The sequence below is a fragment of the Phaseolus vulgaris genome, chromosome 3 (assembly GCF_000499845.2).
Source record: "Phaseolus vulgaris cultivar G19833 chromosome 3, P. vulgaris v2.0, whole genome shotgun sequence".
In the NCBI taxonomy this organism is placed as follows: domain Eukaryota; kingdom Viridiplantae; phylum Streptophyta; class Magnoliopsida; order Fabales; family Fabaceae; genus Phaseolus; species Phaseolus vulgaris.
In genome coordinates this window covers 5,911,671-5,976,553 of record NC_023757.2, presented here as the reverse complement: position 1 = coordinate 5,976,553, position 64,883 = coordinate 5,911,671, and the positions used below count along the sequence as shown (strand labels likewise).

Below are 64,883 nucleotides of genomic sequence, written 5' to 3'. Positions count from 1 at the left end.
ATGGAGTACGAGGGTTGATGCTTGACATGTATGACTTCGAGAATGATGTTTGGCTGTGTCACTCTTTTGGTGGCCAGTGCTACAACTACACAGCTTTTGTAAGTAGGAAATAGCTTAGTTGTTGGTGTTCCGAATTAATGATAATGCAATTAAAAATTTGTATTCTCTGTGACCATGAAATCTGGTAATCAATAGTTGTCTGAAATATGAACAATACAGCAACCTGCCATTAATGTTCTCAAAGAGATTCAAGTATTTCTAGACGCAAACCCATCAGAGATTGTCACTATTTTCATTGAGGATTACGTTACATCTCCAAAAGGCCTAACAAAGGTGTTTGATGCTGCTGGACTGAGAAAATACTGGTTTCCAGTGTCTAGAATGCCCAAAAATGGTGGAAATTGGCCAACAATTGATGATATGGTCAAGAAGAATCAGCGTTTAGTGGTCTTCACTTCAAAAGCATCCAAGGAATCTTCTGAAGGGATAGCCTACGAATGGCGATATTTAGTAGAAAACCAATGTAAGTACAAGTTCCTATAATTTAAGTTTACCATTTTCGACACACCCTCTAACACATTATTTGAAATAGAATTTTATCATTGATTAAACTTCATGAAAAATCATAAATTTGTATGAATCATACTAAATTATAATCAATGATACCGAGTATATTAAAAATGGTGCATTCTTAGTACCCTCTTGAGCAAATACTGATGGGGTTTTGAGAATGCGATTTGCAGATGGAAATGGAGGGATGAAGGTTGGTTCATGTCCAAATCGTGCAGAGTCACCATCTATGAACACAACATCAAGATCATTAGTTCTGTTGAACTTCTTTAGAGATCTTCCTGATGTAACCAAGTCTTGCAAAGACAATTCAGGTCCTTTGCTTGACATGGTCAATACATGCTATGGAGCAGCTGGCAAGCGTTGGCCTAATTTCATTACTGTCGACTTCTACAAGGTGTTACAATATTAGCCATGATTGGCATTGCCAACTTATAGACTGAGCAACTATTTGTACCAGTTTTTTTCCATAATAACGAGAAAAAAAAATGAAATAAGTTGTTTTTTGTAAGATAAACATAGCTTAGACAAAGTTAAAAGTAAAATTTCATAGCAGTTTTTACAAATTCATTTGTACATAGGCTGAATTTAACATAGTAAACTTTTCATTACATTGATGTTTCAGAGGAGTGATGGAGGAGGAGCTTCAGAAGCACTAGATGTTGCTAATGGTCATCTAGTGTGTGGATGTGAAAACATGGCCATCTGCAAGGTTTTGCATCAAACATGCTACACATTAAATTTCCTCTCCCTCTCTATAGTAATAACGAATTTGGATTTGTGCAGGCTAACATGACATTTGGAGCTTGTGAGGTACCTGAGGCTGAAACAACTCCTTCCCCTGCAGCAGCACGTGACAGTAGCTTTGGTGTTAGAAATTGCAACCAAGTTTATTTGTTGTGGTCTTTGGCCACCACTGTTTTTGTGGGCATGCTTGTGGCATTGTAAATAGACATTTCCCTTGTTTATAATTAGGAGAAAGTGTGTGAAGAAACCATTTTTGGGGATAATGTTGAACCTTTGGTGCAGACATTACTTCAACTTTGAGAGCAACTTTGGAAAGTGTAGTTCTAATTTTATAGTCATATATGGCTAAGTTATTTTGAATTTAGCATTTAGAAATTAAAATGTTATTTTATTTATTTGTTTAGAGACTGTTTTTTAAAAGTATAAAGCACCAAAATCAAAATAAATTTTAAAGACTAAATAAGATCATTACAAAATATCAAATATATACTTGTAAAATCAAGATTTCCATGGTAGTGAGGACAAATAACATATAATAACATAAATTATTTTATCTCCCTTTCCCTTTATAGATATAACAGTAAAGGTATTTTCACAAAGTTAAAGAATTTAGAGAGTTTACTTTTTAAAGAGCTAGATTCCTTTGTAAGTTCATATTTAAAAAATGTACATACATAAAAATTATGGTATTTTATAACGCTAAAGTTTAGAGAATAAAAAATAAATCAATTAGCCTTTAAGAAATAATTTAATAAATTAAAATAAAAATAGTACTTAAGAATTTTAAAAAATATTTAACTCATAAAAACAATCTATTTAACTTACAATAGCTTCTAGAAAATTTAGAAAGTTTATTATCACAATTTGTGACATAACTGATAAATTTTGGACCTCTACCAGAGGCCTATTCTAGTACACCCAATAATCTTACATGCTTAAAAATTGAGATAAAAAATAATTTAAATACATCTTCGAGATGCCTTTAAAAGATAAAATCATGACGAAACTTTGAACTTTAAAACAGATGATACCTCAAATATGATAGTTAACCATAACAGTGTTATATCACTAGACTTGATGTTAGAACATTAAGTCACAATTATCGTGATGCTTAAACCCTTAGGTTTTTAAGTGTTTTTCAGTGTTGTTGCCCCGCGCAGGCCGCGGATTATGCGGGGCGAGCTAATGCGAGTTGAAAATGTCAGCCCGCCCCGCGTTTTTTACCGCGGGCCGGCCCACCCCACATTTTCACCCCTAATTGAATTGTATAAAATGTTAATCTCTAGTAGGACACACTTAATACAGATCTTTCGACAGGGATGAACTGATATTTTGCTTGTGGAGTATCCTTGATGGATAGATCCATGTATGATCTATACGCTTGTTGAATGTTCTTGATGTATTGATCAGTGTAATATGTATGATTGTTGTATATTGGTAATGAAATGAAATTGGATTAATGTGGTTGATACATGTATTTTGCATGTCTATGTTTGATTGAAAAAGAATTTGGATTATTTATGAATTATTAATCTAATTGTTTCTTTTTATTTATATGTTTGTATATCAGAAATTTATTTCAATAACTAGTGTATATATTTGTTTGTATTATGAATTACGATGATTGTATTATATATACGAAGATGTATATGTAGAAGTATATGAGAAACATTTGAGGAAGATAGATTTTTGTTTTATTTTAATCCTCCTTTTATAAATATTTGTATTATATATATATATATATATATATATATTTATGATATGTATGTTCAAATTTATATTTTGAATTACTATAAATTTACTTTAATTAGTTTATAGTACATGAATTGCTTTACATACATGATAAACATAAATATTTTTAAAATTATATCAATAACTATTTAGATAGGTAAATAGTGTTAACATATTTACCTTGAAAATTTTGAAATTTTGGTATGCCATGAATAATGATCGTGAGAGGGCATGTGCAGCCACATTTTCTTTTCAAATCCTGCACTCAATGTCGATACGAATTACTCATAATACAATAATTAACATAATATAAGATTCTCAACACATCATATAAGTGCTTAACATATTGTTATATACTGATTAATTTTACAAACATTCAATTTAATTAAACTTACATTTCACAATTTAACATTTAGTTTTATTAAAACAAACATAAAATAGTCATGAAGATTATTAATTCGAGTTACACACTTAGTTAAACAAACACAAATATTAACACCCCAATCGTTTTTATCAATATTCTATTTAGTTAGATTAACAATTTGTTATTTAACAAATAATAATGATAGATAAGAGATTGATCAATGTTAATTGTTTTTGTTAGGTTAGTTTAATTATTTGATCATTACTCTGACATTTTTTTATTTGTACAAATTTATTATAAAAACCGTTTTAAATTTGTATATTTGTATGATGGGTTTAAGTTTCAGCACCCAAACAAAGTTCACTATGCAACCCTATTTTACATTGAAAATTGCTTCCTACACCATATCATTGACATGCACCAACGCAAAATTTAAACCCAACATTGCTCTTGATTTTATTTTTGCTTATGGATGCACAAATTTGGAAGTGAGTTTTATACATTCCAGATTTCAAAATCTGGAAGGTTATTTTTATATTTCATTTAAACTTTCGAATAGTTATATCCATAAGTGAGTTATGAGTTCTGGATTTTCATATCTGAAATGGTGTACTGTAAATAGTGTTGAGGATTGAGATTTGGAACTCATTTATATTTGCTTATGGATCTTGACATTCGGAAGGTCATTTATGTTGTTCAGGTAAGCTTTCGGATGATGAAATTCGGAAATGACATATTAGTTTCGGATTTGTATATCTGAAACTTTGTAATTTAACTTACGGATATAAATATACAGAGAACAAAATTTTTAAAATCATTAGGGACAAAATAGACATTTCACGTCAGTATGTTGAATGCAAATCTGAACTGATACGGAGCCGGAGAATCAGCCTTTTACATCTCAAAATACCCTTTTTGGAAAGTGAAAAAATGGTGTAGGGTGAGTTTTATGGAGTGTATAAAGAAATACCCTTCCATGCAAGAAAGAGACTTCGAAGCTTGGCCCAATAGTTAACAACTAAAAGAAGGTTATTTCTTTCTACACTTCTTTTATCACCCCATACTTCTTAAAATACCAAAGTTATTTTTTATTATATTTATATTTTTTTATTTCGAAATGGATGATGAGAAAAACTCTAGACTATAGAATTCGTTAGAAATATCTTCCAAATATTTTAATCCATAATGGATTTCTTTAAAAAAAAAAATACAATCCAAATTATAAAATTTGGAAGATACTTTTAGCTTACAAAATACAAAAATTATTTCCAAATTTAAAAATACTTTCCAAATTATATAATTTAGAATTTATATTTATAAATAAAAAAAATATTTTAAATAATAGAATTTGAAAAGTATAAATAAAAAATACATATTATAAAATCTAAAATATATATTTTAAAGAAAAAATAATATTTACTTAACCCTTTGGAATAGAGAAAAAGTTATGGAAGTGCAAGAACTCATGGCTTAGAAAATAGGATACTGTATATTTAGAATTTAATCATTATTTATTGTCAGTTTAAAATATTTTACATTACTAAAGGATGAAAGTAATTATAGATATAATTTTTAAAATATTTTTCTTCAAAAGAAATAAATTTATCATATCATGTATAGTAAGTTACAATTGAATAATAATATAAAATGATTCTATATTTAATTTAATTGCTTATTTTATCACTTAATTATTATATTTTTGCTTATTGTTTAGGAATATTTTTTATTATGCAGTCTAAAAGTCTTCCAAATTAAATAATTTGAAATAATAATTTTATATTCAGTGAAGTTATACGTTAAACTATTTGAATATTAATTCCAGGATTCAATATTATATATGTATTTATAATACATTGACTTTTAGATGACACAATTAGCATAAAACACCTCACTAAAAAAATTTGAGATTATCTAATTCAAAATTTTAATTTTAATTTTAAATTTTGGACCATCAAATGTATAAATTATTTTTGAAACATCAATTTGAAAATATAATTATAAATTTCAATTATTATTCCGAAAATACTTATGGATTAATTCATAATATATTTTATATATTCTAAATTAAACAATGTAAAAAATATTTTGAATTATACAATAATAAAACTGAATTACACGGATAAACTTGTAGGGTACCTCATTTACTTAATGTACCTCAAACTCAAAAAAAATAAAAAAAATAACAGAAGATGGAAAACGTGGACTTGATAGCAAGGCCATTAACTAAGATGTAAAATAAAATGAAATTGTTATTTACACCTTTAATTTGTATTGTTAAAAATATTAAAATTTTATTTTAGTCCTTTTGAGAAAGCTTCTTTTGAAAGTCAATTTTAAAAAAGAAAAAGAAATACTTTTCATCATAAAAAAAAAGAAAAAAAGATAGTACATATTTCGAATTTAATGATTATTTATTGTTATTTAAAATAGTTAACACTAGTTACCTATCTAAATAATTATTGATATAATTTTTAAAATATTTATGTTTATCATGTATGTAAAACAATTCATGTACTATAAACTTATTAAAGTAAAGTAATTCAAAATATAAATTTAAACATATATATCATGTATATAAAATATAAATATTTATAAAAGGAGGATTAAAATAAAACAAAAATCTATCTTCCTCATATGTTTTTCCTATACTTCTACGTACTACAATCATCGTAATTCATAATACAAACAAATACATGCAAATATTAGCTATTGAAATAAATCTCTAATATACAATCACATAGATCTCACATGAATCTACACATCCAGGATATTCAACAAACAGAATAATATTTGACGCCTTCTGGAAGATACGTCTTAAGTAAGTCATACCAGAGACTAACACTTGATCCAAAGATTACCAGCGAATCCAATATAAATGATCAAGGTACGTTCAACACAACACAAATTGTGCATCTCATATGTCATGGTGTACATGAACTCCCCCATTAACTTATCACCACATGATATCTTAGTCTGTGTGACTTAGATTATCAGTGAAGCTTGGAGATCTCTGTTACCACATACACATCAATACTTAATACACAACAAACCTCAGTCCATGCATTATCCCAAATGTCGAAATTCAATTCCATACCATTTTCATCATACAATATCATTCAAAATGTGATCCACAACATTCAAAAGTATATTTAACATAAAAAAATAACACTTAAATACTAAACCATCAAAATCTAATATTTCTACAAGTTTAAATAATATATAAACAAACAACACAATATATAAACACACAACATCTCTATAAGAGAAATTGAATATTGGGACCAAGTCCCCTCCACATCTAGATCTTCTAGCCTAGGAGGATGCTATTCAAAATTAAATTTAGCTTCTCTTACCTTAATTGTTTGCTTTCCTAGAAACTTCTAAAATTTTATCCTCCGAGTCTAGATAAGCTTCAAGATTTAAGGGTCTAATGCAAGTTATCCAAACAGAACAAAAAATCAGTATATAGTAGAATAAGTTGGGAGGATTAATCTTCTCAATTGACCCCACCAAGATTGATGACTAAATCCTAAGGAAAAACATAAAACAAAGGATCTTTAGAGCAAAAATGAACTTACTTTGTTTGAAAATCTGATCGGGTAGAAATGTTTCTTAACTCGCCAGCTACAACGTGGTTCTATCAAATTCTAAAATAGATGAAGATTGGAAGAGGAAATTAAGAGAGAAGGGAGAGAAGAGAATATGGAGAGAGAGAAAAGAAAGAGGCAAAAAACTGTGGTGGGGGGCTTCTTTACACTTTTTCCTACGTTGTTACATATAGGTCATACATGGATCTATACATCAAGGATATTTAACAAGCAAAATATCATTTGATCCCTGCCGAAAGACCTGTATTAAGTGTGTCCTACTAGAGATTAACATTTTATCCAATTCAATACTTAGATTTCCAAGTGAATCCAATAATCACGGTATCAAGGTAAGTTTAATACAACTCAAATTGTGCATCTACATATGTCACAATGTGCTTGAACTCCCTCTCGATTTTCCACCGATTGATATCTTAGTTTATGTGACTTACACCATCAGTGAAGTTAGGCGATCAACATAAGTTTCAATACTCAATACATAATCGAACAATAGCTCGCACACTATCCCAAATATATGACCTCAATTTCATACAAATTTCACCATTCTCATTAACTATTTTCATACAATACATATAATATTAAAAAAAAATCACAAATCAATTGAATATACAAACTAATATTCTTTTTACATTTATAAAACTATTTCTACATAATCAGTTTCAAAAAGATAAGAAGAGTAGAAAATATTTTTTTTTTTATCTTGAGTGATGATAGTATGGTGCTCCATGACCTAAATTTTGTCTATAGCAAGGAAGTAACAAAGTCCACTCACTTAGTATCAATTGAGATGTATTCTTTATGTGTATTAATATCTTTATATAAAATGTGTGGTTGATAATTTCTTGAACTAAAAGCAAAGGTCGAATAATTTTAAATTTTATGAATAAATATAGAATATGATTTATAGATGAAGACAAGTCATTGGTAGGTGAAAGCAAGATGAGTGTTGAAGTTTTATAAGTTGAGTTATTCGCAAGTCTTTAATGAGTGTTTCCTGAATCCAGTGCCTGGTTCCCTTGACCCAAATTTGGGGAACTATCCCTTCATCCTATAATAATTATTCAAAAGAAAAATAAAAAATAATGCTTTAAACTTTATACACATGGCATTTTAATATAGAGTTTGACCAACATTTTAACTTCAACTACTTATCTCTAACAATTCTATCACTACTTTTATTCATATTTATTTTGCTAAATCATACTTGAAATTTATTATCGATTGACACTTTTATACATAATTCAACTTACAAAATCAGTTTATGAAATAAGATTTGGAATTATATTTCTATCTTATAATTTGATCTTATTTTTATTTAATTTGAGATTTTCAACTTTTGTTATAAAATTATTATTTTTGTTCCAATTTTATTTTATGTTCAATTATCCTTTATTTATAAAAAAAAAATAGTCTGTGGGTAAGTCTATTTATAACTAACAAAAATTAAACTATACAATGAGGGAACAAATCTCTCTTTTAGTAAAGAAGTTTTCTAAAATTTAATGTACCGATAACATCAATAAAAAAATTCAAATATTTTTTTAAATGGTAATATACGAGTATCAAACTAATAGTAAATTATTAATTTTAAATGACTTTAATAAAATTATTAAAAAAAATAAATGATCATTACGGGTTCTATATATAGTGTGGTATGTATTACAATACTAATAGACAGTTTTGTTAATATAGAATATGATAAATATTATTAGAACATCAACGTTAATAATTTTTGTGTATAATGATAATTACAATCTTAAAACCCATCACATTGTGCAGCAAACTATTCAATCTCCTGTCATACTATTATTATATAGGTTGATCACGTGGTTCTATATTGAATATCACTATAATAATCATATTTTAAATATGAAGCCACAAAATTTAAATACACAAAATATTTTATTAATAAAGAAATTTTATGTTTAAATTTTTTATTTTTAATATTCTATGACAATAAGAGTACATTCTCAATAAAAGATAATTTTGTTTCATATATATATATATATATATATATATATATCAAAATTCTAAATAAACTGAAATCTTATGTAAAATATATTCGAAATCTTACCTCATTATTAAATAAACAATAATATATACTTTCTCAATAATATTTCAGATTAATAAACAAGTTTATGACATTAAATCGGATTTAAATTTTCCTACAATGATATTAAACTAACATAATTTCTTGAAATTATATTAGAGTAATTTATTACGGAAGTTCACCTAATTCCCTCAAATCCAAAAGTGCTTTTTCTTTTATTTATATATATATATATATATATATATATATATATATATATATAAAAGTTATGTGTCTTAGTAATCCTTTCAATAAGTACAAATGAATAAAGTTTGAAGCAAATAAGCATTTTCCACTTGCTTTAAATGCACCTCCATAAGATATGGTTACATTTTTGTAATAATGCATTTATTATTTTTTATTAAACACAGGTAAATATATATCTTCAAAAATAAAACATAATAACTCTTATTATCTCTCATATATACATTTGAATGTACATAAATGGACAAGATAGTATCAGAATCCTAACATTTAATCTTAATAAAATAGTGTTCTCGATTTACAATAAAAATAAAATATACAGAATTAAAGTCCCAATAAATACTTAATTAAAACTAATATGACACAATTAAAATCAGTCAAAAAAAATATGAGAAGTTTCCTAATTAAAACTAATATATATATATATATATTTAAATTAAATTTGCTATAATATTTACAAAGTGTTTAAATACAATTTTTAAAAATATACATAGCAAAAATGTTACATTCATTACATATATTAATTATTAGAAGAAAATAATAAATAAATTATTAATGTGTATATTATTAAAATTAAAATTAAAATTAAAATATATTTTATTAACTAAATTTTTTCAAGAGTAATATTACAATATTTTTTCTATAAATTTGTTTACATTTCTTGAAATACCACAAGAGATATTTGACCTTTTTGCACACATTTTAGATTTTGAGAGGGAATTCGAAGAGTTGTGGAAAATATTGAGTTAAAAACTATTGGAATTATAATCATGGTCTTGATTTTATTGAGTTTTACACAAGCCTAATCAAATAGTAAAATTGATGCTGGAGTTTTTTGTAAAGTGAAGTATTTTCTCAAATGTAATGAATAAGTAATGCCTAAACCAAATTGTATACCAAATTGTGAATCACATTGTACTGAATGACTCTCTAATCTGATTTATAAATGTATTACTAGTTGTCAATTCACGAAGTCCATTGTCAGCAACATCAATATCTACTCTTAAAATATTTTCTTATTTTCACGATTTTATAATTTTTCTCTATATTTGATTTCATTAATTATTTTTTTCATAATCTAAATAATTAACTTTGCTTTGTTATGATTGTGACCATTGACTTTACTTGCTTCTCAGGTGCTCATGATCTTATGCACAACGTGATGAATACTTGCATGCAAGAGTGTGAAAAAAAGTTATAATTTGTAACAAGAATTTTTTAGGGAAAAATTCTTAGAAGAAATATTATTCCTACACAATTATGTGGAATAAATCTTAATCAGTAAATAATATTTGTTATTTATTTTTAAAAAAAATTCTAACTACTTTCCTCTATATTTTTATCATCATTTTTATTATTACAAGTTGGATATTAATAAATTATTATTTTTAACAAATATTATCATCAAGTTCTATTAAGAAAGACAATTAGAAAACATTCTTAAAAGAAAGTGATATATAAATTGTGTGAGAGAGATAATGACACGTCAATATATATCTATATGTATAAAATTAGGATAAATTTAAAAATATTTAATTAATTTATACTTTTCAAGTATAAAAAAAATTAAATAAATGAATAAATAGTTAAGCAATTTTTGCTAAGATTGTTAACATTGTAGTATATATGTTTATTTACATAAAGTAATAGGTTTTTTTGTTTCCATATAACATATATGAAGGAAATAATTTAAAATAGTACTTTAACTTAGTTCCAAAGAAAAATAGGAATTATAATAAATATAAAAATAACGATGTAAAATATTGTGTTGAAATAACCTTTGGTTATTTAACTTTATACTATCAAATCAATTCATTATTTTCCTTTACTTCAATTTTTTTAATGTAGTTAAAGTTACATATCCAAAAAAAAAAGAGAAAATATAGAGATAAAAAATGGATTTAAAATTTCTTTTATAGGCTTTGAGCGTTCAGATTAGAAACTCACCATGGAGTGTTTCATCAAAATTTGTCCATTCCTTATAAGTACTACTTTGTTGGAATTTAATATATTATAAGAATTAATTAAGATGATCTATATTTGTAATTCTCATATCACAATCTTTTAATAGATCTCACTATATCACATATCTTTAAGATTTGATAGTTACTATGGAGGGTAGCTAATTTATCTTTATATATTTAATAATTTTTTTTTAATAATATTTATTATGTGATGACAAATGATTGTTGTTACTTGAGGTATCAGTATAGTTGAGATGTCAAGTTGTATCGTGATGCATAACATAACCGCTTTTATTTATAAAAAAAAGTTGATGTTAATAACAATTTAAATAGATATTTTCCTTTTAATCCTTTTAGGTGCTCCTAAAGATAAATCTGTGATGAAATTTCGAGTTTCAAAGTGAACAATACAGTAAATGTGGTGATCAATGATATCATCTCAAAATATTTGAAGTCGAAATATTGATATCATCTGCCAAAATAAAAAATATATTTCAAAGATAATTCTACTATAAGCTTTTTGTGGTATACCCAATGATCTCACATGCTTAAGAGTTGAGATAAAAAAAAAAATTTAAATACGCTTTCTTTCCGTAATTCTTCAAGATCCCTTTTACAAATGAACTTTAAAATAAATGATGTCTCAATTATGATAATTAACCATAAGAGTGTTATCTCACTAGACTTGATGTTGAAACATTAAATCACAATTATCATGATGCTTAAATTCCTACATTCTTAAGTGTTGGTTATAATTTTTTTAGTTAATGAGAAGTATTTAATTTAATAAAAACTATATAAAATGATTGAAAACTTAAAATCTTATATGATATAGTAAATTAAAAGATACCTAAAGGCATAAGTTTAAGTAGAACTACTATAAAATGGTGTAGAGATGCCTCATACATGCATCTAAAAAAGTGTTGCAGATGAAAGCGTGGGCATGGTTTTAGGGAGAGGTGAATATTGAAAAAATAAGAATGGAAGGACCACGCAGCAATCCACTTTGTAGGAGTTTGATTTGGACAAAATAATAGAGAGTACACGTGGTGACCAAGTGGTTGAACAGAGTGGAAAGTGATTCAATTATTAGTCAAAGGATTAGACTGCATTATCTTTTATCTTAAAAAATAATAGATTACACGAATCAAGCACAAAGGTTGTTCTTTCTTAGGCCCAATCACCAGCCCAACTACCCTTTCCTTGCTTTCCACACTTATCTTCTCACTCCACACACACTTTCCTACGTGGGACACCCTGCCATTGCATATGTCTCCCAATTTTCTAACTTCTTTTTCTTTCTACCATTTTATTTAAATAATAACTATATCTTTGGCTTCTTATCCACTTCTGTCTTCGTTTCATGTTTACTTTATTATTTCCTAGATTTTGTTTTAACAAAAAAAGTTCTGTTAAAAAAGTTGGATGCTCTCGGTTATTTTTTATCTTCTTTTATGGTAGATGTTGGTTGATATGTCCTAATATCTTTTCTAAGGTTATGAGTTCGATTTGATGAAATATAATAAATGATTCATTTTTCGACTTTCAACTCATCAGTCTTATTGGTTTATGTATGAGACGGAGAACATGTAAGGTCATGGGTTTCCCGATGATTGATTATTTATGGGTCGTTTCTCAATTTGTGTATCTAACGTTATAAGGAAGCGCAAGTCAATGAATCTCAATCAATTAGTCTTAATCACTCAATTAAAACAGAATCATGACTAAAGTTGGGGAGGATACAATTCAGTCTATATATACTAGATTATGCTCTACAAAAAGAATTATCTAATACACAACACAAAAAATATTTCCAACTTATATTTTATACTATACTAATTATATTTTATGTTTTTACTGACTAGATCGTAAAAGTATCTTTTGCGGGTAGAGTCCTAGTAAATGGGTAGTTGCAAAAACATTCTTATGTCTAAATTAGAGTTCAGTATAAAGTAAGTGAGGATAATAAATATTGTTTAATTTATATTTTGTCTTAATTAGTGTATTTATTTATAAGTTATTATGAGCTTATAACACTGTTATAAGAAGTAAGCTTCGAAATTTAAATGTTATTCTCTATTATAATTACATTAAGCATAATATATTAACAAACATTGAGTTTATAAAATTTGTATCTACCACCTATGAAGTCTTCCGTCAGTATGATATAAATTTATGAGAAAAAACTTATAAAAATTCAATACATTATAAATAATCTCTACAAGAGATAACATAATACCTTAAAACAATATATTTATATCACCTTTTTCTTATATTATCTATTTGTTTAGTGAAAAGGCATCTAAGTTTGATAGAGGTTCCATTGATTTGCTTTCTGAAGCTCATCCATCAAGCACAACTAGGGTTCTTGATGTATCTTCATTTTATTTTTATTTTTTTTTTCAACAAAAAATTAATTAAATAAAATTGAAGGACATATGAATGTCCCAACCCTTATAAAAAAACCAAGAACCATACCTAACAGCTAAATTAAACTAACCTACTCAAACAAAACATGCCTAGGCATAAAAAAAAACAGGTTCAACAACATTCAAGACTAACAACTCTCAAAAAAAACCTCAAACCTTGCAGCAATGCTTTTAAAAAGAAGAGAGCTAATGTAGCCACTTCAGTGTTGGAGTCATAATTTAGTATTACCATTTCACGAATCACGATGCATGCCCAGTGCTTAACTTTTTACCATTAAAGCGTTTCACTGTGCTCATTAAGCTGTGTTCTTCATGGGAAATCATTTAAGCAGGGTGCCAGATTTCTTTAGGGCAACCAAAAAGGACCACCCTACGTTTTCTTTTCTGTCATAAAACCAGTATCAATTCTATTTAATTCTCTCTTCATTCACATCTATATTCTAGAATTTTCTTTTCCACACTGCCAAACAAAAATATTAACTAATATATTATCCACAATATTTACCTCAAATAACACTATTATTTATTCATCATCGATTTCACAGATAAACCAATTTAATCTCATTTTCAAATTCTTTTAAAACTAAAATTAAAAAAAGTTTTAAAATTAAAAGATTTAATATTTTATTACATTATCACAATTAAAATTTATTTTATAAAAATTGTTAAATATAATTCATATTGAGATTTTGTTAAAAAAATACCAAGCTTTTTATAAAAAAATGTAAATATTATTTAAATTAAATATTTAAGCAAATTTATAATTAAATGTATTTATTAAATTAATTAAATAACATGTGGAATACTGTTGTACATATTTAATAAATTAAATTTACTGTAATATCTTCTCTGCAATCAATAGCTAATATAAGATATACATATTTTTCTTAGTTTAATAAATATTTTAAAATTTGAATAAATATATTTAAATTAATGAAATAAATTTCAAGATATATTTTGATAATAATCATAACTTCATTTTTTAAAAATAAAATTGGTGTCTATAAATAATTTATTAAGTTATTCAATTGTGATTATTAATTATATTGAATTTAAGTATACTCTAATGACATTTTGTTAAATTTATTTCATTGAAGTAAAATAATAAAGGAGTATGTTAAAAAAGTGAGAAAAATAAGAAAAACTTTTAAAATGAAAATTAAATAGTATATTAATTATATTATCATTATTTTAATATTTAAATAATTTTATTAATGCATTATATGATATATTAAATCAAATTCTGATGTGATTACTAATAATATTACATGTAACAATTATTTATTTTTAATTTTTTACAGTATTTGAAAAATATGAGTTTTTATGTAATGAAATTTAAAAACAAGTAAAATTAAGTTGCTTATATGTGAGAAAATTATTTAATAATAAATTAAAAATTTAGATTATAATTTAAATTAATGATTTAACTTAGTATTATAAATATGCATTTCATTTTTTAATATTATAATTATCTTTCTAATATTGGAATAACTTAAAAGAATGAAATTTTGAAATGAATGTTGAAAACACAAATGTCATTCACTAAGAAGAATTGAAAAATTCAAAATTAATATACGTAACTACAGGTTGTATGTTTACTTCATGGTTAACTTTATTTTGAGAAAAATGAAAATTAATATATATAACTACAGGTTGGACCTATCATTTAATAAACAAAATTCAAATAAAACAATGATTAAATTCATAATTATTTTAATCACAAGTTTATACTATATAATAACAAGTTTGGACAAATAGTAGGCAGTTTGATTGTGTTATTGAAGTTATCAAGATGTCATCTACATTTAGAAATATCATGTCCTATCATTTTATATGAAGATAAAAATGGAGGCAACTTCTCAAATTCAATATATGCAATAAAAAGCAAAACAAGATCTTTCCACCAAAATTTGACTAGGCAAAGGAGATAGCATATTAATATCAACCAACATTCTAGCAAAAAAAAAAAAACTCTCTAGATTTATTCATGGTGTAGTCATCAAGAGAAAGAGGAGTACAGATCCCTCTCGCTCCAGAGAAAAGTTGCTTTTGATTGCCAATATTCCATAGAAAGACCATGGATCCTGGCCCAACATTGAGTTTTGGCCAGCTTCATGGAAGATGACACAAAGTCTTTTAGTTCAAGCAAAGACTTTCAACATACCCGGATTGAGATTCCAAGACCCCACTACTTGGACTCTTCTTTAAGTCTTTAAGGGAAGAAAAACCCTCTAGATTTATTCATGGTGCAGTCATCAAGAGAAAGAGGAGTACAAATCCCTCTCGCTACAGAGAAAAGTTGCTTTTGATTGCCAATATTCCATAGAAAGACCATGGATCCTGGCCCAACATTGAGCTTTGGCCAGCTTCATGGAAGATGACACAAAGTCTTTTAGTTCAAGCAAAGACTTTCAACATGCCCGGATTGAGATTCCAAGACCCCATTACTAGGACTCTTCTTTAAGTCTTCAAGGGAAGAAAAAACAACATTTTCCTATAGGAATGACTTTCCAAGATCCCAAACATTTTTAGGAAATATCCAGTTTTTTTTATATGTCCATATGAGTAAGAAGTTTGCCATCTTTAGGATAGTACTATTCTTCCATGAAGGTGATTCTTACAATCTTCAAGACCTGCGAGATACACATCTTCATCAATCTGAACAGATATCAAATCCCCTTTGATGCAATGAGAAGGTAGTTGTGAAACAGGAATATCACATGCATTATTCAAGACTTGTGCAAAAGTCTTTTTTTGTGCCCAAGTCACAAAAGATGTCTTGGCTTGTAAAGAGCAACCTTAATCCTTGAGACACCTAAAGGAATATGAAAACTCCATCCCCATCTTATAACACTAGTAAGAAAAACAACCTTAACCACTTAAAAAAGAAACACTACCATAGAAGAACAAAATCTTAATCGCCAATTAAATACTCACAAAACCTTAGCTATTATACATTCTTTCTAAAATTCTAGAAGAGCAAAATATGATATAAACAAGTTTATAATTTTAACATGTTTTATGCAAACAAAATTTTCTAACATTCGAGAAATTTAAATATATATATATATATATATATTATTTTATTTTTTTGGATGTGACACTTGTAGAATTTATGTAATACGAATGTAATTTTAACTAAATGTTATGCTATTAGTAATTTTATATGTAAATTAATTTTATTTAAGCCAACAGTTGAATTATATATCATCATAATTATTTGTATCAAATTTTAATAAAATTGAAAAAATAATAAAGTATAATGATTCAAATTTTAATATATTAAAAAATATATTATATCAATTTAGTATATATAAATAATATATATATATATATATAATGTCTTATTTATATGTGATAAATTAACATAATATAAATGAATGATTATTAAATATATAAACAATTAAGTAATCGGAATATCTTAGTATAAATCATAAGAAAAGATAATCTTTTAGCATAATTGTAATAATGTTTAGTATCATGTCAGAACTTAATTATTATAATAATATATTTTATTACCTTACTTTTATTAACTTGATAGCATTACTTATAAAAGAACCTGTTTCAACGAAGTCAACAACTCTTTAATAGAATTCTAAGATTCTACTCTATCAACAGTAGAATTCTAAAACAATAAAAGCACGAATTTCATGACATCACCTTAATGATCATATATAACATTTCACATAATTTAAATTTGTGGGGACGTACCATCTTACAAGGAATATTTCATATTTCAATATCATTATTATATTATATTATATTATATATAACACTCCAAAAATGTATCTAGTTATTATAATACATATTTTACATACTTTTATATAAGTTTAGAGATTTTTAAAACACTCCTAATACATGATTAGGACTTATAGAAATATAAATATTTACAAATCCATAGCTTAAAATATATCTTTAAAGCCTTTAAGTCTCTCCTGTACTTTTATGGTCATTTACTCGTATATGTAGTATAGTCATCGCAGTTCGAACACGACAAGAAAAGCAAGAGTAAGCTAACGTAAAGAAATTTCATAACATAATTTATGCAAAAAGAACCAATTAGACTAATAATTTATAAACATTTCTTTAAATGTTTTCATATAAAATTTCAATACTAATTCTATCATTCATATAGACCACATATAAATCTATTTTCAATCACAATCATTGGATTTCATTTCAATGCATAACACTTTGATTTCATTTCAATCACACTGATTACACATGGATCGATCGTCTTCCGGAAGACTCATTAAGTATGCCCCTACCAGAGACTAACATCTGATCCAAAGATTACCAGGAATCCAAGAGAAAGAATCAGGATAAGTTCAAACATCTAATACCGAGTGTCTACAGCGGGACCCAGTGTGTATGAACTCCCTCTCAACTTCTCACAACCTGATATCTTAGTCCATATGACATAGATCATCAGTGAAACTAGAGGATATCCGTTAAACATAGATTTTTCATACTTAATGTTATCAAACAACAACTCATACATTACCCAAATGTATGAGATCAATTTCATATCATTTTCATCATTCATATATAATACATATCATTCAATCACATAACATTTGAAAAATCATACCATTCAAGAACTTTTCCAACATCAAAAACAATATTTAACTTTCAAACTATCAAAATATAATATGTTTACAAGTTTAAATAATATATAAACAAACAACACAATATATAACCACACAACATCAAAATCCTTGTAAAAGAAATTGAATATTGGGACCACGTCCCCTCCATATCGAGATCTTCTAGCCCATGATATGATTATCTTATCTTCTCTTTTATTTTTCAAGTGGAATCGCATCATATGAGTTTTTGCCACATTTTGACTATATCAGTGTTTTTACCACAAAGTTACTTTACTTAAGAACTAATATAAAATAGAATAGAGATGAACAAAAGAGTAGAAGGAAGACAAATGAAATGATATGAGAATGAAGATCTCTAATATTATTCTGTTGAGATCAAAACAAATAGTCTGAATATATACAAGCAGTACACTTTATTTTCTCTAACAACGTGACAATCTATTTCTATATGTTTTGTACGCTCGTGAAACACTGGATTTGTTGCAATGTATCTTGTTGAGTCATTGTCACAGTATAAAAGAGATGGTTGCTCAAAAGGAAATTTGAAATCTTGAAGAAGATAAGTTAACCATTGAATTTCACATGTAACAGTGGTCATTACCCTGTATTCAGCTTTACTAGAACTCTTTCATATTGTTCCTTGCTTCTTTCATTTCTAGGATATGAGAGAATTCCCAAGATACACACTAAAACCATATGTTTTTTTTTTCTTTTTGTTTGCTTGGCTTACTTCTTCCTGGTGCATATCAATGAATGCTTCGATGTCTTTTTCCTCCATTTTAAACAGACGATCTAGGTCAACCCCTAACTTTCAAGTATTTTGCAATATTTATGCTAAAAGGTTCTTGTCAAATTGCCTTAAGAGATTTTCATGTGACCTACCTCAAAGATCCACGACTTTGTTGTAGTCTAACATGAACAAAGGCATCTCACATCAGCCTCTCCGCAAGCATATCTCTAATAACACTCAAGTTGAGAGAAACACTTTTCTCAACTGACCCCACTAATATTGATGACTAAATCATAGAGAAAAATGGAGAATAAAGAAACTTTAGAGTAAAAATGAACTTACTCTATTTAAAAATCTGATAGGATAAAAATGTAGTTACAACATGAGGTGATTATATTTTGGAATAAATGAGATAAGAGAAAGAAATTAAAAAGAAAAGGGAGAAAGAGAAAAAGGAAAAAAAAAGCAGCTATGGATGGGGGTGCTTGCAGGTCTGTCTTTTTTTTTTTACGCTCATACACTATACACTAAGGATATAATAAATCTTTTAAATAATTTTAAAATTGTATAAAATTATATATATATATATTTATTGTATAAAATTTTGTCCCTTTATTTCGCTGTAGTTAAAAATCATTTATATAAAAATATTTAAAGAAAAATGAGAAACAATAATATAAATTGTTGTTTTTGTTTAATTTTTTTTCCTTGTTGTTATTCAAAAATGTTTATGTGACATTTGATGTGAAGAGTACGAAAAAACATACTTCAACGCTAAATAATTTGCTTTTTGATATTTCATGTCAACACTACTTTAAGATTGTGCAACCTTTTCCAATCAGTGGAAATTGGATCAAATTCAAGTCGAATTCACTACTTTTTTTTTTAAATAACTATATTTATATTTTTTAATATTGTGTTATAAAAAGACTTCAAACATTTCTAATATACTATAAATTATTTGTAATAAAATTTATTTACAAATAAAAATATTTTTTTATATAAATAAGTTATTTTTTAAATTAAAAAATATATAAATAATTTTATTAAACAATAAAATAATACTTTTATTTATAAATAAATTTTTTTTACCTAAATCCTAAATCTTAAACTCTACTGTCAAATAATACTTTAAGCTGTCTAAATTTAAAAATATTACTTTAAGATAGTGCCTACGAAACAGATAAAATACTGTTATTAAGTAATTATTGTTTGTTCTTTAAAAGAAACATTTTCAATTAATATTTATAATAATATATAATATTATATAATAAGATTATCTAGTTAGTTTATATATTTTAAATAATATATATATATATGTATATATTTTAAATATAATTAACTTTTTCATAGATAAGATGTATAATTGTTAATTTTTTTTATTATCGCTTTATTCAATTTTTATTTTTAATATCTTATATATTATAATTGTTAATTTCCTAAAAAAATTTCTTTCAATTTTTATTTTTTAATATTCCATACATCAAATAAACAGAAAGATCAATTAAAATTTAAAAATCGTCTTTGATAAATTTTTAATTGTAATATTTAATAATAAATTGAATGATTATTTTTTCGTAAGGATAATATAGAAAAGAGTGAGTTAATTTCTTATAGAAGATCCACCAATTGATACTTTTAAATTTTAAAATGTTAAAATTGTATGATCGAAGTATAAAAGCATTGAACTTTTTTATTGATTTGTTTGCTGACTGTGCAAACTTTTTGTTCATTAGTTTGTTGAAATGTCCAAAGACCATCAACACAAATTTCAATGGAAAAACAGTGACAGTGTGGACTAAATTGAAAACTTAGAAGATAAGACGTGCAATAAACAGTAAAAATACTGTTTAAGATATGCTTCGTCGATAATAGACATTAATGTTGGAGAATTTTGAAATATTAGCAAAATAACAAAACTTTGAAAAGTATCCCGCGATAAAACCAGTATCCATCAAATCCTTAACATTTTGATTTTAAAAAAATCAAATCCTTAAAACAAAAAACTTTAAATAAATGTCGGAAATTTTTTTCACCATTTCAAGGTAATGATGCGTAATGTTGAAAAAGTATAATTGTACTGGTATGGTATGAGACACGAGATCGAGCTGAGCTCATCGTTTAGTCGATTGATACACTTAACTATTAACGTTCAAATTAAGATAAGTGAAATTAAACTATCATTAAAAATTAGGTAATGCAACAATAAGTGTGATTTATTCTACTAATCGGATCATTAAGTTAATTAAAATAATATAAATAGTGCACATTTTAAGAAAAAAGAGACGTCATTATTACTATACACACCCGAGTGCGCCGAATACCTTCTTTACTGACTTGAGCGTCGGATGCCTTCTGTAGGTACCTTCTCCATTTGACATTCATCCGAAATCGAGAGAGTCAAAGGAATAACACAAAGACCATAAGGATCACAACAAAACCTTAACAACCTACTCAGAAAGAAAAAAACGAAGTTTTCAATAGTTCAACAAAACCTTAACAACCTACTCGAAAGAAAGAGAAAAACGAAGTTTTCAATAGTTCTGTAGGTCTATCTCCCTAGGAACATCTCCTAGCAAGAACAATAACAAATTGGAGTTAATAGTAATAAAGAGTAAACATAAAATTTAATTAAAATTTCATTTATAAGATAAAAATTATATTGTTTTTATATATTATTAAATGTTGTTTTAATAACGTTAAATAAATAGTGGAGAAAGATGCATGGAAAGCACCATGATTGTTATCCACACCAAAGTTGTTTTAGCGAGAATGAAGAGGTGGTGGATCGACAACCTGGACCCTCTCCATTCTTTCTTCCAACCTCTTCTTCATCTTTGACCTTTGACTACCTACTGTTACCAAACCCTTCTAACCTAATCCTTTTCTCTATTTTCCATATCCCCCCTCTGCTTTCATTTATTATTCTATTATCATTCAATCACGGGTATCATGCAATTAAATTATTTATTTAATTGTTGCCTTAAAAGTTATTCGAGAAAAAAAAAATCTGAAATTATTGATGGGGAAAGTGCTTGGCAATAACTAGAACAGTGTTTTTGAAATTTCAATTTGTGTCCTGGTATAGAAGTAAGTGTTGTGGGTGTAGGGTAGCGAATCTAGGTATTATTATGTTGTGTTGGGGGAATGATACCCTATTAGCTATTGAGTTTGTAGATTTAAGAGGAGGATGTGTTGATTGATTTGAAAGTAGGTGTAAGAAAGGTGAAAAAGAGGGAAGAGGAGGGGGCAATGTGCAATGAATAATGAATGGGTGATGGTCACAGGAGTAAGATTTTAGGCAGAAGATGTGGGACCCAAGAGGAGGAGGAGGAGAGAAGAGGCATATTTGGTTTGACCAATATTTTGGCATTGGGGGAGGGTTAGATTCCAAGTTAGATAGATAGATGGCAGCACACGTGTGGGGGAAGGAGGAGTCAGATAAGGGGCAGGGGATGGCAGAACCAGTCCCTCTCTGTGCCTGTTGGGTATGTTCCTCTGTTTCATCTCATATAAGAGAAAGCAAAGCGTGACATACCTAAAGAGAATTTGCAGACCCTTCAGATTTAGCACAATTATTTTCTCAAATATTTTTTTTATCATTATTATCATTACAGATTTATCGTACCACTCACACACACTCTTCCACTCTTCCCACTACTACTACTACAAACAATGCCTGGAAGTTTAGAACCCTTGGATTTGGGGGTTCACATACCCTACCACTTCAGATGCCCCATCTCGCTGGAACTCATGAGAGACCCAGTCACCGTCTGCACCGGTCAAACCTACGACCGACCCAGCATCGACTCCTGGGTTACCGCCGGTAACATTACCTGCCCCGTCACACGTGCCACTCTCACCGACTTCACCCTTATCCCCAACCACACGCTCCGACGCCTTATCCAGGACTGGTGCGTGGCAAACCGCGCTTTCGGGGTCGAGCGAATCCCCACTCCCAAACAGCCCGCGGACCCGGCCTTGGTTCGCTCCCTTCTCAACCAAACATCCTCCGATTCCGCTCCAACTCACCTTCGCCTCTCCTCTCTCCGACGACTCAGACAACTCGCTCGCGACTCCGACAAGAATCGCTCTCTCATTTCCTCTCACAACGTCCGCCAGATCCTTCTCCCTATCGTTTTCCACGGTGCCAGCGAGTTGAACCACGAGGCGCTCGCGCTACTCGTGTTGTTCCCGCTCGGCGAGTCCGAGTGCGCCGCGCTCGCTTCCGATTCCGAGAAGGTTAATTATCTCTCGCGGTTGCTCTCGCACAACTCGCTCGACGTCCGAGTCAACTCGGCCGCGTTGATTGAGATCGTCGTCGCCGGCACGCACTCGCCGGAGCTTCGCGCATGCGTGAGCGAGGTTGATGAAATCTACGACGGTGTCGTGGACCTGCTCCGCAGCCCGATCTCGTACCCGCGCGCGCTCAAGATCGGGATCAAGGCCTTGTTCGCGCTTTGCTTGGTGAAGCAGACGCGGCACAAGGCGGTGGCCGCCGGCGCGCCGGCGGTGCTCGTCGACAGGCTCGCGGACTTCGAGAAATGCGACGCGGAGAGGGCGCTTGCCACGGTGGAGCTCCTTTGCAGGATTCCCGCGGGATGCGAGGCGTTCGCTGGCCACGCACTGACGGTGCCGATGCTGGTGAAGATAATCCTGAAGATATCGCATCGCGCGACGGAGTACGCGGCCGGAGCGTTGCTGTCGCTGTGCTCCGAATCGGAGCGGTGCCAGCGAGAGGCGGTGACGGCGGGGGTGTTGACTCAGCTTCTGCTTCTGGTGCAGAGCGATTGCACGGAGAGAGCCAAGAGGAAGGCCCAGATGTTGCTGAAGCTTCTTCGGGATTCGTGGCCGCAAGATTGCATCGGAAATTCTGACGATTTTGCATGCAGCCAGGTTGTTGTGGTTCCCTTTTGACCATTTTTAACTTTTGCTCTTGTAATAATCTCCATAATTTTAGTGAAAAAAAAAAATGAAAACTAGATTTGAAGATAAGAAAAATGGACAAAGTTTGTGAATTCGAAGCTTAATTAATTAGTCTTTTTTGTCTAGATTGGTAAATAAATAGAATTGTAATTCTGTATTTAATTATATTCCTTCTCTTTGTTTTGTATGTAAGGATTATTGTGAAGAGCGAAAGCAAAATGTCTGCTTCGTCAGAGTTTGTAATTTTTTAAAATGAAAATATCAAAATAGAGCTAACTTTCTGCTTTGTTTCTTTTTCTCTGCCATTGTTTGTTTCAACTTTCTGGTGATATAGTTTATGTTTGGGGAATTTAATTATGATCGAATTGGTTGGTCATTAGAATTGGTGAATATGGTTTGCATGTGGGAACCTTGTGGGTTATTGGGGAAAGGAAACATTCACTGGCATTGGGTGAAGTACACGTTTGTGGTAGCTCCATAGACAGAAGTGTTTTTGACTTCCGAGGAACATCATTTTGAATAATCATTATGTTGGGGAACCTAAGAAGAAAAATGTAGGTTTTTTCTTCTTCTTTTTTGATGAAGCTTTTTCTAATCCTTTTTTTGTGTACCCAATAAGATTTTAATTTATTTTGTGGTCTGAAGCATTTGATTGGTGGATGGATGAGGGTTGAATTGGAATATTTTATGATTGAGAGAGGAAGTGTATAAAGAAATAATTGAAAGAAGATGAAAAGTAGAGTTTGAGGAAGAAGAAGAAAAGAGAGGGGGCACATGTGAGGGAACATGGTGGGGTGTGGAGGGTCCTACAAGAAGGAGTGGGAAAATGGTTTATGTGGCTTAGAAATAGAGGGAGGAAGGTCACATGTTGGTGGGAATCAAACCATCGTATCACATGGCTCCTTGCTTATTTGTTATTCTCTTCAATCCTTTTTCAATTTTTGTGATGGCTACTACTACCCCTACTGCTGCTCGCACGTCACATGCCCACCCCAACTTTTTTTCTGTCCCACACTAGTAGGATATGCTTTGCTTCGATAGAGGAATGAATTTCTATTTTAAAGAGAATGAGGATTTTGTATTAAGGAAAATAGTGAAAAGTGAAAGAAAGTGAATAAATCTTGTTTTTGAGTGATATGATAGATATGGTTTATAAAAAAAGATTAATTAATAAAATTGTAATATTATAATATTCTTCTTGTGGTTAAAATTAATTTTAAATAAAATATGATTATTTATTTATTGATAGAACTTGTGTGTGTTTAAAACTTATTTCAACGATACTATGTAAATTTAGTTTTAAAAGATATGAATCATCTCATATTGTTAATACATGCAAAATTATTGATAAAATTAAACAAAATAAAAATAATTGCAGAAAATTTAACTGAAATTATAAATTTTGTAAAATTTAATAAAATAAATAAAAAAATAGTATAAAAATTCAGAACCTAATTAATAAAAATTTAAAATTATACAATACAATATGATGAGAAGATAGTTAAAATACAATAATTAGGCGAAAAAAAACATCAACAATCATTATGATAACTATTATTTAAAAGAATTTTGAAAATTATCAAATTTGTTGAAATTTGTCAATTCTTTGATGAACTCTCTCAAAACATTTGTTAACATTAATGTTTAAAGTATTTAATTCTTGTTGCAACTCATGAACACCATCCTAAATTTGTGAAAACATTTGAGCATCACGTGAGCTGGGGTTTGAGTTGCAATTCCTTCAACATTATTGTCGGGTATTGATGGATCTTGTTCATGCAATAATTGAGCAGAATTGTTGGCCCACAGAATCAATATGTTCACGAATACGTAATGCAATAATTTATCATTAATATTCATATTATCTACGACATTTCAACTATGCATCTTCGATTTGATCATTGAACTAAATGCAATATCACGATCGTAGTTGAGCTCCTCAAGGATGTTTAAAGATGACAATTTTTAAACTTGGTACTTCAAATAGCCAAAGTCAACCAATCTGAATTTGTGATTTTAATCTTCTTATTAACCTCAATTTAAAGGTTATCGAAGTTTGTGATTTTTAGATTGGAATAAAACACTTTCATCAAATTGTCAAAGTAAAAATCTTTCAACATGACAAATTGTTCCAAATCTTGAAATTGTAAAGGATTGTAAAGTAACACTTGATTGTGCAAAGAATAAGAAATTCATAATTTTAGGTGTCAAAACTATCTTGATGTAAAATCTCTTCGTCTTAATAATTATTTGATCATGCTAGTTGAAGAAATGTGTTTGATGTAAGACATCCTTAATATCTGGAAGCTTTCTAGTAGGAACTCCATCAACATTATCAAGAATTTTTTAGAATTTTCCTGATGTTTCTCCGTCTTTTAGTTGATGAAGATGAAGTCATTGCTACAAAAAATTAAAACATATGAAAACACCAGTTAATGCACATTTCATAATATTACATAACAATATTTTAAACACATAGTTAGTAAGAATATAAACAATAATTTTAATTACATAAAATAAAATAGATCACATTCATGTTAAAGTACATGTGACATGATGGTATCATAATATTATATAGCCAAAAAGTAAAAAAAAAACATAACATTTTAAAAGCATGGTACAAATGAGAATTTCAACCACTACTAGTCACAATATTGAGTAACTTGTTAAAACGAAATTGTGGAGGCATGCCTAGAAGACGCTTTGCATGGGATGAGTTAATGCACAAGAATTTGTAGCACTATTCCATAATTTGGTCATCCTGTATATCATGTATGTTCAACTAACATGTCTCGAATGTCAATTTTAAAGTACCGGAAAGCTAAGTTACGATGCATCAAACTAACCTATTCACTAAGAAGTTCATGTCATTATTCAATTTCCAGGACTTGTCGTTCAAAGTATCGCACTTCTTGTTTAAACGCCATAACAACTTGTTTAGATGCCATGACCTATCTTTTAACAATGAAGACATTTTTTTTGTCAAGGCATTTCCTATTCCAATTGTATCAACAAATACATTTAGCTTAGTTGTAAGCTTGTCAAATTGAGTGTCCATGGCATCAATCATCAAGCTTTTCTTTTTGGACCTCACGATGATAACGTACCACCAAATGACACAATTGAGTCAAACTTGGGCTATTATGAATCCATTTGTGGTGGTGATGGAGGATCTTGATAAGGTGCATCATCAAATACAGGTTTCCAAGATGTATTTTATGTTGTCATTAATGTCCACAATGAAGTTTTTCTTGTGAATATGGTGTCAAACCTGCCTTAGTCCATGACATATGGCATAGTCAACTCCCCACAGTTCCTCCATCAAGTCGTAGTGTTTGATTGGATTAAACTCCCATTTAGTGAGAAAGGGGATTTCCTAAAATTAAACACGTTGAAGTACACCAGGATTTCCCTAATTATGGATGATGAAAGTATTTACTAGAGGTGTATACGTTACCTCGATCAATTCATGTAAAACTTCATCTTCAAACTTAATTTTTTTTATTGATTCATTTCATGCAAATCTACTAAATAGATCATGAATCTTGTGCCATCTGTCTTTAAGGCTCTAATATATTACATTTTTTTTTTATATCCCTACCAAACCATACTTATGCATAAACAATGTTACTATAGGCTTGGTTCGTCCAATTTTCATCGACCTTGTTTTCTAATCATGCCTTGTCCACCATTGTTGACAGAATTCGTAGGTTCTTCTTCATGGTCCATTTTGTCAACTCATAAAAACCTATGGATGACTCCAATACAACACTTTTTCATCGATTCATATTTTACCTATTGCAAAGCTTGTAGCAATACTCAATGATCCATGTTTGTTGTGTTTAGCTTCTCATCTTAATAATTACTATAAGATCTTATCATGAGTTGCTAAATTTGTCTTCTTAAGATTGGATGGTAATGTGATATTGTTAGAGTTATTGTTGTTTATAGATGCATGTTTCTCTTTTATATTCAAATTTCTTTTATCTAGCATTGTGCTTAATGGTTAGGAACAACAATTGATTGTCCATATGACATGGATGAGACCAGAAGGTGATTTCATGTTTCTGAACCCTATTCAGCCAACCATAAGATTCAATGGTTGCATAGTGCGGAGCTAAGACTATGGTGAACTGTTGTAACATCCCTATATTTTCTCATATCTAATAACCATAATCTGTATGAAATATTAAAATAAATATATAAACATAATACAAATATATCTACAATTTCATTATTATAATGTTTCAAATTATCTCTCTCTTAATAAGACTTGAAACACTTACATAAAATAAAATAAAAAAAGAAAATTTTAAAAAAAAATAAAAATTTCCATCATCCATCTTCTCACCGATGAACTTGATCACCTGTAACATCATCTACTCCCGTGTAAAATACACGATCATCACATATCAAAGAAAAATAACCACAAAAGAAAACAAAGGGTAAGCTAGATATTTTTAAAACTTATAACATAATATAACTTTAAACATCCACATAAATCCATCCTTTCTCATGCATTCCACATAACCATCAAGTGTCTATCAACAATTTCAATATTCATCTTTCTCATGTCAGACTTCTATTGACTCATAACACATAGACACTTGACTCATACTTCCGGAAGACTCATGCGTTGACTTAGACTCAGAGATCTGCACCTGTCATACTACATCACTGTGAAATCCACACAGCTATGCGCATAATTAATCTCAATATCATTTCTCTCCTAGTATGACAGGGTTAACTCATATAACAGGTCAAGTTAGTTATCTTTCAAACAACTTACCCATTCATATGAACCTCCTTCGACTCTCACCACCTGAATAACTTCATCTATATGATTTCATTATCTCAGTAGAGTCAGGATATCTTCTTCTAGACGAATCCCTAGTCAATGCACACCCTAAACAATCTTAACACGGTATTTTCTTTCCTGAAAATACTATGTCTTGATTAGAATTCACATTTTGAACCTTATAATATCCAACATCAAACAATCAAATCATACTAATGTTTAGAATTTCCAAAATACACAACAATTCATTGACTAATCATATAAATGTCTAATTAAATATATTTTCAATTAATTATACATGAAATAAAAGTTTGCATATTTTATAAGAAAAACTATATAGAAATAAATCAATCAATCTTTTAAAAGCAAATAAAATTTAGTTTAATATTTTTATTTTTATTTATTATTATTATTATTTTTATACTCTAGCTTGAGCTAGAAATTCGCCAGAGAGCAACCAGAATTTTAGCTTGAGCTAGAATTCGCTAGCTTGAGCTAAAATCCACCAGAGAGCACCCAGAATTTTAGCTTGAGCTAAAATTCGCTAGCTTGGGCTAAAATCCTCCAGAGAGCACCCATAGTTTTAGTTTGAGCTAGAATTCGCTAGCTTGAGCTAAAATCCTCTAGAGAGCACCCAAAATTTTAGCTTGAGCTAAAATTTGCTAGCTTGAGCTACAATCCTCCAGATAGCACCCAAAATTTTAGCTTGAGCTAGAATTCCCTAGATTGAGCTAAAATCCTCCAAAGAGCACCCATAATTTTTTAGCTTGAGCTAGAACTTGCTAGCTTGAGCGAAATATGCAGAAAAATTCTGCATAACTTAATATACCTATTAGATTTTAAATCAATATCTCATTCAATTCATAAATTATAAATCTACACATTACATTGACAGTTCTTGTTCAGCATGATACAATCACTCTCATTGAATCATTGAGCTATTATGTCCATCTATACATATATATTATTTCTAATTCCAAAACCATTTAAATCAAACAACCAATTATTAATCACAACACTTTCAATTTCAATCAAACTACAATCTCCTCAAAACAAGAAATCTTGCAACAAAATTTGGAATTTGTGACCACGTCACACTCACATTCAAATCTTCTAACCTAGGGTTCTATTGAAAATTTTAAACTAACTTCCCTTACCTGGACTTTAGCAGATGCTCACTAAAAGCTCCAAACCCACCAAAAGCTTAAGGACACCCTAACATGCACCACAAATTCCTGATCACAAATCTAACTATATCACTAGGACCCTGAGCTAATAGAGACTAATTTTGAAGATAAAAACCTCACATGCAAAGTTAAACTAACCTAACCAGATCAAAACTAACTAACTCAAAGGAAAAGAAGCCAAGAATGAACTTACTCTATCTAAGATTTTGATCAGTCAATCTTGTAGAGTTCACTGTCATGAGTCTAATGGCGGACTCCGATTGTTGATTTGATGAGCGAGGAGGTTGAAATTTTAGAGAGAATGTAGAGGAAAGGAAAAGGAGTTTTTAGAGAGATGATGGTTCTTTTAAAATGAAACCTGAATAACTAAATTTCTATTTATATAGCCTTTTCACTTTAATAATAAAATATTCAGGTGCCATTTTAATTGTACCATTTATACTCTAAGACTATTTTTCTCGATCCTTACAACTATTCCATATTAATGTAGAGGTATGTCATAACAATGACTTATTTTTCTAGATAACCTTGCGTGAGGGATAGACTTGGTTTGGCCAAAATAGGAACAAGGATTTTGAATAAAACATTGCATTTATAAATAACAATAACAAAGAAAATTCACAAAACTATTCCAATTCCAACATTTGTGTTATATTGCTTCTTTGCTTCAGTGATTTGTCTAACACTTCACCTCTTGATCTAAATAACTATTATTATTATTATTATTATTATTATTATTATTATTATTATTATTATTATTATTATTATTATTTATAGTTGCTATTTACAAATATTATATGCAAACCATTTGTCGATCATGTATCACTTCAACTAAAAAGATAATTATACTTTAATATCATTAATTCTTTTTGGATACAACAACATTCAGTTGTTCAGTTGTACTACGGTTGACTCGGTCCATTTTCTGAGTAAAATTGGGGGAGAGTTTAGTGAGCTAAGAACTATAATTTATATAAACCACCCGATGAACCCGATGTCAGTTTTTAGTGAGACATACTTAATATAAATTTTTCGGAGATATCCAGTGTGATAGATTAGTCTTATGTAATACGAAATACAATTGAAGATTTATGAACTCTTTAATCATTAGGAGTACTTTTTTTTATGATTACTAGAGTAAAAATGCATATGTTCTCACTATAAGAAAATCATTAAATAAAAACTAATTTTAAAGACAAAAATAATTAGTTACTATATTGACTAAATTAGAGACCATTTTAGAGACTAAAATAATTTTGGTTTCTAAATTAGTTTTTAAATGCTTCTAAATTGGTATCTAGTTAGCTACCAAGATTTTTGCTACCAAATTTAAAATCTAAATAATTGGTAGTTAAAACTTTGGTAGTTAAGTAGATACCAATTTAGAAACCAAAATTTTTTTTAGTCTCTAATTTAGTCACTATAGCAACTAATTATGTTTTGTCTCTAAAATTGGTTTCTATTTCATGATTTTCTTGTAGTGGTATTTAATATTTATATAAATAATAAACTTATATTAATAATATATGTATAAACTATTATATATAAATTTACATATAATAAGATATAATATATAATGAGTTAATATTTAATATTAATATTATTGATATTATATATATATATGTATATCAAGAAATTCATAATAGCTAATTTAAATGAAGAACATAAAAAATTATATACTTATTAATATTAATATATTTTATATTAATAAATATATAATAAGATATAGTTTATAATATCATATAACATTAATTTATTAATGTTTATGTTTACTAATTTTTATATTAACATATAATATCATTATATATTTATTAAGTTGATAGTATTTATTAAGATATAATTATAAAGTATAAGTATTTAATATTTGTCTATCAGTAATTAATGTATTAGTATATACTGATAAACTAATAACTATAAATTAATATAAATAAGTATATATTAATTCATTAAATTATTAAAATATAAATTAGTAACATAATATATAAATTCATTTATATTTTCTAGATATTAGAATATTATATATTAATAAAAATACGCTAATATATTAAATATAAATTAATTTATATTATTAATTATTAATAGTATTATTTATTTCTACTAACTCATATTAATACCAAGAATAATTTTGAAAATATAATATAATTTTAAGGCATTGATTTTGACTAATTAAATTGCTTATTTTTTTAATATTTTAAAATTATATAATCAAGTTTGTAACGTTCCTGTTAACCTATTTTAAATAAAATAGGATTTATAAAATATAAACCACATGCATAGACATAAAAGTTATTTTAAAATATTTAAACATTAGCAACTAAAATTTTTAATTTTTAAACGTAGGATAATCTTAGCAATTTTCTTAAGTTGAGTTCCACTTTTTTACTCTGGCAATTTGAATTCACTTAATTATAGTAATGTTGAGGGTTGTCATATCTACAAGAAATTAATAATATGAAAAAAAAGTTGGACATAGGTTGAATATAAGTTTTATAAATAATTAACTATTAGTAATAATAATACTACTAAATATATAGATGGAGAGGTGAAGCTTAGACAAATCACTTAAGCAATGATGTAATAGTATGTCAGAGATGTTGGAATTGAAATAACTTTGTGAATTTCGTTTGTTATTGTTATTTATAAATGCAATGTTTATTCAAAATACATGTTCCTATTTTGGTCAAACCAAGTTGATTCCTTGTGCAAAGTTATCTATAACAATAAGTCACTATTATGAGTTGCCTCTTCATTAAGATTAAACAATTCACCATTCTCCGTGCTCTATGACCATTGCATCTTATGGTTGGCTAAATAGGGTTCAAAAACATGAAATCGCCTTCTAGCCTCATTCATGCTTCATGGACAATCAATGGTTGTTCCTCACCATTGACCATTAAGCACAATACTAGACCCAATAAATTTGAATATAAAAGAGAAACATGCATCTATAAACAATAATAACTCCAAAAATATCACATTGTCATTCAATCCGAACAAGACAGATTTAACAACTCATAATAAAATCTTACAGTGAAAGTTCAAGTGTACAACAAACATGAATCCCTGAGTGTTGTGACTTGCTTAGGCTTCAAGATTTTCTTCTCCGGAGATTGACCTTTGCTTCTTTTGAGGTTTTGGCCTTGTAGCATGATTGGTTCTAAGGTTCAGACTCTCTGAGCCTAAATCAACAAAATATTTATATCCAAACCTCTTTCTGGATCTCACTTGATTTTTTTTCTACTTGATTCTCAAGTATCTTCTAAGTTTCTTACTAGCTAGGTGCCTTTCAATGCCTCTCGATGCTTTGAACATTTTCTCAAGTTCTCTATTTATATATTTTTTTGAATGGGATTCAAAGGGATTAAAGGGGATTTAACATCCGCTAAACGCAGGCTAATCCGCTCAACGGATTAGCTTTCTTCATCTTTAAGAAATCTTTGGGCTTCTTAAGATTTCTAGAGTCAGGGATTCGCTCCCAATCCAGCCGAAAACTAATATTTCTTTCTCATGAAGTAAGATTGGCTTGACTTAGGCTTCAAGCAAAATCTTCTAGTTCCCAAAACTGGTGCAATTTGGCTCAAGTCCTTTCTAAGCGAATTTGAGTTTTTTTTTTCATGGTTAAGGATTCTAATTCGCTCAACCCTTGATCTTTGGATTCTTTTTCATTTTTTTAACCTTCTCCGCGCAGTATATGCATATGCGTTTAGCATTTTGAATGTTTTTCATGGAGCTTGCTTTCTGAACTCAATTCGCTGAGTCATTCTTCATGTGTTGTGAGGATTGGCTCTATTGCTTCATCCTTGTTTGCTTGATTTACTGCACTTTTGTGCGTATTTCTTTATTTCTTCTTTGTCTTCATGTGCAGGTGTAGTTGGAGGTTCATTGACATGTTTCTTATTAGTTTGTGTAATAATTCTAACAATTTACATGCATATTGAACTATAAAAATTGCTATATTTTAACACTTATCATAATGAAAAGGTTAACATGGGCAGGAATGTCTCTGCATTTATTGTTAAACCTAAGGTTGAAATTCTTGAAAAATGCAAAGATCCAGCACTTTAATTATTCCTTGCATCATAGGTAAATAACACATTTGACAATGTTATACTTGATTTAGGAGCATCTATCAATGTTATGTCTTTATCTGTCTTTAATTCGTTGTCTCTTGACGCTTTGAAAACTACAGGTGTTGAAATCGAGTTAACCAATAGGAACACAATCCATCCTATAAGACTTATAGAAAATGTGTTGGTGCAAGTTGATGACCCACTTTTCCCTGTAAATTTTTACATACTGGACATGTAAAAAGGTTATTTACACAATGGAGTAACAACCATCATCTTAAGAAAACATTTCATGAAGACCGTCCAAACCAATATTAATATCATGCTGACAGATTGACCATGGATTTTGGTGACCATCTAATGCAATTTAACGTACTAGACCCTATAAAACATCTTGTTGAAAATTCCTCTATTTTCCATATTGATATACATTCTAGATTTGTTTATTACAATTTGCTTGAACTTTTAGACAATTTTAATTTTTTTTTATTCCACTTGTACTTACGATTGTGGTTTATGTTGTGATTCATTTGTATGGAACATTTGTGCTAAAATAATGAATCTATAATTAATGAGAAAGATTGTTTTTACTATCTTGTAAATTTGGATTCCAACCATTCTTTATGTGAACAACCCTAAAGAGACATAGCCAATTATGTATAAACCCTAAAAAACCTAAATTCCTTTGAACATCCTTCAATAAATCTATTAAATATGTATGCAAGAGTGAAATAATCGATTATATAACAAAATAATCAATTAATTGTAGATGTTTGAGATCAATTATAAAATAATAAACTATTATGGAGAATAATCAATTACATAATTGATGATAATCAATTAGATTAAGTGATAATTAATTAAAATGTTCTAAAAACATTTTTCAAATATTTTTAAAAATCTTTAAGTTAAAATAAAATCTTTAAAGCCAATATACCTTTTAATCTAAGATAAATACATACATTTAAAAGAAATTTATTACCTACTAATAATTATCTAGAGATTTTGATTTGTAGATAAATTACAAGTTACACAAAAATTTTAAAATCGAATTACTTATAAATTTTTTTATATAACAAAATTCGTATTTTTTAACGAGTTATTATTATTATTAATATTATTAATTATAATAATAATATTAATATTAATATTAATATTTCAATAATAATTAGTATTATTATAAAAATAATTATTATTATAATATAATTACAAAAATTTGTTTAAATTAGTAGTTAAATGTTCTATATATACCGACTTGTGTTCGGTTACACTAAAATGTTATAAAAATAATAATAATATTTTGCAATACGTAATTTTGAATTTAGTTCATGATTTTTAATAAAAGTAGGATTCAACTCTTATTTAAATTATGATTCATATGGCTTATAGTTTCCTGTGTACTTATAAACTCTTTTAGTACGACTATTTTGTTATGTTGGTTCTTTTTTGGTTCTCCTTCATGTTTAAACTTACATTATCTTATTCTAACAATTATTCACTAAATTATGTTATTCTAATCATTATACCGACATTAAAATATAAATGGTCGATAATTGTTTTAATCTAATTACAATTAACGTTTGAAAAAAAAAAACTGTAAAAGATATTTTAAAACAATTAATGAGTTAATAGCTTTTGAAATAAAATTAAAAAGTAATATATATATATATATATATATAATCATGAAGTAACAATGACATGTCGCTTTAAATTAAAACAAATTACAATAATGGATTATTATTGTATCCCATTCATTAAAAGGCCACTAACTTGTCATAAAAGATTGTTAACAAGGCATGCATATTTTAAAATATAGATTAGATATGTTTGTTGAACCTGACAATAAAAAAAAATCATCACATAAATCAATTTTAGGGATAAAAAATAATTAGTTGTTATAGTGACTAAATTAGAGATCATTTTAGAAACTAACATTTTTTTGGTTTCTATTATTTTTAAATTGGTATCTAATTAGTAACCAAAGTTTTTGCTACCAAATTTAGAATCTAAATAATTGGCAGTTAAAACCTTGGTAGCTAATTAAATACCAATTTAAAAACTATTTAACAATAATAGAAACTAATTTAGAAACCAAAACATTTTTAATTTCTAAAATGATTTCTAATTTAATCAATATAGCAACTAATTATTTTTTTCTATAAAACTGATTTTTATTTCATGATTTTCTTGTAGTGTGCAACCTGAATTTTATTTTTATTTTTATTTATAGTCTAATAAATAGTATGCTTTATGAAATATTGAAGTATATTTTTACGTAATGAATCAATATTTGCATCAGTAATGATCAGCATGAAATATTTTAATGTCATATCTCATATAGAAATTTCGTTTGTCACATAAAAGAATTGACAATGACTTATTTCAATAGTTTTATACAAGTACATCAGATGTTTAAAGTTTAGATTGAGGATGAAAACCAGTGGAAATATAAAGAAGAAAAACATATTTAACCATTTAAAATGTTAATAATACTTAAAATCAAATAAACTGATTTAAAATAAAATAAAAATAAAAGTAAACTATTTGATATAATTTTGATGAGTTTAACAAAGGTTGAGTTTGCACATGCTTAAACCACACACATAAAAGTGCACTAAAAGAAAACCAAACATATGAAACATATATTTATTTGCCTTGGGAACCATGAAGTTTAGGCATAAAAGGTTTGTAAGATGATATGAAGTATGAGTTTTTATCATCCATAATTTTAAGCGATCAATGGCATAATCTCTTCAGCAGCTTTCCTGTAAGTTTCCTCTGCTGAATTTTCATCCCAACCTTGTTTTCCCTATAACATAAACAATTCAATTAAGTTAACAAATTTAACTAAAAAGATGTTTGTAAAAAATTTATAAAGAATTTTTAAACACATAAAAAATAAACATATTTTTTCATAAATTAATAAAAGCTTTCTTAAATATATATTTTTAAAATTTTATTTTAACTTGTGAGTTATAAAATTATCAAACTCTATATCATTCTAAAATTATAAACTCTTTGTATTCTCTCTAAATTTATGGATTGGTAGTTTACTATTAGATCACACCTTTAAGGTGACATTTGTGAGAAAAAAAAAAGATAGATCAATTAGAATATTAATCTAAATAAGTTTTTTATTCTCCTATAGTTGCTTTCTTTCTTTTTCTTTGTATTTGGGGAATACTTGGTGTGCTTAAATCAATTCAAAGATGGAAACTTGTTGAACATCTAAAAAATAGAAAACTGCTAATTTTAAAATAGGCAGTTAGAGAACCACATAAACAAATTAAATCTACTAATTTAATTAAAAAGTGACTTTTTTAAAATAAATAAATTAGTCTTTATATATTTTTAAATAAAAAACATTACAAGAAAATCATTAAATAAAAACTAATGTTAGATAAAAAAAAATTAGTTGCTATAATGAGACCATTTTAAAAACTTAAAAAATTATTGGTTTCTAAATTTGTTTCCATTATTGATAAATAATTTCTAAATTGGTATCTAATTAACTACCAAAATTTTTGCTATCAAATTTAAAATCTAAATAATTGGTAGTTAAAATCTTGGTAACTAATTAGATACAAATTTATAAATTATTTATCAATAATAAAAATTAATTTAGAAACTAATAATTTGTTTAGTCTATAAAATGATATCTAATTTTTTTAAAATAAAAGTTTTAATTGTTAGGCATCACTGTGCAACAAAAAAATAGATGAGATGAGAGATAAAAAAAATAATTAATTCTTATAATGACTAAATTAGATACATAACAAAAGAATATTCCTTAAACATGCAAAGAAAGATGTATGGTGGGAATGGAGTTTTTGAAACTTACATGGACTTGAATCATGCATGTACTTCCATTTCCATTGGCTGAAATGGTGGCAGAAATGAGCTCTATGTTGTGCTTCTCCAGCACAGAAGCAATGTTGGTCATGAGTCCTGGCTTATGGACTGAGCAAATGGAGAATTGAGCTTCATTTCCTTGAATGTTGAGCACCATGTTTGAAGCAGCCCAAGTTTTATCAAAAGCTACTTTCTGCTTCCCAGAGACAGAAACTGCACCAGAAGTTGTTCCCATGATTTGTTTCAGACCACCTTCTGCCCTTTCTTGCTTCTTTCTCTCTAGCTTTTCCAGGGTTTCCTCCAGAACTTTTATGTAGTTCACTGCTTCATTCACAATGCTTGCTTTATCCACCTAAGAAACAACTACCATGTCTCAAACCATCTTAGAATAACATTCTAACCCTAACTTTCTTACTTGTCCTCTACTCACTAATTTTGGTACACACTTCTACTCACAATAATGACTCTTTATTTTAATATATTTAAAATCATCACTTTAGAGTTATCTTTCTAAAGCTTTGTTTGGATTAGGGAGTGAAAACGAAAGAGTGAATTTGAAATGATTTGAAGAGGAAGTGTAAAGAAAATTAAGGTGTTTGAATTAAGGTAAATAGAGTGGAAAGTGTAAGAAAAGTTTATAAAAGTTTGCGAATGATGTGATGGGTGTGATTAAAATTATATTTTTTTAATTGATAAAAATGTAATTTTACACATTTGCACTTACATTTAAAAATTGATAAAAAAATTATTTTGATTGATTATTTGGGAATTATAGGTAGTAGGTGATAGGTAATATGGTAAAACCAAATACTTTCTCATCAAATCTTCTCAATCCAATGGAGAAAGCTTTTTCACTTTCTGTGCTTTTCTTCTCCCTCTAATACCCACAAACTCCCAAATATAAACATGATCTTTCTTTTCTTTTCAATCCGGATGAACATTAATCACCAAGATGCAAAGAGAAAGAGAGGCTAAAAAAACTGTTTGACTTTTATCATCTATTTTCTCATCATTAAATAGGTATAATAATAATAATAATTAATAATAATAATGGTACCAAATTGGTACAAGCATATGCAATCAAACTTGGTTTTAAATTCTTTCTCTTCTCATTAATGTCAAGTCTCTCTTTCTTGTTTTATTAATTTTTTCTGATAATTACTCATTTAATTGAAGTAACAATAGTAATAACAAACAACAATACAAATTTGTTTCCAGAAAAAATTAATATATAAGATCAATCTGGAATATGGTTGTTTTCAAACATGAATTAATACATTTAGTAAATAACAGCTAGAAGAATGTGTTATATCTTATATTCAATGGCTTAAATTGAGTCATTTCCAATCATATTATTTGTAAAAAAAAAATAACCGGCCTAAATTGAGAGAATTCAAATACATTAAGTCAATAAAAATTTCTATATATTTTGGAGATTTGGTCAAATTATTTGTTATGATCATAATTTAACCCTCATCATACTTTGCTAAGATTCCTTTAAATTACTTTTAAAAAAATTATTCCTAGAAATCAATAAAAGAAAGGGTACAGATAGAAGATTGAAATGCATATATAACATGTGAGGATTGCATATTCTTTTTGTGATTGTAGGGTCATAAATACTATGATTCAATATTGTATTGGTATTTGGAAGATGTTTCTACTTGGTTAATAGAAATTTTGTATTTATAAGGTTAATTTTAAGAACACATAAATACAAAAAGATCATACAAGATACGGCATAATTATTGGGACACAATAGTACGTTAAATACTTTGAAGGTTAAATTCATAATTTCTAATGTTTTGACTTATAAGACTCCATTACAAAAAAGTATAAAGACATTATTTTCTATCGATAAAGAATGAATTCAATTGTTGCATAGTGATGCCTAACATGAAAACTTTTACTTAAAAAAAAATGAATTCAATTAAATATGACATTTGAGGGATGTCACACCTTATATACACAAAAATTGAAGTCAATTTTCCCCAGGAAAGTAGAAAAAAGTTAACCTTTTGAAAACTTGTAAATAAACTCTTTTAGTAGGAAATGAATAATATGTATTAAATATTTTAGTAATTCGGAAAACTTATGAAGGGAATTTGTTTCAGGTTATATGTTTTGAGTTTTTAAGTATTACATACTTGTTCTCATGCTTTGATGGTTGTTCTGGATCAACTTGTTAATCTTCACCCCAAATTTAGTTTTGTATATGGATTGAAACACCACAAATACTCCATTTTATTTAACTATTTTTGGTGATAAAAAGGTTATTAAACAGTTTAATACTTTTGACGTAAATATTGATTATGTAAGAATGTAATGAGATCATTTGTGCAAGAAATATAATAGAGGGGGAAATTTTTTTGTCTCTAAAAACAAATCATAAATAAAGAGGAATATAGAGTGACATAATTTAAAAATTATGTTAAAAAATATTAAAATTATTAAATATCCGTAAAACCTTAAATAATGAAATACATACCTTTGAAGGAAGTTGTGGAAGTAAACCACTAAGATCGTCAAACATATCTTTCATTTTCTTCCGTCGACCTCTTTCGATCGATGGATGCACTTCATCGTTAATTTCTAGATCGTATGACCCTTCCTCACTAATAACAATTTTCTTCTCATTTTCCTCAAAAATATCTTGATGTGGCGTCTTATTCATAAGAATTTCACCTTGTTGTTGATTCGACGTCTTATTCACAAGAGTTTCACCTTGTTGTTGATTTGATAACGTTTCGTTTTTTGTAATTTCACTCGAACGATTAGAACTAGAAGAACTCCCTGAAAGATTTTCCAATAAAAAATCCATATCAAGTAAACATTGATTTTGTGCCTTGAAGGTGTGGAGAGAGAAGAAAAGGAGAGGCTAAGAGAGTGGAGTTTGAGGTTAGGGAGAAAGATTGGAGAATGGTTAATTTATAATAAGGTGACAAAGTTTAGGAAGGTGCAAAGAGAAAATATAAATGTAAAAGTAAGTAAGAACAACCCAAAATACCTTCGTAAGAACATGGCGTTACGTTGAATTCTAATAAATACATTAAATATATAGTTTAATGTTGTGTATCTCAATCTATTCTGATATCCACCACATGGTGACCCACTTGCTTCTTAGGAAGGATTTTGTTTAATTTATTTCATTCTTGAAAAATATAGTTTTTCTTTAAAACCAGTTAATTTTTTATACTATAAATATATTAAAATATTTAGCACATTTAATACATTATATGACTGTATTATCCTGCCCGTGAATCCGTGTAGTTAATGTCCATTAGATAATATGGATATTAATTATCTAGACTAATCTTGAATCATTGGTATTTGTTTGGTAGTTATTCTAAAGTAATCATGATGAATTTTGGGATGTGTATGTGAAATTTGGCATAAGATTAAAGCAATTATTTAAACACGTATTCAACTCTTATCTCTATAAATATAAATTTAGGAGGTATTTCTCACTCACTTCATATTTTTTTTTATAAAAAGATTTTATGTTAAACACCATTATTATACAACTTGACATTTTAACTATGCTAACACTTCAAGTAATAATAATAATTTGTCATCACATAAAAAAAAGTATTATTAAAAAAATACAAAAATATGAAGGGCTAAACCAAAACTCATATGTTAACAAAAATGATACATAGGTAGACTATATCTATTGATAAAGAATTCTAAAAATAAACTAGATGGAAGACTATTATACCAATGAAATGATTCTCTATTAATAAATCTTAAATTAGCCAAATTATCAGCATATCACTTTCTTCACGAAAAAGATGAGTAATCTTAAACCTGATTTTTTCACAATAATAAACGCAACACAAATCAAGCCAGACATTAGTAAGGTAGAATCATGTTCACTCACTTGATACTTAATACTTGTTTACTACTTAAGAGTATTATTCTCTTACTGACTTTAGCATCGGAAAGTCTTTTGCAGTTGGACTTTTACTCGACATTAGTGATAAAGTTCAACAATCATTCAAAACGAAGGTCGATTATTACCAACAACTCAAATTTAATCCCTAACATAACTCAACACCAAAACCGATAAAAACAATAACATTTCTCATAAAGTTTAAAATATTTTGGTAAGATTATTAAGATAGAGTAGCAATAACAAAAATTTAATTTTACATATAATTGTGAAACTTGTCTGCTTTTGAATATTATTTTTTTTTTGTCTAAATCCTACTTGAAGATAAATTTGAAACCATTAAATGATGTTAATTGTTATTTTGATCAAAATTATTATAGTGGACATATCAAATTTGATTGAATTTTCTTTATCTTTCTCTTTTCTTCTGCATATTAAGTTTTTTTATCAGCATCATATTAAGCCTTTAAGCTCAATTCAATAAGAGTTTTTTCTTTAATGTGCATATAGATATATGATAAAAAAATAAAAATATTTTTTATACTCATTTTTTATTATAATCAACATTTATTTGGATGTATTTAAAAAAATAAAAATATTTTTTATACTCATTTTTTATTATAATCAACATTTATTTGGATGTATTTAATACTTTCACGTTATGTATTGTAAACACATAAGAATTACTTAAAATTAATATCACAAATTGGTTTTGCAAGGCTAATAAATATATATAAATTCACCTTTACCTTTTAGTGTATTGCGAATGAACTTGATTTCAATAAGAATTTAATTGGATCTTTTAGTTTTGAAAAAAGATTAGTTACTAATATTATTTAATTTTTAAAATAAAATATCTAGTCATGAAATTACATGTTAATCATTATTATTAATAGTTTCATGAATATCTTATATTAACAAGTGATATTTTTACTACCATAATTTTATGTTACTAAATGAATTATATATCAATAGTAGACAAAACAAATTGTTTAATTTTGGAAAATTATAAAATTAAATGTACAATTAAATTTGTATAAGAAAAATAAATAAATATAGGAAACAAAACTAGATTTAAGTTAATATAAAAAAATATTGTTTTACTTAAAAACACAACATTAAAGTTTCATTTGAATGATATGAAAGAAAGTGGAAGACAAGAAGAAATATAGAATGAAAAATGAAATTGTGTATATGTTATTAATAAATTTATTTATTATTTTTAATATCATTTTTGTAATAATTATATATTGATTAAATAAGATTATATTGTAGAGATAAAAAAAATTATTAGTATCTAAAGTAGTTTCTATTATCAATAAAATTTATAGACTAGTTTATAAATAGGTATTTAATTAGCTATCAATATTTTAGTTACCAGATAATTTAGATTATAAAGTTGGTAGCTAAAACATTGGTAGCTAATTAAATACCAATTTATAAGCTAATTATAGATTTTATTAATAATAGAAGTCACTTTAAATACCAATAATTCTTTATAATTTTTAAAATAATATCTAATTTAGTTAATAACTAATTATTTTGTTATTTTCAAAATTGGTTTCTATTTAATGATTTTCTTGAAATGTTATTATTATTTTATAAAAAAGAAATTACTCTTACATGTGGGTGATCATAACTAATTATGTTATTTTGATAATATCATTAATTATGTAATATAATTATTAATGAGTAAATTTTAAACCTCACTCAGTCTTATAAAATCAGTTTATAAAATAATATTTACACTCATCTATATACTATAAAATGTTTTTATTGATGTTAGATCTTCAACGATAATTAATAATTAAGTTATATTTTTACTTAGAAATCACAAGAAACAATGTAATGTAACTTCTTAAAACAACTAAAAATATGTGCACAATAAAATCTACAAAAAAATATATTCATAATCTACCTTACAATATTAGTTTTATATTATGCAATAAAAATATTAGTTATATTATTTTTAAAAGGTAAAATTATTATTATTTTTTAATATAATTTTTATATAAAATATTTATATTTTTAACTTCATCGTAATTCAATATCCAATAACCCATCCCTATGAAAAAAACAATTCACTAAATACATCCATAAAAATGTGAAACACTCACAAATTGGTACTTTGACAAAAATTACAAAATAGAAATCAAGTTTATAGTTAAAAATTAATTAATATATTGATTAAATTAAATATTATTTTAAATATTAAAAATTTATTATTATATAAAATAATTTATATTATTAATAAATAGTTTCTGATATATAATTAATTATCAATATTTTAACTATCTATTACTTTGTATTCTAACTCTTCCTCTAACTAGTCTAGATCGTTAATGATAACTAAAACTAAAATAAATTAATTTTATAACTTAAAATATACAGACAATTCTATTTTGAATTCACGATTATGAGAAAAAAGATTAAGCAGTAACAAAATAAAATAATTCTACATGATCGTGTAATCTAATGAAGACATTTATAAAAAGTTTAGTTATTTTTACAAAAATTACTTTAGAATTATACCATACTATTTTTTTATTGATGGATATAAAACCTTTTATACTATCCATAACCATTAGCTCCGCGATTATATACTTTAAAGGAATTGAAAAAATCCTTATAAATTAAGTTTGTTTTTAATGTGAATACAAAATTTATTTGTCTTAAGTTTTATATATTTATATCATGACTGGTATATTTTTATTTGGGCTTAGTTATCTTCTAAGTCTTTGCAGGACAAAAAATTATGATACGATCTAAATTTAAAAGTAATATTATTTTTTTAGGACTGTTATATTACAAAATCACAATTACAAAATAAATATAAATATTTTATTTATTTATTTTGATAATAAACATACAAATTTAGGTTAAACCTTAAACCACATATATTAAATATTCATAATAACTGGAGTTAAGCCACAAAAGTCTTCTAATACTTTTAAGAAAAACTAGTAATTACGCTAAACAGATAATAATAATAATAATAATAATAATAATAATAATAATAAAAGTTTTTTTCATCCAAAGTTTTAAGCTATCCATAGCAGAATCTCTCCTGCAGCCAGCCTATAAATTTCTTCCACTGAATTTGCATGAAGCATCTGATGTGAAGCTCGTTTCCCCTAAATCATAAAAAAGTTCATCTAAGATAAATTAACCCTAATTTTATGTTAATTAACATGCTTCTATATATACCAAAATCATGATATCATATTGTATCTTGTTTGAAACGATTTTAGCTTCTAAAAATATTTATCTTCGTATATTAAACTTAAATATTATAATAAAAAATATTCTATTTAAAAACCTACTTAAAAATTAAAAATGTATCTATATTTAAATTAAATATGTTTTTTATCCATGTATTATAACACGAAATTAGTTTTCATCCTAATTCAAACTTTACATCATTCATATACTATATACGTAAAATGATTGTTAATTTTGTTCAAAATTTGTTATTATTTTAATTATAAATTAATGTTCCGAAACTATTTTCAATCAGAAAAGTGAACTTCAAATTGAATCAATTCTACCTATAGAATTATTTATTTTAATAATTTTTATATTATAAATATCTGAATAATCTAGAATTTTAAAAAAAATTAATCTCGTGTAATAGAAAAAAAAAATATAATTAACAAAAAGGAAGTTTAAGAAAAACATTGAATTATTTTATGCTCTGTTTTGAAAGATTTGTAAGAGCGAATAATGTAAGAAGAATGCACAATATTCAATAAATAATTTTTTTAAAAAAACCAGAAAACAAGGAATTTTTTTTTAACTTTTTTCTTCGTGTAAATGGAAAGATTTAAGAAGAAAGTAAAGTTATTATCACGAAGATATATTTATTATATAAAATTTTATATTTTCATATTATTAATTTATTAATATTTATATCATAAAAAATAAATATAAATTATATAATCTAATATAAAAATTAATAATTGTTATTAAAATAATAAATATATTAATAAATATATAAAATAATAATTATAATAAATAATAAACTTATAAATTAACAATTATAATAAATAATAAAAATAATTATAAATAATAAATATAACTAAATAATAGTAATAATAATAAAATTAAAATTATTAATTAATTATAAAAATATTGTTTTTTATTTAGTTAAAATTAATTTATAATAATATTAATAAATAAATTATTATATATGTATATTATATTAAATATGTATTTTATAATAATTAAAATTTTACATAATACCTTTAAAAAGTCAAAATTAACCTTAATTTTATTTGAATCAAATATTTAATAATATAATTAATAAAATTAAATAATAATAAAAGTAAATATAGTTATGTATATAATAATATTATTATTAATTATAAAAATAAATAAAATTAATGAATTATTTTATTATTATTCATATATTTTTATAAATAAAAATAAATTTGTAAACCTATATTTTAAAATAACTAAAAAAATTTACACAAATATCACATCTTTCGCCGAAATTCAATAATTTTTCCTCATAAATTTATTCTAAAATATCTAAATCCAAACAATTTTATTTTCCACTCAAATCATTTCAAATTCATTTTCTAACAATCCTAATTCAAACACACAATTAAAATAAATGTCTGAATTAATGAAGCTTTTGTAGTAAACCTGTAGTAATTAATGAATTTAAGTTTTTTTTGTATTTTTAATAATTTAAAAATTACTTTATTTATAGGAAGTAATAAATGAAAAGTGCATTAGAGTTTGAAACTTACGTGAGCTTGAATCATGATTGCATTTCCATTCCCAATGCAGGAAACGTGGGCAGATAGAAGCTCTATGTTGTATTTATCCAGCACTAAGGCTACGCTGGACATGAGGCCTGGCTTATGGGCCGCGCAAATGCCGAATTGGGCCTCGTCTCCAAAAACATTCAAGACTATGTTTGAAGAGGCCCACGTTTTATGAAAAGCCACTGGCCTTTGCGCAGGGAACAAAAGCGCGTTTGAAGAAGTTCCCACAATCGCGTTTGAAAAGTTGTAATTAGAAGAAAGTCCCTGAGCAGTCATGAACGTGGAGCCACACTGGAGCCTTTCTTCTTTCTGTTTCTCCAGCTTTTCCACGGTTCTCTCAAGGCTTTTTATGTAGCTCACTGCTTCATCCACAACCGTTGATTTATCCGCCTACACAATGATCAAGCAAAAGCACGTTAATTAGAAGAAACAGTGAAAACGAAGTAACCTAATAAGAATGAAAATGGATTTTACCTTAGAAGGAAGATGGGGAAGCAAAGCATGAAGAGCAGTGAACATGTTTTTCATTTTCTTTCTCCTTTCTCTCTCAGTCCATATATGCATTTCATGATCCGATTCACGACTCTTTTCACCTTTTCCTTCTGCACTCGTAATCTTCTTCAGCTCCCCATGATTTCGCTTCTTCTTCTTCTTCATCGTCACACCTTCATCCTTTTCGTTCTTCTGCTTTTCTGCCTTCGTGTTTCCTTTGGTTTCACGCGAGTTATCGGAATCGGAGGGATCCCACCAGTGGTTTTCCCACAGGAAGTTCATATCAAGCAAACCTTCGTCTTCTGAGATCAAGACCATGATAGATAGATAGATTGAGAAGAGCTAGATTTGATGAGAAGAAGATTGGAAAAGATGGGTATATATATAGAAGTGATGAGAGAGCTTATAGGTGAAGATGCAAGAGAAGACATTAACCATGATGATTAGCCCTCTCCAAATTATAATCATAACACAATACGGTTACTTTGCATCAATACAAATATATTTAACATTTAATCTACCATGAATTTAGGAAGAGTTTTATTTAATTTATTATTCATTATTTTATATATATGTGTAATTTACTTTTCTTAATTTAATATAAATGCAATTTTAATAAGTCTATTGTATCTATTATTATGAGACATAGAGTAAATTTGGTGTATGAAGTTATAAATTATGATTTTCTTTTATATTCTTTCTTCATATTTTATGTATTTTTTCATTTACTTATATGATCAAATTATACTCTCTTTTTTTCAATGAAGGATAAAACATACATATTATTCTGAAATCAAATCACAATTATGTCATATGTAATTGTCAAAAAGGATATTATGTTCAAAACTCTCTTATCTCAAATATACTAAATTTTATTATGTTTGGTTACTTTTCCATTTCTTCTTCATATTAAAAGTCTTTAACTTCTTTAAATTACGAAGTTTTTTTGGTTGTGTGTGTATGAACATATGATAAACAAAAAAAAAATATTTATAATTATACTTAAAACAGAAAATTTATTTAGTAATTCTTTAAGCAATTAAAAATATATAAGAATAAAGTGTATCCTTTCACTTTATCATAGTAAAAATCCCTTAAATGTTTAAGAAATGGTTTCAATGTTTTCATTAAAAGTACAACTTTTATTGTGAACAATGTATTTCCACCTTGGTTTTTAATAAAAAAAATATCTATTGGTTTTGATAAATAGTTAAGAAACATTTTTGTGATATTTTATTGTGTCCAATTCCTAATAAATATGCATTCCCATTAAATTCTTCTTTTTTAAAAAAGTAATAATTAATGAGTTTTACATTTTTTATGTAATAAATATTTGTATCAATAAAACCTTTTATCTTCACCTCTAATCAATAGATATACATATCAATATTCACAATTAATGAAATATCAGTTCAATACTCGTTAACACATTATTCTCAATACAAGATTTACAGTTAAATCAAACAAATGTGAATTTATTAAATCGTATTTTCCATTAAGCTATATAATCATGCTTAGAAGATCAATATTTAAAGTCATATTATCACTTAAAAAATAATATAATTAATTAAAAACAAAAATCATATAAATTGTATGCTTTAGATATTAATAATTTTTTAATTTATAAAATATATTTAACTTAATTAATATAATGATTAATTAATTTTAATCTCTAAATTAATTAACATTTAATTATTTTCTTGTAGTATTAGTTATATCCTATTAATAATACATATCAATTTCATAGTTATAAAAAAATATTATTAAAACTTACATTTTAAGAGTTAAATAATAATCTCTTTTGAAATTGAGATAATTATATCTTTACTTGTTCCTTTTATTTTTTTAATGCTCCTTATCTGCGTTACTTTAGAAAATCTAAACTGATAAACTTTATTTATGTGTTGTGTTAAACAAATTATTTATATTATCTTTGTAATAATTAAATAATATCCCCTGTAACAATTTTTGTTTCTATCTGCAACTCCAAATGATGGTGTTTTGTACATAAATACGTAAATATATACGTATTAGGCAATGAGTACACTCTTAGCTTTCCCAATCAGAGGAAAGATGCTAACGTTTTTTTATGGAGTAATGGTTTAGATGCATTTTGTTGCCATTCTCTAGGTAACTTATATCAACATAAAATAAAATAGAAATATTGAACATAGATTTTATTTTTAATTTAATATTTATTTTAATTTAATATTTATAAAACTGATTTAATAAAATTATATTATATTATACATATAATATTATAATTTAATCACTGTATCCTCATAAATCACGACCGATAGCAAATAGTCTAAATTAACAAATTTTATTAAAACAAAATTTAATACTATATTAAAAAATAAACTTTTAAATTTTAATTTTATAAAATAATTTATTTGAACTTCACTTAAATTGTCTTAAATAGTCTATCAATATCGAGTGACACATTTAACAATCCTATGAAAATAGAAATTAGAACACCAATTTTAAATTAACTCAATTTTACGAAATCGGTAAATTTAAGTTTACATCTATTTATAAATTATAATTATAATTTGATTGTCTTATTAATCATAAAACAATTTGATTTGTTTATTTGCCAAGCAAAGTGAGACGTTTACAAAGTAGTTTTCTAATGTTTTATTTATTTATTTTAACAAGAAAAAATATTTCAGCCAAAAAAATTATTAAATAGAAACTAATTTTATAAAAAAAAATTAGTTATTACAATTACTAAATTAGAAACCATTTTAGATATTAGAATAATTTTTTTTTTCTAAATTATTTCTATTATTGTTGAATAGTTTTTAAATTGGTATCTAATTAGCTATCAGAGTTTTAACTAATAATTATTTAGATTCTAATTTAAAAACTATTTTAAAATAATAAAAACTAATTTAAGAATTATTTTTTTTAATCTTTAAAATGTTTTCTAATTTAGTCACTATAACAATTATTTTTATTTTTAAAATTAGTTTTTATTTAATGAATTTTTTTAGTGATAGAATATCTTAACATGATTATCTTAGGAAAACTAACTAGATGGCTCCATTTAGTATAATCATATGTCTATATTTTCATGAATATGCTACTTTTAGATAATAAACATTACGTAATCTAAGAGTGATAAAGAGAGATGAGTAATTAATTGTATAAGTTTTGATGAAGTTAGAAAAGTTAGGTTTTCATTGATATATTGCATGCAACTGTGTAGTGGTTTGGTCACACTTGAGTCCACAATTAGAAAGCAAAGAAAAGTGCAACACGCAAAGTGGGCATAGTGAAACGGTCTTGTGTACGTTGGATTTGCATATTTTGCTTCCGTTTGATGATAAAAGAAGAGTTTCACAAACTTTTCTGAACACAATTAACAATCGTTAAAGAATGAACAGCAAATAATTAGTCATTCATTATTTGGATAGTTAAAGAGAGAGAGAGAAAGAGAAATTGCGTTATGAGTTTTGAGGAAACACGGTGGCGTGATCATTTCCATAAACGGCAGCACCGACTAGAAGCCACAATCCCAACGTTAGAATATCAAATAATAAGACAAAACACAATCACTTTTTGAACAACACAAACTACGGTTTCACTCAATCACTCATATGTACTTTCTTCTTCAAAACCAACTTTTCTAACGTTTCAGAAGCAGAAGCAGAAGCTTCAAATCAGCAACTAAAAAATGAGTGAGCATAGGATGGCTTAGAAACAAGAATATAGATTAATGATGAGGTAAGTTTTAATTATTTTTCATGAACTATACTAAGTATGAAATTTTTTCATGTGTTCATACATTATAAATAATGTTTTCTTATTGTTTATTTAAAATTAATTTTAAAATATAATTTATATCTCGTATAATGTATTTTAAAATTGATTTGGTTTAAAGCTGTAGTTTTGATTATTAAATTGTAAGAAAATTAAAGCACAAAATTATAATTTTAAATTGAATTATTAATGAAATTATAGGTTGAACTTTTAATAAAAACTATAATTATAAATGTACTGATATTTGTTTTATATATCTTTATTATTTCCTTGTTTTTTCAAGTGCACCCAGTAACAGGTTTCCTTCAAATATTAAAAAATTTCGTATTTGAAAGACAACCTTTTCCATCTATGAAGGCAGTTAACCATGAATTTCTGCTTTAAAATAAATTTTAGAAAAAGTTTTAATAAATAATAAGAAAAATTTATTTTAAAATAATTATATATACGTTCATATTAAAATTTGTTAATAGAACGTAATTTTCAGAAATTTAATAAAAAAATGTTCCCCAGTATACAAAATAATCCATCTACATTGATAAAATAGATAAACATGAAATAATTCTGACTATACATTGGATATTAAACTAATTTTTAGAAATTTAATAAAAAAATGTTCCCCAGTATAAAAAATAATCCATCTACATTTATAAAATAGATAAACATGAAATAATTCTAACTATGATATTAAAAGGAGTTTAATATTAGGTATAATATATTTCTTTAAAAAAATATTTTTAACGGGATTATATTTGATATTTTTTACGGTTTTAACCTCCGTTAAATGTGTTATCAGCAGTTTATTTTTCTCCTGAAATATTTACGGTCGTTAATGAATTACCGGTGATTTTTAGTAATCTCTAGAATGACTATTATTTTTCAGCGATTTTGTAAACTCATGTCACTTCCAGGAGTTTTCAAAACCTTTACTACTACCAAAGATCTCCAAAAACTCCTCATTACTACTAGGGGTTTTCGAAATTCCCACTACTACTAGGAGTTTTTGAAACCCCCGCTACTTTAGAACCTCCATTACTTCCAAGTTCCGTTAAATTTATTTTTTGTGTTTTTATAAATAGATTGTATTTTTTTGAATGTTTTTTTTTAATTCACATTAATTCTAAAACAACTGAAAAAATATAAAAGTCAAATATTTTTAAATATAACATTGATAAAGAAAAAAAAATTATAAACAAAATTCTTAAATTATGAAATAAATATTATAATTAAACTACAAGCATGTTAGGGTCACCGTTAACAACCATGTTTGTCACAATTAACAAGTTCACATCCATGTTAGGGTCTTCTTCTTCCACATTCTCCACCAAATCTCTAATAAACGCTGAAGAAATTTTTGGAGTATTTGTATATTGTCTTCTCTCTTAATCTACATTGATTCTACTAGGGTGTTGGTTTTTAGTCTCAGGAGTTGTGTGAGAGTCTTGGTTCTATAGGTAAAACTCTGAGGTCTACAACAAAGTGCACCAAACTCAACCTCGGAGGCAACTAATTTCGGCACACGAAGTTTGGTGCTGCCTCAATGCTATTTCTTTGCATAGATAATGGCATGAGACATTAGCCACAATTACATATAATTCTTGTAGAATTCCAAAGAGCCTACATCATGGATGGATTCCGTTTAAGTGGTAAGTTTTAAATTATATTAAACTTATAAAGTAACACAAATAAGAAATCAACGTCATTAAACTAGACCCAAGTATTGACTCAGTGGGGGAATTAGTCTATAGTATGTCACAAGTTGAACCTTATACAAGCACACACACATTCTGATTTAACATAAAATAATGCAAGTATTTAAACACATTTTTTGACATTTCAAAATACAAATAAACAACCTAAAAGTACAATAATAGATCACAACTGCAACTAAATATTTATAGTACAGTGTACAAATGTAACCAATGAGTTAGATTTGGACTCTTTCTCATTAAATCAAATAAATCTGAAACTTGACTTTTTTCTAGGGTCATTCAATTTTTTTCTCGGAAATATCATAATAAGATCATGTTATGAATATCACCCTATAAACATTTTTTTTCTTAAGTTAAGATTCATTTAACTTAAAGTTCAAAAATAAGTAATTTATTTTAATTAAAATTTTATTGGAGTTTAACTTTTAACTAAATCTCATAAAATAAAATATGTGGACAGTGTCTTACAATGTGTGTAATATTTTTTCTCATAGGTATACTTTTTCAAAACAAATACGATGCATTAAATCCATATTCGAATTTACCAAAAAATAAAAATAAAACATTTTTTTAAGTAAGATGCATTTAACTTAAGTTCAAAAATAAATAATTTATTTTAGTTAAAATTTTATTAGAGTTTGAATTTTAATTAAATATGATAAAAATAATAATAAATATGTGGACAAAACGAAAAATTGGTTTGAATGTTCTCAGTGAAATTCAAATAAACATTTAATGTATTTCAGTTTAAATTTCAATTACATGTTTATGTTTTATTTTATTCTATAAGAAAAAAAACAGTTACACATTTATTCCTTAAATTTTAAATGTGATTTTAGTTTACTTATTTTGCTTGATTAATAATCGTAATATCTCAGTTTATGAAGAGAATTAATAAGGGTCCAAATTAATTACCCAAGACCCCAACTCCATTTAGGTAGAGTAATTAAAAGATGAGAGATACAAAGATATGGGGCTGTATAACATAGTTGTATTAGCAGAAATACAATCTCATTTAAGAAGCAAAAATATAGAGATGGAGACATAGATAAAAGCATTTACCCAATCTGATAAAAGATAGAGATGTTGATGTAAGTAGAATCTTGACAATGAAATAAGTAGTAAGACTTTACCTAAAATTTGTTGTGTAACAACCGTAGAGCTTTTGTTGATAGAAGGATCATTTGAAGTCTTCAAACTTTTAATATAAATCACTTCCTATCCTTCAGTCTATCATGAGCAACAATTTAATGTATAAGATAATGTATAAGATACTTCCTATCCTTCAGTCTATCATGAGCAACAATTTAATGTATAAGATAATGTATAAGATAGTTGAATAGTGAAAAAAAACAGATTATACCATGACGAATTAACTCATATTTGGGATGGCGCATCCATTTTTTGAGATTATCATTTGATCCTGTGAAGTAGTTATGGACAACAATGACTTGATTAGAAGTTATGTCAACAAAATAAGCTGTTAAAAAACATAATAAACTAATTATCTAACTTCATTTTTTTCATATTCCATCAATCTATCAACTAGGTAAGAACCAATGAATCCAACTCCTCCCGTGATCAAGATTCTCATGTTAGACTATTGTCAAGAATGAAAGAAATGTTAGTGAAACAAGACATCAAAAAATATGTTTCATAAACTAAGGACTCTTTCACGCAAAATCCTTGTTCATAAATCAATAATTGTAAGATGCATGCTTGCTAGCATACACATACTTCTGAATCATAGGTATACAAAAAAATAGATAAATCAAATGAGCAACTCAGTTTCACTGATCAGTATATCTTTCCCAAAATAACTGAGATGTAGCCATTTTACAAAGTAAGCTCATAATGGTTCGATTTTCTAAAACTTCAGTATATAAAATATGGATAATTAGGATGTTACATAAATTATTAGCATTATGAATACTATTATCAATATTATTACTACTATATGAATGTAATGTTAAACTAATTTTATTAATATCATACCAAATTTAAACTAATTTTATTAATATCATACCAAATTTAAACTAATTTTAGTAATATCATTCTAAATTTAAATTAATTTATAAAGTTATAAGTTTAATCCGTTAGTTTGACTCAACCTAATGGATGAAAGGTGAAAAGTTAGTTATTTCATCATTTCATCCAATTCGTGACATGTTGGACTAATTAAAAATAAATATATTTAGATTTTAATTTACATTAATACAAATTTTAAAAAAATAATATAATCAAATAGCTCAAATCTTTATCAAACCAATTTTTTCAACTCTAATTAGTTTATTTGGTTGGTGTCCATATCTAACCACATTGTCATGGTCTTGGTTATTTATTTTGAAAGTTATGATAAAAAATTTTAAAACTTGTAACTAAAAATTATTCCGAAGGAGGCAAAAATTTCCAAAATAAAATGAATTGGAGATGCAGGGGATCGAACCCTGTACCTCTCGCATGCAAAGCGAGCGCTCTACCATTTGAGCTACATCCCCATATATTATAAGGTATAATAAATAAATTAATAATATTCTAATCATAGATTTAACATCCAAAACTATTTTGTAACTATGAAATATCATTTAATTTCGTTAATGATTGATATTTACTAAAAACATCCTAATCCAAATTTAATTATTATCAAATTAATTTCTGTTTCATGAATTTGAAATTTGTGATATGGTATATTTTTTATCTAACAATTTATGTGCGTATTTTTTTTTTTATGAGAGATTAAATATTATAAGATAATGAATATTGAACTTGCTATTAATAAAGATTTTATTGAAAGAATAAAATATTATAATATTAATATTTGTTAAATAAATCCATAGGTATCAAAGCTTTCAAGAGTTTGATTTAAGTTAAATTGAGAGTTGTTATAATAAGTTATATATATATATATTATGTTTTTGAATCAATTTTAAAGATAATTTTATATTAAAATGAAACTTATGTGTTGAGATAGAAATTATATATTGAGATAATTAAGTGTAATGCATTTTAAAAAATAGTTGTATTATTAATCAAAGAGAAAATTATAAAATATAAGAAAAATATTAAATATAAAGAGAAACATTATAAAAAAATGTGAAAAAGTTAAAACTGATTAATTAAGAGATATGTCAATGAGAAAATATTAAAAACAAATTATTAAATAGAAATCAATTTAGAAAAAAAAATAGTTGGTAGCTATTATATATTAATTTAAAAAATAATTTATAAATTTTATTAATAATAGAAATTATTTAGATACAAATTTTTTTAGTTAATAAATAATATCTAATTTAATTAATATAGTAATTAATTTTTTTTTCTAAAATTTAATTTTATTTAATGATTTTTATGTGAAAAAATATAAGTGAATTATTAATAAAGTGTTTTCTAGGTTTGGTGTAAAATAAAAAATAAAAACTATATAATTACTGATAATGTATCTATATATGAAATTTCTTATTTGTTATTAGGGTGATAAAAAAAAAAAATTGTATTGAGTCTCTATAATGCTGAAAATGGAAATGACAAGAACACGGAAAGTACGTAGGTTCATGTTCACCAAAATCATTAATTTTATATATGAATTTTTGTTTTATCCTTAATAATTATTTTTATCATTATTATTTAAGTTTCTTACATTTTATTTTAATCAAACTTTTTACATCCATACTTCATAACTTATTAAGTTTTAGTCTTCACTATTTACTCTTTTAGCAAGCTTTCTTTTAAAATATCTTAAAATTTAATTTAATCGTTTTTTTTTATGATTGTAGTTTATCTTTCTAAAATTTAGTTTCTTTTAATCATTGTTGGATTATTGTTTCTATTAACATAATGGATAAAAAAAATTTACGTTATAAAGATGAAATGTGTTCTAAAATTTAGAAATAGAAATTTGATTTTAATAAAAAAAATTTGTAACTAGTTATGTACACTCAAACATGTAATGAAAATTATAATACACAATACATTTTCAAGATCTTATTCAAAATACCATTATTAAAATAACATCTTTTTGAAATGTGATTTTATTCTTCAATTCCAACCTCTCTCTAAATAAATTGGGAAATTCTTTTAATAATCTAATAAAACAATTCACAAAAAGTTCAAAAAAACAATGTTTAAGTCATACTCAAATTCCTTTCTAAAATTACTTTTTACATTAAAATTTGAGATCCAAGAAATAATAGAGGGATGATTCTCTTTATTGTCGAACCAATGTGGCCTATAATTTGATTGTGACACTTGGTTCTAATTTCCACGAAATATTAATGATAAATGTTTTATTTTCTAGTTTTTTTTATTTTTTTATTATTAATAAAAAAAACTCAAATGGGAATTGATTTCATCAACATAAACTCTTAACATAAATTTGTACATCTCTATACTTTCTCATCTTCCTTTATATTATTATTTTTTAATTTCAACAATACTTTTTGAGTATGGTGGGGAGTGAATATTTTTCTTCATTTTCAAGTGGTAGTAGTTGCTTGTGGTAATGGTGATAAATGTTGGTGATTGATGTAAGTTTTGTGATGTTTTATTGATAGTGGTTGTATTTTCGTTCACTTATTTTTTTTAAAACCACAAAATCCAGAAAAAAAAATCACAAAGGTACAAAAATGGAATACAAAATTAAAACAAAATTTATCTTCCTATCGAGAAAGTCAACTATAACAAATATTTTCACAAACTTTCTCAAATACACTCAAATAATAAAAATGTTTTTTAAAAGTATAAAGTGATTGATGAATAATAAAAGTATTGTGACGGTAAGGTTATTTAAAAAGTTAAAATCGACTTTACTTTTCATATTTAATATTGATGTACATGGAGAAAAGGTGTTGGAAAAATTTGTCTTTTTATCAATAGTAGAATGATGGTGTTAGTGTTATAGGTTCATTCTTATACTCTAATAATATGTGAATTTTCTTGCTCTTATTTATTTTATTTAAAGATTATCTGCTTTTATTTTTAAAAATTAAATTGGGAAAAATTACCCTAGGTGTCAAAAGGGGGAGAGAAGAGATTATACAATATGACTGGACTGAATATGTTTAGGAAATACTATATTCTATTTTATATTGACCTTTATTTAATTATCTTTAAAATCTTACCAATATTAATATGGATTTTTGGTAAAGAATACTAATATGGGATTGGATGATACTCTAATGCTTATTAAACCTTTCTTCCTTAAACTTGATTATTTTAGAATATATAAGAAATATTTTTACTTTAATATTTTGTTTTTATCAGTTTCAGTTTGGATTGCAAGATGAAATATAAAAATAAATGTAAAAAATAAATAGAAATAAAAAAATTTAGACTAAAATTTAAAAATATATTTTTATTATAACATTAATTAATTTAATTTATTATTATATTTATAAAAATAAAAAGATTATTTGATAAATTATATTTATTATATAATTAATTAGATCACAGATATAATAGTTTTTTTTCATTTTTTGATATGTCTATGGAAAAAAAGACGTAATTTTTTTCATCTCTATTTTCAAACATTTTCATTTTTACTCTCAGAGTTCAGGAAAAATGGTGCTATAATTAATCCGTGGTGTGGGACAGAAAGTTGAAGCAGGCAAATTGGAAAAATAGCGCCATGTTTTCTCTTCTTCTCTAATTCTTTTGATTTCAACTACACACGTTTACATCACTTTGAGTCAAAGCAACTCAATTTTCATATTATTACTCTTCACCAAACCTTATGCCACATGCCACTATTGGTGTGCATATCATTTAATGGTCGAGATCATTCCAATCTCTTATCCACTTCACACAACAATTATTATTCTTACCACTACTATTATCATTATTATTATTATTATTATAAAACCAACTAGAAATAAATCAATATAGTATTCATTGAGAATATTTAAACTTTTAGGTTCAATACTATCATTTCTAGGTATCTAAGTGATAATCAACAACTTCTAATTCCCTTATAGTCATTTACATCATTACTCTTCCTCTTCAAGCATTTATATATATATATATATATAAATAGGGTATTTCCCCTCTTGTAAATCACACATTGAATTTTGAAAAGAAAAAAAATTCTGTCAGAGTGTTTAGTGAGTTGAGTCTCCTAAAGGTTCTTGGGTCTTATCTTGTGAGTGTAGTGCACTTTAAGTGACGGCTCTTCACTACTCATATTAGAAGCTCTCATCCTTCCAAGTGGCGTGATTCATCTTCCATTCCATAAGCTTTCTCTCATCTCTCTTTTTTTTCTTCCATTACGCCTTCCATAATTCCATTTCCATTTTCTTATTTGTTCTTCATTTCTTTTATTCGGTTATCATCTTGCTTCCTTCCATCTTATGTTATTTTAATTTTCGCACCTCATCATCATCATCACCTTATATTGTGTTTTTCTCTTTACCCTCTAGAAGTGAACATTCACACTTACTTAACGACTTGGTTAAGTTCGTGTCTAGTGAGAATCTTCTTTGGGTTTATTATCATATTCTACTTTAAAAAAAACTCATAAACAAAGTGTCATCATAAAATGTGCAATCCTAAAATCAACTCACATTACCTTCGAAAAACATTATGCTAAAATATTTACTAAAAACTAACCATATCAAGAATCATGGTAGGTTAATATGCATATATAATGAATGGACATGCACCATACATCTATGAATTCTTTGATAACTACTGATTATCGAGGAAATTCATTATTTTATCTAAACGTGTCATCATTTGTTTGAATAAGTCAATTCAATTAAAAATTATCATAACTGACATTAATACTAAAAATGTAGTTCACAAATTAGAATTGAAAGTACATTTGTCTTATTTAATCATTGTCATTCTTGTCATCATCTTCATTCTCGTTCTCTTTATCCTCCTCCTCATCATCATCAACTTCTTCTTGTTCTTCTTCCACTTCTTCATCTTCTTCGTGTCCATGTTCTTGCAATTGTTCAGGATCAACATCAATGTCTTGTAATCCAAATATACCTTAAACTTTAATAACTTTATTGACATGTGAAATTTCATCTACTTGGTAAGGGTCGTCCTCTTCCACACCACTGGAATCAATGTAACCTATAGACTTTGTTTTAATTTCAACATGTCAACCACATTTATCTATTCAAAATGTTGGATATTAGACATAGTAGACTTGTCTGACATTGTGTGCAAGAATAAATGGATAAAATGGTTGGTATCTTGAACTCAAAGGAAGGTAGGAGGAAGACGAAGACTACTCCATATGCTATGGACTAGGGAGCATCGTGTATGAGATAGTTTGTAGAAGACTGGATTTGACACATGTTGTTAGTGTTAGTTAGCATGTTCATGGCAAAGTCTGGACGTGCTGATTATGAAGCTTTGAAGTGTGTGCAAAGATATCTAAATGGAATAGTATGATTTGGTCTAGTGTATAAATGGTTTACCCATAACAAAGTTGCTATAGATGAGTTGTGGATGTTGATTATTTAGAGAATATCGATACTATAAAGGCCCTTTCTAGGTATGTTTTTACATTGTTTGGAATTGTAGTTTGTTAAAAATTCAATTTCTAGTCACTAGTGGATTTATCTAATGCCTAGGCAAATTATACCACACTCATAAAGAAGGTGAAAGGGGTATTGTGGTTGAAGGGGATGATTAAAGAGTTGAGTATTATGCATGACTATTCATTGTGATAATCTTGAACTTCTCAACCAAAAAAGAAAAACAAGTGACTTAAAAATAATCAAGAACCACGATCGACATTAAATAAAACTTAAAAAATAAAACACAAGTTTGAACTGAAAAAGAAAAAAATAATGACAAAATTATCATTAACCACTTATATAAAGAAGTTTGAGAAACTAAAAGAATGTCAAACAGAATAAAAATGCAAATGAAGAATATGGATAAAGTATTTCTCAATTAAATCCATATCTTAAAAATGAACATATGTTTGACTACAATACAATAAAGAAAAAAAAGACTCAAATAAAATTATTATAAATGATTCAATAAAAGTGTAAAAAATGATTATTATTATTATAATTAATACGGTATAATTACCTTTTTCGTCCCTACATTTAAGATCAATATTCAATTTACTACAGTGGTTTTTTTAAAAAATCAATTTGATCCAAAGGTTTTTAAAAAAAGTATGTGATTAGGTCCTTTCTGTTAAATTTTCACAAATGACGTTAACCGATTATGATTTGGCTCATTAATATGCAAACATGGACTATACACGTAGGCACTAACTTTTAGGGTTTTTTCCTTCTTCCTTCCATCCATTCTCCCCCGTCAGGACCTCCACCCCACCCTTCACCCTCACCGCTATGATTTTGGACCGAAAGTAATGGTGATCTAGCAAGTTGATTAGCAGTCAAACCCCTAACTTGTTGGCTATGAGCAATGGTACCAGTTGGAGGAACATTCCTAGCTCGAGAAATACCTTCAAAGAAAAAAACATTTATTGATCCACATAATAATCACAATGACCTATAAACCTCAACCCAAAGTTAGAGATCAAAAGTGTTTTCCCCTTCGCCGATTTGAGGGTTTTTTGACCTTCATGATCTTCACAACCGTCACAATGGATTCTCCCTCGCAATGGTTAGAGAGCTTCAATAGAGCGAAGATTGCGTTCTTCTAAGTGGACTTATCGTCAAACGCAGAGGCTAAAAGTTCTAGTAGAGGAGTCATTGTTCCCACTTCAATCAAACAAGCCCTATTGAAAATGTTGGTTCTAGCAAGCACGTGAATATTGTACGCAGCCTTCTGCTTCCATTCTTGCGTTCTGAACACCAGCCTCCGCGTTAGGAATCACGCCAGGAATTACACGGCGTGCGTCGCCGTGGGACTACCTGCAACGATGTTGCGGTTACGGTTAGATTGATTGTTGAGTGAAATGTCGTTGTCGGCGCAGAACTGTTGGATGAGCCTCTTGAGAGATATGTCGGGAACCAACTCTGTGTTTGCTAGCTTCTCCCCTGTTTTGGGACAGGTGGTGTTCCGTGAGTATCACGTATGGCTTTCAAAGTATCTACACTAGTAGAATTGGGCAAATAAATATGAGTAGAAGAGAAATTGTTAGATACCAGGGAATTATTTTAACCCTATGCTTGAGATTGGACTGGGAGGGCCTGAACAACTATTGGAGTTCTAATAATATGTCTTTGGCATTGATGATGACGTACCATACTGAATTCATATAATTCATCCACATCTGCAAATTGTTTGGTGTGAATAATTGATTCAATGCTAGAGAAACATGAGAAGTGTTGATGCAAGACTCTAATAGGATAGGGAGAATGGATGGAGGGAAGAGAAGGCGATTACACGTAGAGTGTAGTTATACATAAATTTGACATATTGTGTTTTACATCATCACCAATTAACGCCATTAGTGGAAAATTAACAAAAGGGACCAAATTGTAGATTTTTTTTGAAAAACTTTGGGACCAAATAATTTTTTTTAAAAACTACTGTATTAAATTGAATATCGACCATAAATGTAAGGATCAAAAAGGTAATTATACCTATTAATAAAAACATATGTCTACATTTTTTATGATAGTAAAGAATAATTAATATAATTAAAAAAATTACATAACAATTATTGTAATGAAAAATAGTTATTAAAATATAAAAAATAAAATTATAATAAAATATAAAAAGAAATTTGACGTTGATTTTTATAAATATATAATAAAAAACACTTTTAATTTTTTATCATCATTATTTCATAAGTAATTTACTGTAAATAATAAAAACTAAAAAAATAATTAATGCAAAAGAAAATCTTCATTGTTCATGATTTGTATGGACATTAATGATGAACCTTTTCCAAAACAACTACCATGTCTTGCATGCAATTGCACCCAATAAGATTAGCGTAGGAAACACACCTCAATCACATTCCTATATTTTGGAAAATCACATTCATATATTTTGAAGATTGTTTTTCTGGATAACTATACAATTAAAGATACAAGTTTAAAAAAATGATGTAATTTTAAAAATCTCAATTTTAAAATTTTAATATATTTTTTTCTAATTATAATTTGGTGGAGTATTGTACTCTAAATTCGTGTTGATGAATTTGGTAAACTGAAAATAGAAAAAAAGTTTGGAAGACAACCAACACAGTAACTTCACCAACCCCACACCAACTTCAATAGCCATCCATGCCCATGCGTGGGACCTCCCACCACCACCTTTCTGAATTATGACGTATTATCAAAGCATAATAAATAACTGAAAAACACTTTTGGTAAAACTACACTTCAATCACCAAACTTTTAACATCATATAAAACATCCTAATTCATTAAAATGACGTCATAAATAACCTATTTTTTCATAAATCAAAATTATCTCTCCACCAACAAATTATGCAAACCATAGCCTTGACCATGCTCATTGTATTAGACAAACCTCACCTACCCCGGACCGGACCCCAAACGGTTCAACCAAACACCATTGTCCTTTTCCATTCACCCAACCGGTTTTGCTTCCTTATATTAACCACTCTTCACCACCCCCACCACTTCAAGCTCCCATTAACTCATCAACTCATTCAAAGAAGACATTGCAATGGCAAACAACGGTGAACAAAACCAAACTGAAGCTGGAAGGCACCAAGAGGTTGGTCACAAGAGCCTTCTCCAGAGTGATGCTCTTTACCAGGTACACCCAATTGCATTTTTCTTTTTTCCTGATTTTGCCCCCCAAATGTTTGTAACATGTCAACTATGGGATCTTGACAAAATGGTTATTTGGCTATGCTGTGTGCAGTATATTCTGGAGACCAGTGTCTACCCAAGAGAACCTGATTCCATGAAAGAATTGAGAGAGTTGACAGCAAAGCACCCATGGTATGTGTAATTCTTTGTTCAATTCACACCTGTTGCTTGCTTTCTCTGCTCAAGGTTGCTGATTTGCTGAAAACAACATCAGGAACATCATGACTACCTCTGCAGACGAAGGACAGTTCTTGAACATGCTCCTTAAGCTTATCAATGCCAAGAATACCATGGAAATTGGTGTCTACACTGGGTATTCACTGCTTGCCACTGCCCTCGCTCTTCCTGACGATGGAAAGGTATAAAAAACAGAGTTTAGCACCACCAATAATAATGAATCTAGTTTTTTCTCTATCAAAGCATAATTTCCTGACAAAACCATTTTCTATGCAATTATAGCATAGTCAAGTGGGTAGTTATTGATCAGGTTTGGGAAAGAGTAAGTGAATATAGTACCAGGTTTGGATATAAGTTACATAACTCACAATTTTTCTTTTTACTTCAAAAAGCTTCGTTATCAGCCTTGTACGTGAAAAGTTTTGTTTAACTTTTTCACAAGCTTCAAATTTCAATCTAATCACACACTTACTCATCAAATGGGTCCAATTTTGGCATCATTTGATAAGAGAAATGTCTAATCCCTGGATTACTGCTTATATTTTGCGCAGATCTTGGCCATGGACATTAACAGGGAGAATTACGAGCTGGGTTTGCCTGTAATTAAAAAAGCTGGTGTTGACCACAAAATTGAATTCAGAGAAGGTCCTGCTCTTCCAGTTCTCGATGAGATGATTACAGATGTAAGCTTTTTAATCTCTTATCTTCCCTGTCCCAATTGCAAGATGAAAAAGAAACACGGGTTGGAGGAGTGAAAAGAGGGTAACTGAGTGGTTATTGTGTGTGTGAATGCAGGAGAAGAACCATGGGAGCTATGATTTCATCTTTGTGGATGCCGACAAGGACAACTACATCAACTACCACAAAAGGTTGATTGAGCTTGTCAAAGTTGGAGGCTTGATCGGGTACGACAACACCCTATGGAACGGTTCTGTGGTGGCACCCCCTGATGCTCCTCTCAGGAAGTATGTTAGGTACTACAGGGACTTCGTGTTGGAGCTCAACAAGTCCTTGGCTTTGGACCCCAGGATCGAAATTTGCATGCTTCCGGTTGGTGATGGAATCACTCTCTGCCGCCGGATCAAGTGATTGCTTCTGTTGTTGCTCTGCTTCTTCTTCACGCCTCATGATGATGATTGCTTTGGTGATCATTGAGTTGCAGCTAATGGATTTAAAAGCAATGTATACTTTTCTTTTACTTTTCTGCAAGATTTGTGTCTGTATTTTTCTCTATTATTCATATGCAATTGCCAAGTGACTTTTATCTTATTTCATGTATTTCCACCAATTTGGTTGATTTGTGAAGCCAATTATCAGGAAATGATGCATATGTTGAGGAGAGGGTGGATCAAGAACTTCTGTTTCAAATAAAAAAGGATAAAGATGTTTTTACACCAATCTTCATATTTTACATTTTTATAACAATCATAAATAATAATAATATATGAAATTAAGTTATTTAATTAAAATATAA

General features: G+C 27.3%; 5 protein-coding genes and 1 non-coding gene across 6 annotated transcripts in view; 3 read left to right on the top strand and 3 right to left on the bottom strand.

Annotated features, from left to right (window-relative positions):
- Window positions 1–1,677, top strand: part of LOC137806428 (PI-PLC X domain-containing protein At5g67130-like) — a 3,909-nt gene extending 2,232 nt beyond the window's left edge. Inside the window, exons 5-9 of the mRNA XM_068606547.1 lie at window positions 1–98; window positions 220–523; window positions 744–967; window positions 1,196–1,282; window positions 1,357–1,677. The exon at window positions 1–98 is cut by the window's left edge and continues 1 nt beyond it. Of these exons, the coding sequence (XP_068462648.1) occupies window positions 1–98; window positions 220–523; window positions 744–967; window positions 1,196–1,282; window positions 1,357–1,518 (875 nt within the window). The 3' untranslated portion in view covers window positions 1,519–1,677. The remainder of the gene's footprint in view (window positions 99–219; window positions 524–743; window positions 968–1,195; window positions 1,283–1,356) is intronic.
- A 20,450-nt stretch (window positions 1,678–22,127) lies between these two features.
- On the top strand, window positions 22,128–24,264 carry LOC137806427 (U-box domain-containing protein 26). The gene has a single exon (XM_068606546.1). The coding sequence runs from the start codon at window positions 22,722–22,724 to the stop codon at window positions 23,961–23,963; it is 1,242 nt and encodes a 413-aa protein (XP_068462647.1). The 5' UTR covers window positions 22,128–22,721; the 3' UTR covers window positions 23,964–24,264.
- A 12,420-nt stretch (window positions 24,265–36,684) lies between these two features.
- LOC137839009 (transcription factor bHLH95-like) lies at window positions 36,685–40,697 on the bottom strand. The gene is made up of 3 exons (XM_068648140.1): window positions 40,365–40,697; window positions 37,866–38,228; window positions 36,685–36,833 (listed from the first exon to the last, which is right to left on the bottom strand). The coding sequence occupies exons 1-3, from the start codon at window positions 40,695–40,697 to the stop codon at window positions 36,753–36,755; spliced, it is 777 nt and encodes a 258-aa protein (XP_068504241.1). The 3' UTR covers window positions 36,685–36,752.
- A 4,112-nt stretch (window positions 40,698–44,809) lies between these two features.
- LOC137805785 (transcription factor bHLH95-like) lies at window positions 44,810–47,333 on the bottom strand. Its single transcript, XM_068605709.1, has 3 exons — window positions 47,015–47,333; window positions 46,523–46,930; window positions 44,810–44,902 (listed from the first exon to the last, which is right to left on the bottom strand). Exons 1-3 carry the CDS (start codon window positions 47,312–47,314, stop codon window positions 44,810–44,812), a joined length of 801 nt encoding a protein of 266 aa, XP_068461810.1. The 5' UTR covers window positions 47,315–47,333.
- Window positions 47,334–54,934: 7,601 nt separating this feature from the next.
- TRNAA-UGC (transfer RNA alanine (anticodon UGC)) lies at window positions 54,935–55,007 on the bottom strand. The gene has a single exon. It is a non-coding gene; the product is annotated as a tRNA-Ala (tRNA).
- A 7,897-nt stretch (window positions 55,008–62,904) lies between these two features.
- Window positions 62,905–64,678, top strand: LOC137806426 (caffeoyl-CoA O-methyltransferase). Its single transcript, XM_068606545.1, has 5 exons — window positions 62,905–63,176; window positions 63,285–63,364; window positions 63,447–63,591; window positions 63,961–64,092; window positions 64,205–64,678. The coding sequence occupies exons 1-5, from the start codon at window positions 63,084–63,086 to the stop codon at window positions 64,496–64,498; spliced, it is 744 nt and encodes a 247-aa protein (XP_068462646.1). The 5' UTR covers window positions 62,905–63,083; the 3' UTR covers window positions 64,499–64,678.
- Window positions 64,679–64,883: the final 205 nt, after the last annotated feature.

Excerpts from the sequence above, each read along its gene's own strand:
- LOC137806427 (XM_068606546.1), top strand. The coding sequence starts at position 22,722 with ATGCCTGGAAGTTTAGAACCCTTGGATTTGGGGGTTCACATACCCTAC.
- LOC137839009 (XM_068648140.1), bottom strand. The coding sequence starts at position 40,697 with ATGGATTTTTTATTGGAAAATCTTTCAGGGAGTTCTTCTAGTTCTAAT. Across the intron at positions 38,229-40,364 it reads TTCCACAACTTCCTTCAAAG|GTGGATAAAGCAAGCATTGT; the intron begins GTATGTATTTCA and ends GTTGTTTCTTAG. Across the intron at positions 36,834-37,865 it reads CATGCATGATTCAAGTCCAT|GGAAAACAAGGTTGGGATGA; the intron begins GTAAGTTTCAAA and ends TTTATGTTATAG.
- LOC137805785 (XM_068605709.1), bottom strand. The coding sequence starts at position 47,314 with ATGAACTTCCTGTGGGAAAACCACTGGTGGGATCCCTCCGATTCCGAT. Across the intron at positions 46,931-47,014 it reads TTCCCCATCTTCCTTCTAAG|GCGGATAAATCAACGGTTGT; the intron begins GTAAAATCCATT and ends ATCATTGTGTAG. Across the intron at positions 44,903-46,522 it reads CAATCATGATTCAAGCTCAC|GGGAAACGAGCTTCACATCA; the intron begins GTAAGTTTCAAA and ends TTTATGATTTAG.
- LOC137806426 (XM_068606545.1), top strand. The coding sequence starts at position 63,084 with ATGGCAAACAACGGTGAACAAAACCAAACTGAAGCTGGAAGGCACCAA. Across the intron at positions 63,177-63,284 it reads AGAGTGATGCTCTTTACCAG|TATATTCTGGAGACCAGTGT; the intron begins GTACACCCAATT and ends TGCTGTGTGCAG. Across the intron at positions 63,592-63,960 it reads CTCTTCCTGACGATGGAAAG|ATCTTGGCCATGGACATTAA; the intron begins GTATAAAAAACA and ends TATTTTGCGCAG.